General features: G+C 40.6%; 2 protein-coding genes across 2 annotated transcripts; one reads left to right on the top strand and one right to left on the bottom strand.

Moving 5' to 3' along the window:
- Window positions 1-12715: 12715 nt before the first annotated feature.
- Window positions 12716-18882, bottom strand: LOC116409543. Its single transcript, XM_031898217.1, has 10 exons — window positions 18855-18882; window positions 18262-18296; window positions 17702-17771; window positions 17205-17244; window positions 16335-16419; window positions 15658-15714; window positions 15450-15509; window positions 14523-14596; window positions 13995-14154; window positions 12716-12857 (listed from the first exon to the last, which is right to left on the bottom strand). The coding sequence occupies exons 1-10, from the start codon at window positions 18880-18882 to the stop codon at window positions 12798-12800; spliced, it is 669 nt and encodes a 222-aa protein (XP_031754077.1). The 3' UTR covers window positions 12716-12797.
- A 30936-nt stretch (window positions 18883-49818) lies between these two features.
- Window positions 49819-66041, top strand: LOC116409488. The gene is made up of 12 exons (XM_031898140.1): window positions 49819-49972; window positions 51627-51684; window positions 60172-60399; window positions 60965-60999; window positions 61489-61558; window positions 62069-62108; window positions 62894-62978; window positions 63594-63650; window positions 63799-63858; window positions 64898-64971; window positions 65244-65403; window positions 65866-66041. Exons 3-12 carry the CDS (start codon window positions 60369-60371, stop codon window positions 65923-65925), a joined length of 672 nt encoding a protein of 223 aa, XP_031754000.1. The 5' UTR covers window positions 49819-49972; window positions 51627-51684; window positions 60172-60368; the 3' UTR covers window positions 65926-66041.
- The last annotated feature ends 6048 nt before the right edge of the window (window positions 66042-72089 follow it).

Here is a 72089-nt window from a genome sequence, read left to right as displayed (position 1 = left end):
GTTAGTAGGAGATTGCAGTAATCAAAGTGGGAAAGGATAAGGGCATGGATTTGTGTTTTAGCAGTAACTTGTGAAAGAAAGGGGCGTATCTTGGCAGTATTGCGGAGGAAAAAACGCCAGGTTTTGGCAGTGTTATTAATATGGTTCGTGAAGGAGAGGGACTGGTCAAAGATAACCCCCAAACAGAGAGCTGAATTAACAGGGTTGATGGTCATGCTATCAATAGTAATGGTGAAAGGAGGAGAAGGGCCAGGTTTGGGTGGGAAGACGAGAGCTCTGTTTTAGCTAAGTTGAGTTTCAAGTGGCATTGGTTCATCCAGGAGGAGATAGCCAGGAGGCAGTTAGCGATCTGGGTTTCCCAATGTAAATTGTGATCATTGTGAAAATGTTTTAATTAGAACTTTTTAGCTTTTTTAAAATTTTAAGTATTGGTAAAAATTAGGATTCTCAGACCTGGGTGGAATTACAGTAACACATACGAATGGTCTTTTACAAACTCAATGCTGTGTTTAAAGTGCAACTTTCCTACGCAAATGACAATGATCTTTACCCAAAATTCAAGTGCCATTGTAACCATGCATTGTTTTACACCAGTCGCAGGTGTGTATGGTACAAGTTGCAGTTAAACTTGTCAGAGTGGTGATTGTATCATTTTTGACACCTGGAGGTCAAACTACATTAGCCTGGGGCTCTTTTGGCTCAAATGTTAAAAATATTAAATAACTGCACTTGCAAAAGAAGTACCCTGTTGAATTATATTAATTAATTAGTCATTTATAAGGTGCTTTGCTTGGAGCTTGCAACACAAAAGTTATTTCATTCTGATCTGAGATAAAAAGCTTGCTTTGCTGTGAAATGCATAAACATCTACCACACATCTACTGTACTTGTGTGTTTGAAGCTTTAATAATTATTCAACATTACAACATGTTTTAAGAGGAAAAGGTTTATTACTGAATTTCCTCACTCTGCAGCCTATACATGAAGGACCAGCCAATTAAAACATTTCATTAGCATTATCCAGTAACTCCTATTATGTATGTAGGATTCATATCTTTGGCGCAGAAGTCCTTGTTTTAATTGCACTGTGTTTGTAACCAGCTCTAGCGAAGATATCCTTTAGCCTAAACAAAACCATGCCCATCCTATTGCATTGCAATGGGATAGTATATGAGTACAGGTATGGGATCTGTTATCAGGAAACCTGTTATCCAGAAAGTTCCGAATTACAGGAAGGCTGTCTCCCAAGGACTTCATTATAAGCAAATTATTCTGATTTTTAAAAATGATTTTCCCTGTAATAATGAAACAGGACCATGATCAGTTCTTGATCCCAACTAAGAAATAATGAATCCTTATTGGAGGTAAAACAATTCTGTTGAGTTAAATTAGTGCTTAAATGATTTTTCAGTAGACTTAAGGTATGAAGATCAAAATTACAGAAACATGCTTTATTCGGAAAACCCCGGGTCCCAAGCATTCTGGTAACAGGTCATATACCTGTATATACATAGAGACTGATGGAAACACTACAGAATTTACACTCACATTCACATCATCCCTTAACTACATGTAGAGGTCCCCTAGTATCACCAATAATACAAATCCATCAAGAGCAGATGACCAACTGATGGAGATGGCCCAGTGGCTTCAGACTCTGAAATAGAGTTCCAATTGGAAAAGGAGAAACAACATACCCAGGGCTCCTTATTACTAACAAGAATCAGGACCATGATCAGTATCCAGCGGTGTTTTGCTGTACCTATTCCACAGCTTTTTCTGCTCTAAAAAAAGAACCACTAATTCGTATACTAAACTGCCATTTATTGGGATGAAGAAACTCCTAATGGTTTATCAACAAGCAAGGAATTTGGAATGCATGCTCATTATAAAAGACATTATTTCCAGCAAACCAGTGAAAGGATCTACTTGGCTATCTTCTGCACAAAAGCATGGATGCTTCAAATGTACAGGTTGTCAAACCTGCAGTAATATGGCTCAGGGAACATATTTCTGCCATCCTCATATAGGAAGCAAATATTATATCAAACATCGCTTAATGTGTACTAGCTGTTATGTTGTTTATATGGCATGGTACCCATGCAGGTTTGCCTCTACTACATATCCCAAACATATGAACAAATAGAACAACTCTCCATGTACAAGACAGATCAGCCCATCGCCAAGCATTTTCTGAAAACCAATTATACACTCTCAATTTAGACATATGTTAATAGTGCATGTACTTCCCTTGAGGAGAGAGGTGACAGGGACCTAGCCTTATTGTGAATAGAAAACAAGTGGATTTTCACATTGGACACTGTGTCCCCTAGGGGATTAAATGAAACCTTACCATTATCAGTGTTTATTTAACCGAAAGGTTACTGCTCTTTTTTATTTGCTGACTTTTCAACATGTCTTTGGGACTTTGTAGGATAAGGCTTTAGCCCCCGCCTTTCCCCATGTTTCACTATACAAAAATGTCTTTGATAAACTGACTTATTTCTACTAAAGGGAGTGTTTAACATATGGTTCTTGTACCTTGTAATATTGTGCATTGGTTACGCTATGAAACAAATATGTTTCATTTTTTTGTGCCTTATCATTTATATTGCAAATAGCTTATCAAGATCCGATCTGCTAATAATAATTCTACATTGTTTATTTTTCTAGATTGTTACGCTTACCTGTGATTCTCTTCTTTCTGTACTAAACTTTCATTTTTATTTTATATTGTTTGTTTGTTTGCTCTTCAGTTGTTATCCTTCATTTTTTATTTTTATTACTCTTTTCTGATTATTTTTTTCTGATTTTTTATTTCATTCTCAATTTTTTATTTTGAATTTCTTAATTTCAATCTGCCTTGTCCTATTTCTTCTCCCTCCTTGGTTGCAGGAATGGTCCAGTTGTTTCAATCACAATACTATATAACCATTTATTGATGTCCTATAATATAAGCACCTTTTTGACCTATGAAAATGAGCGGTTTACATCTGTGCAATACAAGCAGCTGACCCTGAGGCGTAACTAAGCCTCTTCTGATAAAGATAGTAGGGGGTTGGCCAGAGGAGTGTAGCAAATTGAGCTAGCGGTCGTCTCTCACAAACAATCTACCAGTTTTTGGAAACAACAAAGGTACTTAACTTACTTGTCCCATGAGAACGCAGTGTCTGATAACCTTAAACTAAGCCACACTCCATACTGCAACTCTACACTACCTCATCATATGCACCTACTGCGTAGCCGTGCTTCATTTACCAGCTGCAGTGGCGGATTAATGGGATGTGAGGCCCCTAGGCTACACTTTCCACAGAGCCCCTTCTAAGCTATTCCCAATCATAAAAGTTTAGAAATATACAACAATGAACTTCCAAATAATTAACTATTAGTTGCTATTAGGCAAGGCAGCAACCAGCAAGGTGCCAAGCTTTGTTACTTATTATTTTTTCTAATTATTGTAGGGCATTAGAGAACTCTTTCCCCTGTTTCTCAGTCTGTGACATCATCCAGCCTGGTTATAGACTGGGGCGGAACACGATTGGCTGGGTGCCCCAGTGCACTGGTGGAAGAAAGGTGTGCCTAGGTTTGGCGCCAGAAATCAGCGGCAGGCCCAGCAGCTTATAAAGGGAGCCCCTGTTGTTTTGGCAGCAGTTGAGACAGAGAGATCCACTAAGCGGTGACTGTGATGCTGATGGGAAGCTCTGCTGAGTGCCAGCCTGTAAAGAGAGATCTGCTACACTGCTGTTAGATGCCTTAACCCTGCGGATCCCCAGTGAGTGATCCATCTGAGGGAAAGGTATTGAAATTCTCCTGTGTATGTCCCCTGTGTGAGGACAGGTGTTTCTCATGTGCCTGCTACTGCAAATTGTGTGTGTGATTATTTCCTAATGGAAACCCCCTTGAGGTGTGCTTCTCAGTGTCCACTAGGTGGAGGCATTGCGCTAAAATCACAGTTCCCAGTACCTTTTATCTGCATTAGGGAACCAAATCTCCTGCCTAAGCAAGTATACAGCCCAAAATAAGTGAGTGTGCCAAAGGGGTACATTATTTTACTGTGTTGCAGGCCTACAGCTGCCGATGGGCCCCGCTGTGCTGTCTGCCCCCTGCAAACAGCAAGTACCTGCTTGCTGACTGGATTTCTTGCTGGCTGAGAGAAGATTTAGACAATTTAGGCAAGGCAGTAAGGCGTACGTGTCTGTACTGGGAGTGCACTCGAGCTCCAAAACCTCTAAAGTTAGAAGCAAAAGATCCTCCAGGGGTTAACTTCTACATGATCTTTGCAAGTTTTATCTGCCGAATTGTCTGATTCGTATTTTTAGCCATTTTGATGCATAGTTAATCTCGAAAAAGTGGGAACTTTTCTTTCTGCAAATTTTAGCATTAAAAATCTGAATCGGAAAAAAAATCCAACAGTTAGTAAATAGCCCCCAAGTGACCGATATGTTGGGGTCTAAATAATTGCTTTTTGATCTGATACCAAGCCGTATTGAGTGTAAAACCTTGTACTTTTTATGGCAACCTTTATCTGCCCCCAGGCAAGTTATATTTTTTGGACTTAATGCACTTTTCAGTGGATTATATATATATACAGTATATATATATATATATATGTGTGTGTGTTTGTATATGTATCACTTGGATCATAACACCCAGCAAAATGACTGAAACACAATTTTAAATAAAATATTTTTCCCAGAGTTTATATTTTATAAACATTTTGTGTAAGGCTTTAAGGCCATTTCAGTTTCTGGCATTACTTGTCCTTTATTGCTATATAAATGAGTTGGGTTCTGTGAACATTTAAGCTGCAGCTAAAAGAGCATCCCACTCACTCTTTATAATATAATCCAACATGAAGCAGAAGAAAAAAAACATTCTGAGCTTGTAATTATATAACTGACCACTGAGAATAAAGCAAACAAAAAAACAAAGGCCAGAAGCCCTTGAACCTGTGCCACCTACCTGTAGGAGCAACAAGAAAAAAGCAGTCAGGAGGAAAAAGATTTTAAATACTTTATTATCCTGATTCAAATGTACACAATAAGGAGAAACTGCTGCTTAAGCCTGAAAATTGCAGATAAAAATCAGGGAAAAATATGTACATGCTGACTGATAGTGAAGGCTCATTATTGTAGTTCAGACCAAGGTGGCCTAAGAAATCCTTCACAAACAAGCAGTTTATAATATGGGTTGGCACTCAATGCACCTATGAAAGTATGGCAACTAAGGTCAAAAAGAAAAAAAAGCAGCGGGTACACAGCAACAAGGAAAACATTAGGCAAGTACAAAAACCAGTGGAAAGATGCAGTGGTAATGTATGTATGTATGTATGTATAACTTTATTTATAAAGTGCTACAAGGATATGCAGCTTTGTACAGTCTTACAATATATACAATTGCACACAGGGAGGACAAGTATTATATATCAAATACAATAAATAAGTATATATATATATATATACACACAGAGATTAAATGCTATGTAGTAAGAGACAGTAGGAAGGAGGTCCCTGCCCCGCAGAGCTTACAATCTAACTGCTCGGGTAACATACAGGCACAAATTGGAAGGCACAAGGTATGGGCAAAGACTCCTAAGCACAGGACTAGACAAAATAATGTTTTAGTGCTCCAGAAGGTAGAAACTGAATGAAGTGACTTGGCCCATGGCATTAATACAAAAATAATGAGAAGGATGTTAGAGGCAGTAAGCATGGCATTATCAGAAATATGCAACAATGTGAAGAACAGGTTAGCTTGTAAGGAGGTAAAATAAAGATTTTTTTTATAAGTGTAAATAGTTAACTAAGTGCTGGTTTGGACAGTAGGTGGTAGCTGAACTATTTTTTTTTTACAGATGTATGAAACAATAAAGGAAACAGGAAATGAAGGGGAGGTAGCCATTCTGGCAGAGTCAGTATAAGGGAGAGAAGCCTTCAGCTTAGGTAAAGAGTTGGCCTTGAAAGATCTGCCTAATTGACTGAATAAGTTCCATTGTTGTATGTGAAGACTTGAGAAAATAAAGCAAAGAGTTAGATAACGGACCAAGCCTGTCATATATTCTTTATGACTATTACAAACTCACAACAAAAGATGGAAGCAGATCATTCAGACCTACAAGTGTAAGAAACAGAGGATACTGAAACTGAGAAGGCTGAAAAAACATCGGCTGAGGGGGGCATCACACAGCAATCTCAGAGATTATTGGCTGAATCTATTCAAAGTTACTGCAGCCAAACCAACCAGATTCATCTGGCAAAAACAGACCCATGAATCTGAACAAATAAATAGATTGTCTAGATCAGTGATGTCCAACTGGCGGCCCAACTGTATTGTTTAAAAATGTAATCCCCTGTGTTGTTCACACCTTTTAATCTCTGCATTGTTTACCCCCTGCGGTGTTCACACCAGGCCCGGATTTGTGGAGAGGCCACAAAGGCCCGGGCCTAGGGCGGCAGAAGTTTAGGGGCGGCATGCAGCCCCGCCGCAACAGAATTTTAAAATTTGGCTCCCATACGGAGCAGTCGGGACCTCTCGCGGGGGGCAGGGGCGGGGGCGGGGGCGGCCTCGGGGCGCCCAGAAGTGAAATCCGGCCCTGGCTACAGTTGTACTAAACTGAAGGCCCAACAGACTGGCCAACGCTGCCACAATCTTCAACTTGTCCTACATTCTATCCACAATCTTCCAATTTGTGCTGCTATTGAGTGGTCCTACTAAATAGAGGGTTTAGGGCAGTGTGCATTATTTCTACCACATTAACCACAGCTCTGACCAGACCTCTCTAACTATCAGTATATGACGGAGGGTGACAGAAGCTATTTTAAGGTTTGCAAGCAATTCCATTGTGTGTAATGGATTTATAAATGAATGTCCAAATTGCACTCAACCAATCAGGCATCTTGCACAGGGAGATGCAGTTCTGTCACGTTCTGTTGGCATATGGCATCACATGTACCAATGTGTGTTGTGGGCTTATCTGTCTAGAACTTGTGCGTATCTAACAGAATTGCACCAAAGTTGGTGGAGAATCTCATACATGGGACAGGTTGGTAATTAAAGAAGAAGTGAGAGTTTTGCCAGCACGGCTGGAACTAGGGGTAGGCAGAAGGGGCACCTGCCTTATGGAGCAATGATACGGGGAGTGCCAGGCAGGTACCTCTTCTGCCTACCTGTAGTCTGCGTTCCCTTGCCCTCACCTCCAACGCTGGATTTCTAATTACGGCGACCAGAGGCGGGGGGGGGTGCGAGGGCAGGGCAGCCAGCCAGGTTGCCTAGGGCGCTCGGCTGGCTTTGTGGCTTTGCCCACCTCTGTTTGCCGGGATGCCCCCTAGTGGTCATTTACAATGACCTCAGTGAAAGGGTGCAAAGCTTTGCTGCACTCTTCACCTTGTGGTAGATTTAAAATCCAGCACGAGACACAAAGGTACGTGGGCGAAAGTCACCCTTGTCCCTACTCCCTGCTCTCAGACAGGGCATCTTTGCACCAGCTGGCATTCCCTAACTCGGGTGTATGATGCACATATTAGAGGGCAGGGGAGGGGGCACCTATATGCCTCCTTACAACCGCCCCTTATAAATTCAGCTCTAGAGTGGAGCGCAAGGGCCTGCACCCACAGACGCTGGTGGGAGAGCAGGGTAAAAACACTACAGCTTGCTCCTATTTATTGAAGTTTGCACCCTGCCTGCCATCAGTAAACGAGCCCTAGTATCTCTATTCATCTTCATGCTCAGTGGTTACCAGTGCTGAATGCTCCATACCAAAGGGATTACCAGTTTGGAGGCCCAGCAATAATATATCCCCAAGGTCACTGGGGGCCCAGCCTGTAAAGGACAGTCGAATACCAGCATGACCAGCTCCCTAGTTGATGTAGGTACAAGGGATATCAAGAGATACCATTGTCATATAGAATTCTTCCTTCCTGGATTATAAATATAATTAAAGTAGCGAGGTGAGAACTTGGCAGAATGTGAGCAGAGTCCTTGGAAGTGCTGGGAGGTTGGCAGCAACCCTTGAATTGGGTGATGAGCCTGTTCCAGAGAAGGGCGGCTTGCATGTGAGTGTGCCAGCTGATAAGGGTCTTTCACTTGTAGATGCTGCTGCTGCCACAGTGGTGCCCAACTTGCACTCCTTCAGCTGTTATTGAAGTGCGTGTGTGGCACATTAAGTAACTAAGATTGGGTGGCACTCGTGTACCAGTGAATATCTAAAGCTGGACATAAATGTTCCGATTTGGTTGGGCAATTTGTACAGTTTCCACCATACTTCCTGCCCATTTGTGTATGTGTGGCCAGTCTTGGGACCAGTCAGACTGATAATCCCACCATCCTGGTGAATCAAGGATTACTGGCCCTGAGGGAAATTTGTAGTTAAAAGGTAGTGAAGAGGGGCCCCATTTTTGCAGCTCCTCTTGACTTTCATATCTGGCTTTAACCTGTAACCCGGCTTTAACTGTATCCAGTTCATGAACACATTTGAGAAATGAAACGGGACAGATTCGCTCATCACTAGAATGGAGCAAAGGAAATCAGTTCATTCAAACGCAAGGACTAAAGGTAACAAGCCTGTGTCAGTTCTTAAATGTAGTTTTTCCCGATCTCTAACTCTCAGAGGAAGGGGGTGCATCAATAATCATCATTTCACCATAAAATATTTCAGTATAGCTATTCCTCTGTACTAGGCACAATTTAGCAGGAACTGCCCCCTACATTTGCTCATAGCATTACAGAAATATACCATAAAATGATTCCAGCATAGATATTTCCCTGTCCTGCGCTTTTCAGCAGGAACAGCCCTTAACATTTGTTCTTAGCCTGTACAGAGAGATACCATAAACCTAAGCCATCAGAGGTATTCCCCTGTACTAAGCACTATTCAGCAGGAACTGCCCCCTATGTTTGCTCATAGCCAGGATATATAGATAACATAAAACTATGCCAGCATAGGTATTCCCTTGTACTAAGCAGATTTCAGCAGGAACAGCCCCCTACTTTTGTTTATAGCCTGTACAGAGAGATATCACAAAACTATGCCACCTTGTACTAAACACAATTCAGCATCACTGAGTTGCCATGGTAACATCAGTGGAAAAATCATTTCCTTTTTCGTACTATTTTCCCAGGATATATTCTTAAATTCTCTTTTAAGCAGAATCTGTCTGCAAATAATAACCCTCTTATAGCTAATGAACCCACAGGGTTAGTACATCGGGTAAGAGAGCTGCAGGTAATGTTTGACCGCTGTTACGAGAAGAGGAAGAAATGGATGCCTGTTCACCTTTAAATCTACTTTTAGGATTATGTAGAAATTGACAATTTGCAATTGGTCTTCATTATTTCTTGTGGTTTTTGCAGTATTATTATTTTTAACAGCAGCTCAGGTCTCATTTACCCTAGCAACCAGGCAGCGGTTAGTGTGGGAGACTGAATAATGAATTGGAGGGACTTGAATAGAGACATATGGAATAAAAAAGTACCAGTAGTCGATGGCCCAAGTGCCACCATCTTTCTCTCAACTTTCTCTCTTCTTGCCCTACTGTCTCCATGTTGCACCCTCTTCCTACCTACAAGTACTACTCTCTATGGCTCCACCATGTGCAGCCCCCCCCCAAACCCAAAAACACTGCTGCTTATGGTGTATGTCAGCATTTTAGTGACAAGTAACATAGATTATTTGCCATATGGCTGTGCCACATGAACCCTCTCCCATTCTGCTTCCCAGAGCCCTAAACGTTAGTCTTCCAAAACAAGCAGCAGGGGTTTCCAAGTGTCGGACTGGCGGTGACTCCCTGCAGAAGAAGGTTGAGGAGGAAGGAAACATGGCAGCGGATCAGGTAACTAGTACATTCGTCTATCTCCACTGAGAACAGCTTCTGGCTACCAAACTAAGCCTCTCACCCAGTACCACATGCAAACATGGGATTCATGGGACCATTTGGGTGTTAGTTATATATTAGTGAGATCAGTTGGGTATTAGTATAGTTATATGAATGCATTTGTGCTGCCATAGGGGTTTCATTTATTGCTAGGGGCTAATTAGTGCTTGTAGGCTACTGGCAAGCTGGGCTGTTAGAAGGTTGTATGGTAACCTGGGTTAATAGGGGTTTATTTTCTCCTTCAGGATAGCCGTGCAGCCTGCCTTCCTCCTTTATTACGCTGACAAAGAAGCCCAGAGGTTCTTTGGGGTTGGCTCAGAATCTTTTGAATTCCTGGCTGATCCCGGCAAGATAACACAGAGGGGTCCGGAAAGCAGGCCAACAGGTAAGGACAAAGGAATTCCTCCAGCAGTAACTGGCAGGTATTTTCCATTTGACAGTCAGGTGTTAATTCATCACTTTAATTTTGGGGTAATTTAGTGCCCAATTACGGGAAGTATTATCCCATAGCTGTTAAAGTCTCTGTTGAAGTTTGCCTTATTCAAATCACACCCAGTTCCCAATAGGCCCCACGCAATGCCATGTACTTTCCAAAGCTGGTAAGTCTGTATATACCCCAGCAGGCAGGGAGGCTTAGGTAAAATACAGAAAAATCTCAGAAGTGCCACATCACTAGCACATTTTCCCAATGACTTTGGGGCTGGGGAAGTTGTGGAATCTGGAGGAGGAATTCTTTCTGCACTGTCTATATTCTGCCATGTGTACCCCAGGAGTATTCTGTATGTGTTGGTCAGTGTATTTATTCTCCCATATGCCCTGGGTATATTATGTATTAGTTGATCAGTGTATTTATTATGCCGTAAGCCCTGGGGGTATTATTTCAGGTGGGCAATGTAAATTAGACCCTAGTAACCACATAGTTGTTGAAGAATAAAACTGGAGACCTGTTAGACTAATAGCAAAATAATTTTAAAGAATTTCAATGTCTGCATTGCACTGTACCATAAGTTTTAAGGTAATGTCAGCGCCACCTCAGGGGTCCTAACCACCGTGGTGTTTTATTTCCAGAATAGAGCCATTTAAGATTTCTCTTAAACATGAAAATTGAGGAAAATCACAGTAAAATAGACACAAATAACCAGCTTTCACCTCAGTTATACATCTATAGAATGACTGGCAGTGCAGGTGATGATGCTGCTTTGTACATATCACCTAAGATTCCTCTGCTGTTGTTGAGCTACAAGGAGTTCTATTTTAAATAAAAACCTGTAGCCCTCATTTTTATCCCCCACATTGCTCCTGTAGTCTCCATGCAAGAGGCCAGCGGGTCATATGGCCTAGCAATCTATCGGATGTGTGATAAAGAAAATGGTATACTCCACCATCACATTAGCAGGAATTCCTCCCCAAAAGTTGTCTCAACCTGTACAGGGCGGTACTCAAAAATGAATTCGGCATAGGCCTTCCCCTGTAGCAAACACATACATTCACTAAATGGTATAGTATCAGTGGGCTGCTGAGAAGTGCCCTTAGAGATGCAGTTGCATTGTGGCCTATTAAGTAATGCAATATTGTAGTTGCTTCCAATCTTTAGAATTCCGTATCAGTGGCGTAAATATAGAGGAAACGGACCCTGCAGTCACGGATGGCACAGGGGGGCCTGGACCAGGGGTCTGCTTCTTTTATAGCTTCTATCTTTGCTGAAGTCATGCCTGCCTGCTGCTTAATATTTGCAGAGGGCACGCATAACTTCATAGGAGGGGGCAGTAACTGGGTATCTGTATTCTCGATACGCCGCTGCGTTTGGCTCACTGTATCTTTCACCCCCCTACAGCAGAACCCCCTCCATTATATATTAATCCATCCACTTCTTCAACTTAACCTCTTAATCAGCACCACCACCCTGTTTTACCCTGAACCCCTGAACTTGCCCATTTGAGCAGCTCCCAGCGGTATTCATTTCCCTGTCACACCATTGGTCAGGCACCTTTAGTAGAATGAGGCACAGAAGCCCCCTTCCCGTCTTTTACATTAGGAATTCAAGAAAAATGCAGAGACATGTTTATGGGAAAATCTGTTGATGATCACAGGGTTTATTCCAATTCATAGCCAATTAGGTTTGGGTATTCCTAACAGCTAATGATTCAGAGGAAGGCAAAAAACCCTCATCTGAGGGTAAAAAATTCCTTCCTGACTCCTAGAAACGGCAATCAGTTTTACACCCTGAATCATGGCTTCATACCTTCTATTACACATATATTCACACCCCTACACATGTGCCCCCACACCCCCCCTCCGCCCATTGACCCCTTTACACACTCAACCCCAATCTGCTAACCTCGCTCTACACAGACACAGTCATCTACCCCTCTACATGCATCCACTAACCCCTCTACACACAACTCCACCTGTCCCTCTACAAAAACATCCCCACCTGCTCCTCTACACACCCACCTTACCACCCCTCTACACATGAACCCATCCACCCACCCCTCTACAAACACACCTATCCACCCACATCTCTACACACGCATCCACCTACCCCTCAACATACACACTTCCCTATCCACCCCTCTATACATGCACCCCCACACACATGCTCCCACCTTCTCTGCACGTGCATGCATAGGATGATCCAGAGGAAGGCATAAACCTTGCACTGACCTGAAAGTAAAAATTCCTTCCTGACTCCTAGAAACGGCAGTCGGTTTTACACCCTGGATCATGGCTGTATAAGTTATATATCACCCCCTAACACACACTCCCTCTACATACCCCTCAGCCCTCTTCACATGCACCCCCCCACCCACTCCTCCTCACACGCATCCACCCATACTCACACCCACTCACCCCTTAACAAGCACAGCCACCCTTCTAAACACACAGCCAACCACCCACCCCTATAAACACATACTTACCCCAACTATACTATGGAGCAGGGGGAGGTTGGTGACAGCATCCCCCCCTGAAAAGACTTCTAGTGGCACGCTGAAAAAAAAAGAAAGAAAATGTTGAAACATGAATAAATTACAGCGATAATGTTTTTTTTCATCATATAAATCTTAGTCTGGCCCTACAGGATATCAGCTCTCTGGAATTTTACCATTGGGAAAACCCTTTTCCAAAGGTGGATATCTGAGCCAGAGCTACAGCTGCCCTATGAGGGTTATCATACCTCCCCCTTATTGGCGTACTAGAGAATTGCTGGTTATACTAGATAACCTAAGGGTAGCCATACAGTGGCCTATCAGGTATGCTCTCTGACTGATCAGCCCACAGGCTGAAGGGGCAGAGAGTTTACTAGGGGCCATACTAGCTATATAGAGAGAAAGAGAAAAAACAGGGAGACACGCTAGCAGGTGGTCCCTGTATAGACTTCAGAGCATTGCACCGTTAATCCCAGGAAAAGGTAATGATTATTAACAGGTAATTCACTTGATCAAATAGGATAGGAAATTAAAACTTAACCTTTATTAATCAAACTTAAAAAGGTGAAGTATATCTTAAAGAAATCCCCATTAAAAATCGCCTGGGGTGATGTTCAATAACAGTAAGAACTATGAGGTAGTGTGAGGCTGCTCAGAGTCTATACAGGGACCACCTGCTAGCGTGTCTCCCTGTTTTTTCTCTTTCTCTCTATATAATTTTACTTCAGTTGCACGTTACCCCAGTACACTTACTCTAGTCCATCTGATCTCAATACGAGAGTATAGACGGTTATATTTTGAACGTGTATGGTTAGTGTGGACAGTGCTAGCTTTTTCTACTTTTACATTTGCCATACTAGCTATAGCTGCCATTCTGTTGTTCTAAGGCATATATGTTAAACACAAGGCCCGGGGGCCAAATCCGGCCCGCCTGGCTGTTTTATGTGGCCCTTGGTGAGTGTGTCTGACCATCCAGCATAATCAATTTCCATTCTCCTCACATAGTAACTAAAAAAATTCAGCCCGCAACTTAGCCAGTGTTTTAGATTTCGGCCCCCTTATGTGATTGAGTTTGACACCCCTGTTCTAAGCGTTTGGCAGACAGCCTAAATGACTGGAACGGCAGGTAAACAAAGCTGCACTGACTGACATGGCATCTGCAAATTAACAATAGATTGTAAGTAAATAAATATATTACCCAAATTCTCTGGAACCGCCTTTTGAGGGCTTTCCTGACCCTTCTTCTAAGGGTCAGGCGTTCTCCCTCTGCAGCAGGAGTCTCCTCCGCTGCTTCCTCCTCTGCACCCGGTGTCTCCTGTGCACTCTCCTCTGCTGTTCTGATCTCCTGTGCGCTGGTTCTAAAGTGAAAAAATAAAACATGAGTCAAGTACTGTCATCTGTTTTCAAAGTTTTAGGACTGCAGTTATGATCACTGGAGGAATAATATACCCTGATAGGGCAGTTACTGAGCATGTTCCAAGTTTGCTGTAGGGACAGGCTTCATCTCGAGGAGGGAGCTGCAATATTTGAAAAATTTCTACTGCCTTCTTAGAGGGGGGATTTTGGTATATTGTATGAATGAATCAGACTAAACTGATAAACACATATTTTGGCAGGGAATGTAATGTTGATGTTAAGATGCTGTTATTTCTCTTGCTCCATCTCTTCTATATATTGCTCTTATGTGTCAGTAACTGTAATGGAAAGTTTAATGTAAAATACATACCCAGGAAGTCGCTGCAACTCCTCTTCTTTCTCTGTAATCCTGCGCATTAATTCTTCCAGCTTGGATCTTACTGCCTGCGAGCACAGGGAACAGAACAAAGGGGAAAGAAAAAAGATAGTTATGATCATACCTGTATAGATGGTGCCAATAGTTGTGGAATAGTTGCAATGAGGTTGTGGAATAACCTGCCGACTGATTTTGTGATAGTCCCTGAGGAAGAGCACAGTTGGTGCTCGAAACGTCGGATCTTTTTCAATAAACCTTTTTTGCTTTTTCATAAAGTACCTGTGTGTGCGGTACTCTGTTTGTTTATATATATATATATATATATACTTGTTTTATGTAATAGTACAGCACCCTGCAATAGAACAAAAAACATGGTGCACGTCCCCAACAGGTTCTGATGTCCTTGCATACAAAATAAGTTCAAGAATGGACAGCACACACTTTAATATACTTTTTGCGCTTTAAAGTGTGTGCTGTCCATTCTTGAACTTATTATATATATATATATATACACACACACATATGCACTTGGTGTCATTTGGAGGGGTAGACTATTGTCATTTTCATATCATATTAACTATGTAACTATGCTTTGTATTAGAGAAAGTAGCACTTGCGCATAATATCTCTATAATCTATGCCAAATGTCCGTCCATAGACCTAATACCGTAATATTTAATTCAGCACCTTATGATCAGTGTATTATTAAGTCAGATAAATAGAGAATATTAAAGGTGCATGTGGTATTGCAAGTAGCCCTGAGCATCAGTCTGACTTTTGTCATGCCAGGGAAAATACCCAGTAGGCAACATGCCCAGCAGCACCTCCTGTGCAAGTGTCCTCTTTGGAATCAGCTGATTAAAGCACATTTGGCAATAAATCTACAACAAAGCACAAGGGACAGTGATCCAGGGAACTTACTGTATGAAGAATTACCAGTGCCTCATACTGGCTGCGCATTTTTTGTCCTTCTTGTGTCGTCTGTGGGAGAAGATGCTCAATGTTAAGCACTGCTTTGTACCAATGTCACTATTGTGCCCATGTGGCACCATACAGTGAATAATAATGTTCCTGATTATAATAGAGACACACAGTGAATAAAAACCTTAATAATAATAATGACACTTACTGGTGATGCAAGAGGGCATGCAATAAAGTACATCCCCTCGAGTACTTCCAGTTTCCTCTGTAACATAAAAGAGAGTAGCAGTGTGAGAAAGGAATCTATGGGTCAGTGCTATTACTCTTATAATCAGTCCTATAAACCCAGAGTAAGTTCTTTAAGAGCCAAATAGTTTTTATGCCTCTTCATTATAACTGTGACTCCCTGACTGACTCCTGCTCATTTAGAATGAAAGCGCAGCAGCAATATCATCTCAGCGGCGGAAATACGAGGCAGCGCCGCTGTGCAATTACCATCCTATCACTACAGCTCACCTCATTATTCCAAATGTACTTAAGACACAGGGATTGTACCATTTCCAGTTACCTCTGTAGTTGCGTGGGCTTTATGTTTAAAAGGGACTTTGGGAAGAGTGACTGCCTCACGTATTAGCTTTATGCACACTCTGTGGCTCTGTTTAGCCCCACTATCATTTAAACTAGATAAAGGGAATAGTTAACTAGCAACAGGTTTAGTTGGATTTAGTGCAGCTCTGGATCTGCTCATCCAATGTTATTGCCTGAGCCTTGTGTCATTTCATAATATGGAGTAAAGATCCAGACATAAATTGTACTGGGCCAAGAGCTGACAATGGAATTTCATTTATTCCTTATTTATCTAAACATTTGTTTTGGATTTCTTACCAGATTATTAAGCATAACTAAATAATTGGGGATGTTCTCCTCATCGGTGTTGATCTCGATGGTGTAAAAAATCAGAAAATCTTTCCTGAAAAAGAGTTCCCACCGAGCGTTAATAAAAGGTTATACATACTATTGCATTGTATTTCTATTGTAGATGCACTTATTCATTATAGCAGATACAGTGTGAAGCCAAACACAGAAAGTCCCATAATGCATTGCAGTGAGTGGATGCCTGGGTGCTGCTTACTCTATATAATCAGATTTGAATGAAAAACAGTGAAAATAGAAAGCCACTTAAATAAGAATATTTTTCCAATAATAACACTTTTAGAAATAGCCAATGAAGGAGAATTCATATAAAATGAAGTAATTAGCTTATATTAAACAGTTATAAATAGGACCCTTGAGTGGCGCCATTGCACAAAGTCCATCCAGTGAAACAAAAGAGGGCTAATTTACCATGTATGGGGCAAGGAGATTTGCTCCTGTGTTTTGCACAAGGCTCTGCTTCTCTGAATGTGATGCTGACTGCATTTGGCAGCCCTGCATTCAGAGAAGATAGGGGGTTGGGGGTATGTGACTGTCCTCTGGAACCCCCCAGCTTGCACTTCATTCATATACACAAGATACAGAGCGCATGGGCCACAAGATGCAGGAGAGTCATTTACTCACTATTTAATACCCTTTGTTCTGAATCCTACACCATATGCTGTATCTGGCACAAGGCACAGAGCACGGCCTGCGCAGATCAGTCGCTTAGTGCATGGGCCCTAAGGGGTGTGAATTTTCACCCTTATTGCTCTTGCACTTTCCCCAGGGGCAATAGTAAACAATTCACAACATATAATAAGATCATTTATGTTTACTTACAGGTCTTCGATCTTCCCAAAAAAATATCTACAGTGATGTTCTGCAGGGAAAAATACATTTCCATTAAACACTGAGCTGAAAGAGGGAAAGCAATTCAACAACAGTAGACTAACGCTACAGCCTTTGCCAATTTCAGACGCCATGTTTGCACTTTTGTGCTAGTGTTATGTTCTGTAGAGTACTTCCTATTTAATGGGGTTGTACTGGAGCTTATGGAAGATTAAAAGTCTTGAACACTGCATGGCATGGCTGCTTTAGCTCCTTATCACCCCTCCCTACCCATTAACCCTGATTAAGGGTGGGGGGTACTGCTCCCAGGTATCACTTTTACTGATTCAGGCTAAGCACATGGGCAGTCAGGTACCAGGAAAGTGGCTTGGGTGAATCAAGATGCAGCAAGATAAAAGTGGGGATACTGGGGGTTACACTTTCTATTTTCATTGAAAGGCTTTAAAGCAGAACAACTTAAGGAACTGGTGATTAATATAAGATTTTACCATAAAAAGAAATCAAGGCCTCAAAATTGGTGTTTTCAGGCCTGAATGTGTCCAGGGCGAGGAACAGCTCCTGTAAGTTAGAGAAAAGAGCATTAGGGACACAACTGTAAATTCATCAATATACTAAGGAGAAAAGGGCTGGGGGTTTCTATGGCACATAATGGCAGGAATAAGGGATATGGCACAGGTGGAACTCTACCTACTGTATTGCTCATGCGCAAGCTCAAGCCGGAAAACACAGTAGGATGTGAGTGTGGCGCTCTGTTAGTTTTTTCCCTGGGCTGGTGCATTATCTCTCTGAAAAGGAGCACTGGCCCAGGGTTAAAAAGCTGTTTGATTCACTGAAGGGGTCTAAAATATTGCCCCCCCCCCCACCCCAGGAAATTAGCCTTTCCAATAACTGCACAGATTCAAATAGTATGGCAGCTCCCACCTTTATTTGTAAAAGCAAAACACTGAGAGAGACAGGATGCTGTGAAGACAGAGAGCTACTTAAGAAGAGGTTGTAGTTTCTATTGAAGTTGTAGGAAAGGAAATTACAGAAGAAACAGACGCATTACCTGCAGCCCTGGCTTGCTCCTGATACTCTCGCAACCTAAAAGCAGACACAAGAGACACATGGGAATTATTTTTGGAAAAGCAATAGGAAAAGATTCAAGACATGAAAGGGCTTATAGTCAAGTATTTCCTAATCTATATTGTCCCGTTTGTATGAAACACTGTTCTACCTAATGATAAATGGCCAATATAACGCTGCTGATAGTGATGGATTTGCTTCTAATGAAGACAAGATATGGTATATGTATGGGGTTTATATGCACAAAGCCCTGTGGGGCTTTATTAGGGCCAGGCTGGGGCAAACCCTTTGGCACAGTATCTCTGCTCTATGCTGAGGATAATAAGAACTACATTTTGAACCTTTTTAAATACAGACTAAAAATACAAATAAGCTATTAAGGGACTGATTACCTTACAAACCTTGTGTGGATGTGGTTACATAATGAGGCATAACTGGGGTAGAGACAGGGGCATTTTTGACCCCGAGCCGCCCCCCCCAAGAGACCTAACAAACTGAACGCCCCTCCCTTGTGTATTATGGGCAGATTTGCTGTAAAATATTTCATGAATATATCTGTTGGATTTGAAAGATTACCTCTCAAAAGATGTCGTCCAGTTGCCATCGTGATGGTTTGAGGAGAGGGGCCGGCACAAGGCCGGGGAACCCCAAGGGGTCTCTCTCTGTAGTCTGTGGCTATCCCCACTAGCTCCGATAAGAATAGAATATATCAAACCAGGGAGATGCCAGAAAAATCAAAATATCGCTGTTATCGCACTGAATCGCACTGAATCGCACTGAATCGCAAATGAACGCTAGAAGGCACAATAGCAATCTGTATAAAGAAGGGAATAAAAAAGAAAAGTCAGCTTTAGGGATAATAAAGTTAAAGTTATACATACATAATGCATTTAGCAATATTTCCTATACAGGGGATTATTTCTATTATTTATAACATTGTGTATAAATTAAATATACAGAATACATGCAAATGAAAACTGATAATCAATACAAGAAGTAAAGAGGGCCCTTTCCAAAATACTTAGGACCTAAACTTAGAAGGCGTATAAGAAACAAGGTGTGAGAGTAAGGGAGAGATTTGCCTATTTTACCCTTAAGGGCTCTGGCACAAGGGGAGATTAGTCGCCCGCGACAAATCTCCCTGTTCACAGGAGACTAATCTCCCCGAATTGCCATCCCACCGGCGAAAATGTAAGTCGCCGGTGGGATGGCACACGCTGCGCAGGCGATTTCAGCAAATCACCGAAGTTGGTGAGCTTTACCCTACCAGCTGCATGTAGAACTATGAAAGCACAAATCTGATTGGTGCCAAGGATTACTGCCCAGGTGCAGATTTGCCCAGTATTGATAAAAAAATTTTGTCTATGTAAAGTTGGGAGGAACATGGGTCAAAAAAATTTCATTACAGTAATGATGCTTCATTGTTATTTATATATGACAATAAACTTAAAAACTTAAAAGCCCCCACCAATCTGTAAAAGGAAAAAGTTAAATTCAGTTAAAGGTTAAGGTTGGTACATGAGAGCAGGGCAGATACCCGGGGGCCGAGGGGCGAAACTCTAAGGAGCCTGTCAGTACTGGGAATAAAAATTAAATTTTTTGTATTGCCTGCATGTCTTATATTTTTATGGGTGTCCTTAGAAAAAAAAATATTGTATATTTGCTGGCTGCCCTTCATAACTGCCAAATCATTAAGATTAATGGCATCTCAAAAGCCTCATTTAGGGGAAAATTTTCCAAATTCACAAAATTGAAAGAAGCAAAATCTTCTAGTCTGGGGGGTGTTACCCAACTATTTTCCATTTTTGTTTCCCTAAAATAAGGGTTATTTGGCAAAAAATCTCTCACAATGGCAACCAACGGACTGAACCAACTGTCACATTCCTGGGTGCTCATCACATGAAAGGTACTGTACCATGTTATGAGTAAGGTTTATATGGCATTATACGTATGGGGGCAGGTCTTTAATTCAGTTACAATTAAGGTTGGTACATGAGAGTAGGGTATATACCTGGGCAAAACTCTAAGGATCCTGTCATAACAGGGAACAAAAATGACATTATTTTGTATGGCCCCCAAATGTTATAATTGTATGTGGGTTCCAGTGAAAGAAAGCGCATAGTTGCTGGCATCCCTGCATAACTGCCAAATGCTGCGTCTGTGTCTCCCAACCAGCACTAAGATTAATGGCATCTCTAAAGCCTCTTTTAGGGGAAAATTCTCCAGATTCACTAAAATCAGTGAGAGGAGCAACATCCACTAGTTTGGGGGGTGTCACACAACTATTTTATTTACCTAAAATAAGGGTTATTTAGCAAAAAATCTCTCCAGAGGGATTTACACTTACCTCTCACCACAATGCCAACCAACGAACTAAACCAACTGTCACATTCCTAGGGTCAAGTCTCCTCTCATATTATGACATGTGACATTGTTAAAGGGGAAGTGTACCCCGTTTATGAGTAAGGTTTATATGGCAGTTATTTGCCCTTAGATGTGCAGTACATCCATAGCTTATTATGTACCCAGAGCATTGCTTTGTATGTGTGGCCTATTGAGTCAGTGCAGTTACTGTGCTGCCATATCTGTTACAAAGATTCATTCATTCATTCGTTCATACATAAGCAATGGTTGCAATCACTGCTGCTGTTAAGTCTGTGAAACCAGGGGCCCTTAGCTTATAGGGCGTCCCTTCCTTAGACTGAGTAGTGGGTAGGGATGGGGGTTACACGCAGCCTCAACAATAGGAATGGCTTTGACCTTAGTATGGGAAATGGTATATACAAGGTATGTATGGGACAGGTTTCTTCTAGTCAGGGGGCAGATCAGCAGCACAAATCATTCATTACTCTGGCAGTGACCAGGCTTCTTGACTGTTGGGCCTTCAGGTATTCTGTAAGCAGAAACTATTGCATCTTGGGTAACAGGAAGTGACCTGCATTTAGACAGGTGCCAGTAACACAATATGCCATACATGTTACACAAACCCCCATAACACAGGGAACCCTTAATTGGTTACTCCCCCCCAACCCAATAAATATGTCCTTTCTGCCCTAAACCTTTACCCCTGGAGCTCTCACTCTCTCTTTTTCTCTGTCTATATCATGTCACTTTGTTGGTTTCTCAGCTTCTTTACTTCCTTTCTACTCAGGCAGTATGAGGAAGCTGAGAATGTGTATCAGGCTCAAATCTAAAGCTGCCCTGAGAACTGTGACTTGAACAACATGGGGTGTTCTGCTATATAGAGAAATACTATAAAACTTTCCCAGCATAGGTATCCCCCTGTACTAAGCACAAGTTAACAGGAACAGCCCCTTGCATTTCTTCATAGCCAGTACATGAAGATACCTCAAATCTATACCAGAAAAAACTTTTCCAGTGTATGTATTCAGCAGGGACATCTCTAAATCATCTTAGATAATCCACTGTACTAAGTACAATTCAGCAGGGACAGCCCTCTACTAAGAGAGAGATACCATAAAAGCATATTTTTTATGATGGCAGTTGTAGTCTGACCATAAGCAATGTCTCAGGCCTCACTTCAAGCTTGAAAAAAGGGCAAGTGAGGCCTGAAACGTCGCTTTATCCGAGAACGAGCCATGTGTATCCAATAAAGGCATTTTATGACATAAAGGTGCTGTATGCTGTTCTTCTTCAGTCTTGGGACCAGTCAGGCTTCTGCTTTTCCCATCTTCTGAACAGTCAGTTCCAATGAACAGATCAATGGAAATGAGGCCCTCGTGCGCTATGCGCTCGTGTATGGTCAAGTTGTTGGATAATGTGGGTTTCGGCCAGGGGTGCTTTTACCATGAGCTGCTGCTCGTAACTGTAAGAGCCGGATTTCCGGTTTTTACAATGGAAATTTGGTGCAGAGACTGCAATTTACACCGCATCTTTACTGGCGATGCAGCCCTCTCTGGTGCTGTACCCAGGTAAGTGTAGGGGGCTGTGGTGGGGCGGCATTGCAGGAGCCATCTCAGGAGGAGGCTCAGGTGCTAGAAACGCCCCTGGTTTCAGCCACTGCTAGCCTAGTGCCACACGGGGTGCGTTTATCTGCAGGCAGAGAACCTGCCCATATGCTTAAAAAAATGAGCCAGTCTGTGTGCAGTTTCACACCAAATTCCACTTATTGAGGCTGCACCCAGGGCAACGCCACAACGATCAGATTTTTCAAGCATATTGGCAGCTTCTCGGCCTGTGTTTATCCACAGGCAGATAGTCCACCCAGTGTGGAACTAGCATTAACCTGTGCTTTTCTCTGTTGTTTCCTACCGTATCCCAGTTTAAGAACACATTTGGTTACCTTTAACGGTGGAGCGGCCCTTGAAATGAACTTTTTGCTGTGTTGGAGATGCCATTCATTCTCCTTGTATATTTTTTTTATGTTTGTTTTTCCTAATTATTAGGTTTTTGTTCAGTTTGGTATTGAAACTGCTGTCCGCTAGCTAGGCTTATTAACCCTAACAACCATAAATATTTTGATTGGTAATACATTATTTACATTGTTTTTTCTTTTAGTTTTTATGGTATTAGCAGTTTTTCATTGCTAATATTATACATTTTTATCAAAAGCACCCGCTGCTGTTCTGTCCGGTTGGCTAGAGAGAACACCAGAATTTTACTTAATTGATGTAGGAGTCTAATGACTTTTCTCTGTTCATGTTTATCACTTAAAGGAGCTACAGAACTGAGTAGAGAACTGCCAGGAGATGCTTACTCCATCTGTATATTAAGTTTTTGGCTGGACAACATGCATGGGCATCTAAATGGGCCACACAGGCATCTGAGAGTTAGTGATGCTTTCTGTAGATGGGGACTTCACCCCAGTGCTCCGTATGGGAGTTTAAATGTCCGCCCATGCATGCTTGTGTCGGTGCGGCACGGGGGGAGGTGGTTTGTTCACGCATGCGCAGGGGGGAATAGGGGGCGGCCTAGGGGCACCCGGATTTGAAATCCGGCGCTGGTTCACACCTCAGGCTCAGGCTGTAATCACCCACATTGTTCCCCTGTTCACACCTCAGACTGTAGGAGCAGTAGAAACCCACAAATAATCCCTGCACACTACAAAAAGAACATATACTGAGGTGGTAGTGCAATTAAAAAGTTTTTTAATATATAGTTATTGTGCAGACTGTAGGAGCAGTGCCAGCATTGTGTCACTGTATGCTGCCTGTGTGTGCCATACACACAGGCAGCATAGGGCAAGCAGAGTATGGCACACGCAGGCAGGGTAGGGCAGGCAGAGTATGGCACACACAGGCAGGGTAGGGCAGGCAGAGTATGGCACACACAGGAAGCATAGGGCAGGCAGAGTATGGCAAACACAGGCAGGGTAGGGCAGGCAGAGTATGGCACACACAGGCAGCATAGGGCAAGCAGAGTATGGCACACACAGGCAGGGTAGGGCAGGCAGAGTATGGCACACACAGGCAGAGTAGGGCAGGCAGAGTATGGCACACACAGGCAGGGTAGGGCAGGCAGAGTATGGTACACACAGGCAGGGTAGGGCAGGCAGAGTATGGCACACAAAGGCCAAGTATGGCACAAACCAGCCAAGAATGGCACACACAGTCAAAGTATGGCACACGCAGGCAGGGTAGGGAAGGCAGAGTATGGCACACACAGGCAGGGTAGGGAAGGCAGAGTATGGCACACACAGGCAGGGTAGGGCAGGCAGAGTATGGCACACACAGGCAGGGTAGGGACGGCAGAGTATGGCAGGTTTTTGCTGTACTACAACCATTAATATGGGTATGGTCATGTGATAACACGTGTGTGGTTTTAAGTGGGTGCGGTTTCAAAAAGGGGAGTGGTCAAAACTGGCTTCCATTATCGGCCCTCCACCACATAGGTCGGAAAAATTCTGGCCCTCGGTACCACAGAAGTTGGACAGCACTGGTCTAGATATATCATAGTGTGTATGTACTACTATAAAGCAAAAGAATCACTGATGCATTAACTCTAGTCTACCCAAAAATATGCACAGACCTTGACATATAAATCTACCTGCACCAGTGCCAGCAATGATGTCTCCTGCACCACAGACTTCTCTACATTTTCAGTTACACATTCTGTAAGCATAACATTTAAATGGACAGATGGTTGACTCCCATTTTTTTTTTTGATTGACCCACACTAATCTTTATATGCTACTTAGCATCAAGCTAAAAAAGGCATGACATGCATTGCTTTCCAACATTGGTCAATGACACTAATGGTCATTGTATTATACTTAAAGGAAGTACATCTACTTACACTGGTAAATGGTCTATACCCCAGTTAAAAACTATGTATATTTTTAATTTTTGGATATAAAAAGCAACAGAATAATATCCAAGGTTTAGGCAATTGAAGAGCACATATGTATTATACATCTTGTCTCCCCCAAATAAGTCTTACAGATTATATTTTATTTTTTCCTTATTTAATTTCATATACCTAGCAAGCTACAATTCATTTGACAACTTTGTCTGATTTGCAATATATTGCCACTTTCCCTACATTTTCCCTATAAACACATAGAGGTACATTCTAAAAATACATACTAAAACTCATAACATTTCTCATTTTTAAAAAAAAAATCCATTCATTTCCATGAATGTCTGACATGCATCAAAAATCCAAAATCTCTAAAGTGTCGACGCAAGAGAAGTATCCTCTATGTAAGGGAAGGGGCTGCCATTGACTTCGACATGATCTTGGCAGGTTTTAGCTGGCGAATTGTCAGATGTTTAGCTGTTTTGATGAAATTTGTTTGTAAATGGCCCCCGTAATATAGAGCTAACTTATGAAAGGAAGCAAGATGCACTAGGTGCAAAAACACATACAAATTTTCACATTGTTTAGCTTCAATGCAGAATTTTTCCACAGCTTTTTCAGCAAAAAAGCATGTTTGTAATGGTTTTTTGAATGCATGCTGCTGTGGCTCCCTAAAAATGCACTGAATTATGGCAGACAGAGACTGGAAAATAGTACTGTATGCTCACACATGTTATTTGTACATTTGGGCCCCTTGATAAATGAGCCACAGCATGTGATTATGTTTACAACGTGTATCCGGAAATCCTTCACAGAGTGCAGGAAAAAGGATGTACACATTACTGCTCTCGACTTTGAATGGGTCTGGAACAAAAATCTGGGTTTAATCAAATTGCCATTGTGTCTTCCTCCTGGTGCACATAATTCTACTGTATCGAGTGGTGTTTGGTGCCGCTTGCACTTACACATAAAGGGAACCTTCAGTTAATGTCAGTCTGAATGACAAGGAACCCCATTGTGTTCACAGTTAGTTTGGAGACTGCGTGAATTCTAGCATTATACTGCCTAGATAAATGAGCTCCACGTTCAGCTTCCCTAGGATATGTGTAATCCAAACACTGAAATTGTAGTTCTCTGGGGCCATTTTCCTTTTCATCTTGCAGTCTAATATCTCTACAACACTAGAGGTACAGTATATGTATAAAGCAGTGGAAAAAGTGCATCAAGCATCTCCATTTTAATGCCATGGTGCATGCTGTAAAATCAGTCATTTATACAATGCAAAACTGTGTAATTCATTTTTTATTAAATTCTAGTGTAAGAGGTTTTAGCTTGAAAAATAAACAGTGGCGTAAGCATTGTTGATTGATGCCATTTTTCAGTCCAGGATTTCTTTGTTGCCTGATTTTGTCTCACTGATGATAAATAATGGTATGATTTATGGCAAGCAGTCTAGGGTAAAAAATGGCACAGTTTTTATAAATACTGCTGCTATTAGCAAGTCACTGGAACAGAGATCCTTTGTGCTATTTATAAAGAAGCAGAGATGTGAGATTTCCTAATACTGTGCAGTTTATTTTTCCACTTACACAGTCATATGCCAGAAGCCATTTTTTTAATTACTATAGTGCATGCCCCATATGAACAAATCAAGAAAAATATGAGGGTCCATCTTCCCTTCTTCTGTTTAACTGATCCTAGCCATTTGCAATGCAAAAACATAGATATACGGTATATAAGAAATATGTGTGTCTACAATCTAAAGCTCACCTTTGCAGCAGACCATGTCTAGATTGTATGTACTACTCCTATGGCAGTGCTGTCCAACTTCTCTGGTACCAAGGGCCGGAATTTTTCTGGCCTACATGGCGGAGGGCCGATAATGGAAGCCACTTCCCTTTTTTAAACCGCACCCACTTCAAACCACACCCATGTTATCACAAGAGCTTTTAAGACCATACCCACATTAATGGTGGTAACACAGCAAAAACCCAAATGGTTGGTGCTCACTGTAGGGATATCACCCTTTATTCATATGTGAAAGAATTATATTATGTCATATTAAGACATACCTTTAAATCCATATGCCTCCCCTGTAGATAGCACGGCAACCCCCAGCACATAATTACACACCTTACAGACCACATAATGGCTATTTCCAAATGCTAACAAACTCCCAGAACAAACCCCTGCCAGGTTCACCCCCCAAGGGCAGCATAGGGCAGGCAGAGTATGGCACACACAGACAGCATAGGGCAGGCAGAGTATGGCACACACAGGCAGCATAGGTCAGGCAGATTATGGCACACAGTGACAACATAGGGCAGGCAGAATATGGCACACACAGGCAGCCTAGGGCAGGCAGAGTATGACACACACAGGCAGCGTAGGGCAGGCAGATTATGGCACACACTGACAGCATAGGGGAGGCAGAGTATGGCACACACAGGCAGCGTAGGGCAGACAGATTATGGCACACACTGACAGCATAGGGGAGGCAGAGTATGGCACACACAGGCAGCGTAGGGCAGGCAGAGTATGGCACACACAGGCAGCATAGGGCAGGCAGAGTATGGCACACACAGGCAGCGTAGGGCAGGCAGAGTATGGCACAAACAGGCAGCATAGGGCAGGCAGAGTATTGCACACACAGGCAGTGTAGGGCAGGCAGAGTATGGCACACACAGGCAGCGTAGGGCAGGCAGAGTATGGCACACACAGGCAGCGTAGGGCAAGCAGAGTATGACACACAAAGGCAGCGTAGGGCAGGCAGAGTATGGCACACACAGGCAGCATAGGGCAGGCAGATTATGGCACACACAGGCAGCATATGAATGAAGGGTGATATCTCTAAAGTGAGCACCAACCATTTGGGTTTTTGCTTTGCTACCACTATTAATGTGCATATGGTCTTAAAAGCTCTTGTGATAATATGGGTGTGGGTTGAAGTGAACCTCACGCTGGACTTTTATCCAAGATGCACAGCCATTCCACTGGGTAAAGCTTCTGCATGAATGGGCACTAAGAGATGGTCTCTTGCGCTCTTTAGTGCTCTTGCAATTTTGCCTGGGGTGGAACCCTATATCACTATTACTTGACATATATCTAGAATGGAATTTTGTCATACTGTAGAACAGTTACACCTGACACTTTAGCAGAATGAATATATTCAAATTAAGTATTATGCTGCAGCAGCAGCAGCAGCAGCCCAAATGCTGCCCCCTCCCTTTATTTTTTTTTAATCATAGCAGGTCAAGGGAGCAGCAGAATCACTGGCACAGAGAGAACTATAGTGCTTTCTGTACTATAAGACCCTAATTTCCATTTGACAAAAATAAAATTTAACTCTTAAAATTACCAAACGTGAGGCAAGGTTCTTACAATGCCTCATGGCAGGGGCAGCTCTGGTATTATGCCATGGCCAATGGTTCTGTACAATATTTCCTCTTTATCTTCTTTAAACAATAAGGTTGATCAGGACACATAAGAAAAAGAAAGTAAAACCACTATTGGTTTACATTTGAAAGCATAGCATTCTGTCGAGAGGTGTGAAACATCTTTCCAAAGCTAGAAGTGCTGCATGTTGTGTGATAGATATGCTGCAGGCAGGACTTAGCTGCAAATACTCTTATTTGTCACACAACATGTTCCAAGCCTTGGGGAGGCAATTTGTACCTGATACTCCTGCAGAGATCAACTTTCAATAAAGACACCTAGACAATGAAGTCAAGTAGAGATAGGCTTCATAACGTCCATTCAGCATTAACTAACTGAAGAACTAACTTTTATTAGCTTGTTATAACTTTGAACCAATAAACTATAGACTACAATAAACCTATTGCTTAGCCAAGCTCTACGGTGCCCAGCAGGCCCTGGATTAGTTCAATATACTACAGCCACTCAGCTCAGTATCCCTCTAAACTGCAACAAAGCTGTTTTTTATGATTTACAGTATGTTAACATTATTATTATAATATTAGAGTAGGTGTAAGGGATGCAGGAATATTTACTTTCATGGGACCCTTTATTTCCAAATGTAAGGGCCTTTCTTCTGTTCAACATAAATTCACATCAGCAGAGTAGTTTTTGTTGCAAACCGGTGATAACTGGCCAATGGTGGTTTGTGGTGGGGATCAGATACTCTCCTGCCACCAGTATTTCACACAACATGTAGTACATCTGGGTTTAGAAGTACACTTCACCAGTGTTTTTGGCAATATTGGCAATATGGTACGCTGGTTCATTTTGCTTGCCATCTTCTTTTTAACCACTTAGACCTGAAGTCACTTGAAGACTAGTGACACATGGAGTGAATTTCGATCATGTTACTTGTTAAGTAGAAAGAGTTTATAGCCAGTCACTATATTTAAATGCTCACAGGCCAAATATTAAAGAGCAACTAAACTAAAAGAAAAATCTTTTATGTATAAAGTGTACTGCCCAGCCACTCCCCAAGCATCTCATTGATGTAGCATCCTTGCTTTTGTGATCTCTGAATTTTGGTCTGAAATAGGAAAACCTTGTAAAGATGGCATGAGCACTAAGTAGTATAAGCAATTTATCTGAGGGTTTGTGTGCACTGTTGCTTAGTAGGTTTCATTTTTGTATGAAAGACAGGGAAAGAGGATGCCAAGGTTAGATCTGCCTGGCAACAGAGGTCTAGTCTGATTCTCTGTCTCTGCCCGCCTTAGATTGAGGCAATTATGCAAAACCTTAATTGTATACATTTTGGCTTGTTCCTTAATCACCTTCCTTAATAACCAAACTAGAATTATTCAGGGGTTTTTAACATGTACTGGTTTATTCCACCTGCAGACATTTTAAATGATGCAACCCAAATAATGGCTTCTAATATTTGTTATTTTCATTTGGGAATTAATAAAGGTTACACTTTCATCACTCTAGCTGCTTATGTACATTATTTACATCTTCAAGGGATTTGAAGGGGTGTAGTATTAAGTTTTTTTACTTTGGGACTTCTTGAGTTATCTGAACTTACCTGAGCAAAATGCATATTGGAGCACAATTGCTTTGCTTTTTTCCCAATATAAACCATTGTTTCCAGAATTCCTGTGTCATTGTGGATGCAAAAGGATGAATTTATAGGTGTAATTGCACTGAACCTACCATAATTGCATCCAACTGCATGTGCGGGTTGTCACAAATCACACGCAGTTACACTAAATAATTACTAACTCTGCCTGGCATAATTTCCAGTGTTTGGCTTGTAAGTGACATGTGTGCCCTATTCTTTGTGTCTATAGGCACCGAACTCGAACTGCTCGATTCCGAATCAAAGGCAGGATGGACAGATGTATAGTGATGCAAATATCTTTAATAGAAGTCATTTATGGGTAAAGCTGGCCATACATGTACTGATAAAATAAAAAAAATAGTTTCATATGATTTTTGGACCATGTGTGGACTCAGAATTATCATCCAGATATTTTTCGCACCATGGCGATCGGTCGTTTAGTCTTTTGGCCAGGTCAAAAATTTTGGTTGAACATGATCTGACAATATCCCTGGGAGACCTACAATGGAAGTCACTTTCGTGCTATTGGTGTCTGCCATCCTCCAGTTTGTTATTTTTAGGGCTTTATCCTACAATTTCAGTCTGAATGTTATTTATAAATCCGTGCATTTAAACGTACAAAAAAGACTAAAATCTGAACATGTGTGGCCAGCACTTGCCTTACCTGAGCCTTGCATGCTAGCTACTCATTGGTTTTCATAGAGGAACATAAGTGTAAGGTGCAGTTAATTATTTCATGTTATTGTAAATGTCAAATGGGCCTTTAATCTGATGAGAGTCCTGTACCTTTACTTGTCATTTAACAGAAGCCTTGTGTCATGTATCTAGCAAAGATAAGACTACACAAACTGGACTTGCTATGAAGCTGCTCAGATTAGCGGTGAAATGTTTTTAAGATCACTCAGCAAATCATTCCAGTTTCTTTACCTTTATTACTACTAGATACTGTGTATCGTGACCAGGATAACTTGAAACCTTCATGGACAATCTTGCGTAATGGAAATTAATTTTACCTGTCACCTATCTCTATTTCAAGTGTATTATGGTGCTTCTCCTATAGGAGTGAGAAGATATTTAGTAAAAACATTTTATCATACGTTTTCATGCAATGCCTACTAATTAGAATTTACTCTAGCATAAAGTATTCAGCAAAGGAAAGGAATATATGGAATATATTATAGGACAGAGGTCTTCAAACATTTTGGGTTTAGAACTCCCCCTTGCTATCAGTATTTTGTTAGCCCCCCCCTTTACATAGTTCCAAGACTATTGCAAAAATTAAAATTTAAGATAAGATTAATCTTACTGAAATAAGAAACTTTCTAAATGCAATCAATGAAAATCATATACTGTTACTTTTCACTATCCTCTTAATAGCATCTGTTTCTTTTCATTATCTCTTCATGAAGAAGTAGGAGTCAGATTTTGATTGACAGTTAGATCTAATATATCTTTTCAGGGGCTCCCTTTCCTAGCAGACATGTTAGAGCTAACTCAAATAACTTATTCAGGCACAAACAAAATCTAACAAAATAATTGCCATCTAGATACACAGGATTTTTTGTCGGGGTTGGTTATTTTAAATGAGTGAGCGCTAATACATCTCCTAGGCAATGAGAGAACCCCCCTTCCCCAAAGGCTGTACTAGACCTAAAGTGTAATTAAATTGTAATTGTGATAGTTCCCCTTTCATAGATACATTCACCTACAAATGTAAGCATTTCAGTGTTTTTCTAAGTTTGGTTACCTTTCAGGAGTCCTCCTAAGGTTGGACAAAGCACCTACCACCATCTATACCCCACTTACTGTATAAGCAAGAATCTAATGGCAGTGATGTTTGATGGTGAAGAAGTATAACGTTAGCTAGAACAACCCCGCTAGTGGTGCACGTCCTGTCTGTAGAAAAGTCATGTGACAGACAGAACCATTGTATTCATAATCAATGTTGAGTGCTCTTGAATGTTCTCTTGATTTCATCTCAGGACTGAGGTTGCATTTGTGTTTAGAAAATGGGGATGACAGAGAGGAAGGAACACAGGAATTGGTTGCAGACAGTGCGGGGCTAAAACATATATTGAGATGCTCTGGAAGCAAATAACAGTCAGGTACAGTTAGATCAACCTTAGTTTCAACAAAGATTATAGTGGGGTTGGTACTCTACTGGATGTCCACTGGGCAGATACTTGAGATACATGAGCAGGAGGAGCGACAATTTTTTAAATGTTTTTATTTGCACCAATAAAATACATATACATAGCATATAACATACCATTGTATTTATAAACATTTTCTATAGCGTGGTGTCTATTGATGCTGATTATGTTGCTATTAATTCTGCCCATTCTATTGAAGTATGTTTATTCTACCTGATCACAATAAATAATTGATATTTGTTTCAAGGAGAAGCAAAGGTATACATACAACTTTTAGGCACTCCCCAGTGATATAATCACTTACCTGATACTGGAGCAACGAGTAGATGGAAGACGCAGAGGAGGAGGCGCTTCTGCAGAAAAACCCTGGGTGGTGCAGTTTTTAGCAACAGGAGCACCTGCACAGGATATTTATGTAGAAGCTCCTTGTCGCAATCTTCTTCTTCTTTCTATTCCTTGTTCCAGTCCGAAATATTATCCATGATATTCATTTATAATGGAGACAGGCAACTTCTAATATTTCCACTACCAGTATAAGCAAATGAGAGATGTGGGAGTTGAAGTTCAGAATCCTGTCTGTTATTTTGAAGGCTGCCTGTTATTTACTACCTACAACGTTTTCTACTGCCTTAAACCATTTTTTTGTAATTAAACTGTATATAATGTAAAGAAGTCATTTCAAACTGGCATTTAGGTTAAAGATTTGAAGCAAGAAAGAGTGCTCACTAGATGGCACCAGAAAGCTAGATTTTAACCCCAGGATGGAAGCCTTTTTATACATCTTTTTTTTTGTTCCTTTATAACTGTAAAGCGCTTGAGATTTGAGAGCCCTCTACAAAAGGTCTTGATAGCCTTATGAACTGGAAGACCTTGGAGACAAGACCATTACTAATAACATAACTTTTGAATCCACTGTGCATTGATTGGGTTTTCCACATTATACTCCACATTATTTCTTCTTTCCTTTTCCCAAATCCTGTTATTCTTAAATGCGCTGAGCCTTCTGCACCAATTTAGAACACAAGGACTATGTGTAGCAGCATCTTGCCATTATCAATTTCATTATACTCTTTTCCTTTTGTTTTACCTACATACAGTTGCGAGGCACTGTGGACTATATTGTCACGTTATGAATAAACGATGATGATGGTGGCGGTAATTACTGACAGCTTAAATCACAAACAATGCAGTACATTTTAATACAAATAGATATCACAAAGAAAGATTGTAATGTGAAAGAGAACAACATTTATTCAAAAGATATTCACACAATGGTATTCAGGTATTAAGATTATAGAAAGTGTTGTCTGCATAAATGCTACAATCCCAGAATCCTCACACACTGATGACATCCTTGATGCTTTGCTTTCTGTAGTAGATGGTTACAGGTATGGGATCCATTATCCTGAAGCCCATTATACAGAAAGTCCTGAATTAAGGGAAGGCCATCTCCATAGACTCCAATTCAATCAAATAATTGAAATTGTTAAAAATAATTTCTCTTTTTTCTGTAATAATAAAACTGTACCTTGTAGTTGATCCCAACTAAGATATAATTAATCCTTATTGGAGGCAAAACAATCCTATTGGGTTTATTTAATGTTTAAATTATTTTTTAATAGATCCACATTATGGAAAGGTCCCTTATTTAGAAAACCCCAGGTCCTGAGCATTCCGGGTCCAATACCTGTATAATAAATTATACCTTTTTTCCATTTCTCAGTTTTTTTGAGGCCCAACCCTTGATATTTTGATTCCTCTTTTGGAGACCTTTAAGTTTCTTATGATGGAAATAGATTGATATCTAAGCCTAAACCATTAATGTATTGCTTAATATTGTATTTGCAATGTCCTTTAATACCTGGCTGTATAAAGAAAATATTTTACATCGGAACGGTTACTCAGATTAATACAAACATTTTCTAGCAAAGGCCCTTAATGCCCTGACTGCGATACAAAAGCATCACGCATATAGTTATATCTAAAAACAGCTAAATACAAGTATATGTGACTAATATATGGCAACATATGACTCACGCCTTCATGTATATTTACCTCTTGTGCCATAATATGCAAGATGATTCATTTCCATGTTTTAATTAGCTCTGTTTAAAATTCTACTTAAAAGGATAAATGCAATTATTTGCACATATAAGGTACATAACTCTTTTGGCTTATACTGCAAATAAATGCTCCCAAGAGGGAAATAGCAAGATTCTTCTTTATGGATCACAAAGGCAGCTTTCATGCCGACTGTACCTGTGACAGTATGCCCTTTAGTGCCTGATACAATAGACAGGTAAGTGCAGTGTACTGAGCTGCGTCCCTGTGCATATGTGTGTGTTTGGGCTGGTGCTGGAAGCCCAATAACCGAACATTCAGCGCAAGATGCTCATAAAAAACCCTTTTCATACTTAATACAGAAGAACAGTTGTTTGCAGGCCCAAACCTCTCCCCTCCCACCCTCACGTCCCTTCCCATCTGGGGACGCTTGTCTGTTTGAAATATATGGAGGCCATAGTGAAACATGGACAACCTTAATGAAAGCAAGGATTGACGACTACTGTTTAGATGCAACTCTGGGCTGGGATTCAAGTGCATTTCTGAAGTATGGTCTGTGACTTAGCTCCTGTGGGGAACAAGGGTAGGAGCTCATCAAGGAGATCTCTGTAACCCACTGACGCCAGCAGCACTCAAGGGCTGTAGAAACCTTCCAAGCGGGATACAGAGACACAGATGTGACCATTATACATGAAGCTGCTGTGCAGCAACTAGGCTCTTCTCTCTCTGCTTTTTTAAAAAGGTTTTTGTAATGCTTCTATTTTTTTTTATCCTTGAGGGCACTGCTCGCAATCCAACACTGTGTAGGCTGCTTCCTACCAGATGCCAATAAATCCCCATGTTTTTGAACAGTGGGAGTATGAAAATGCTTATTTCCCACAAACAATGGGCAATTAGAGTGAACAAACAGTTTTGCAAGCGCTTCTCCTGCCTACGGGCTCTGTTGGATTCACAGTGGGTGACGTACCATGTTCAGTTGATGTGCTAACAAACATACAGCACCACCAAAAGGTTAAGCAGAAAATCTGGCCAAGATATTTGCTTATCAGACCACCCCCTCTCTGCAAGTAGATACCATTAAGTCCAAGTGTCATAGGCTTTTATCAGCAGCACAATTAAAAGGAAATAAACCATTTCCATTGTGTTTCTCATGAACCATTTCCATTGTGTTTCTAATGAAATTAGGTGAGTTAGTGGTGCTCCTGGTCACTCTGTGCTGATGGCAACCAAGTTAACACTTTAACACTTTCAGCTCTGGAACGGTAAATACCATATTGATGAAAGGTTTCTGCTGTAAAGCTTTATGTGTAAAGGGTATATTTATTAATAGGGTGAAAAGAGCTGCAGCTCTATTTACCGGTATAGTATTTTAAGTGTTTCTTCAGGGTGTTATCCTCTGGTAACTGTGACTGTCCATTGACGTCTTGCTAAAAATGCCCACAAGGTTTGATAGCTTTGGCATCAAGAGGAACAGAAAATGTACATTTCTATCAGCAAATTATATTCATATAATTATAATTCTTTTAAACCAGATGCAAAGTGATAAAAACCTTGTTGCTAGAGCGTTGCAGTTTATTATGTAAAGGTTTTACAGCAAGGGCATTTTTTAAAAATATTCAAAATGTATTGCACCCTACCTAGAAGGGATCGTTAAGAGAGGAGAATATTTTCTACAGTTTTATGGCATCCAAATGTCTCTCACCTTGATCTATTGAGAGTAAACCAGCAGATAAAAATCCTTGTATCTTTCCATTTTCTGAACTCATTTGTAATGCTTTTACTAAATTAATGTTTTACTAAATTAATTTCCTGCTGGTTGTCCTTCAATTCAATCAAATCTCTCACATAGTCACACAGTCTTTTCTTAAATATCAACTTGGTGTTGCCAGTGTATCTGCTGTTTTCACCAGCCTGGGCAGGTCTGTCTGAGGGCCCCATACATGGGCTGATAAGCTGCCATCCCTGTCCATTGGCAGCTTTTATCAGCCTGTGTATGGCCACTTAGAGGTGAGTACAAGAATTCTGAATGACTTGCATCCATTGTTTGCACTTTGCATCTTCCCCATCCATTGTAAAGGAGCTATCCATACAGTCATTGAGGAGGCCTTCATTTGGCTCCATACACAGGTCAATAAGTGGCTGACTCAGCCAGCAGTTGGAAATTCAGCAACTAATGTTGGCCTATGTATAGCCAACGTTACTGAAAATAATGTAAGATCAAGGCATACGCTGCAATATACTTCACTCTTATCACCCTTAACATAAAAATCACATGCTTAAAGGAATTGATCTGTGAAAAAATGAAACTAGGTAAATAGTTTGGCTGTGCAAAATAACATGTGCCCCTCTCTCTGTCTATTATGTAACAACAGATAATAAAGTGTTCAACAAGCAAAAACATCCATAATCCTATTATGTGGGTATTTGGACATTATCACATTTATATACAGTATGTGTATGTTGTAATATATAACAGTTACAAAATGATTGTGCAGCCAGAACTATTATCTACCTATTATCTACCATAAGTCAGTCGGAAGTAATCACCAATATGGACAACCTCTTGCTTTTTTTATTTGTTAAAATTAAACATTAAGAAAAAGTAGGTCTATACAGCATCAAACAACATAGGCTATAGGATAACTGTCTAATGACTGACCCCCTTCCGTTTGTAGCCACTAGGGAACCTTGGAATGACCCAGAGAAAGTTTGGAAGAACCCAAAGTATTCCCTGGAAATGTCGTAAGCAGAATCACACTTAGTGATTTATGGCAGACAATTAAAGTAGGTTCACCAATAAGCAAAAGCAGTCCCTCCTACGTCATCTCTAATCCAGTTAGATAATCGTGTCATTTATAAATGTATATAATAGGGATGCACCGAATCCCGGCTTTTTTTTTAAGAAATTGGGTTTCGGCCAAATCTGCGGTCCTGGCCGAACCGAATCCAAATCCTGATTAGTATAAACTAGCATATGCTAATTAGAATTTGGAAAGGGTTAAATGGGCAGTGAAATTTTTTTTAACCCCTTTCGATCCTAATATGCTAATAAGGATTCGGTTCGAGATTCAGCCAAATCCTTCTGGGTGGCTTTGGGGGTTCGGCCAAACCCAAAAAAGTGGGTTTGGTGCATCCCTAGTATATAACTTTATATAGCGAATACTAGAATACTAAGCACTGTGCAATTTTACATTATTAAAAGAACATGCAAAGGAAGAGAAACATTTTAATAAACAAGTATAAACATATAGAGATTAAGGGGCACATTTACTAAGATGCATTTTTTTCTGGCCTTGAAACGCGATAAGGAATTAATTCAAAGTAACCATGATCATTTGTGCAGTTCTAAAATGTTTCGACAATGCTTTTATCGTTCATACGAAAATATCGCATTTGCGTTCCGAAAGTCACAAAATTTTCAAGCCGAAAAGTTTGTAAACGCCAAGAAAACCTTTCTGGCTTTGAAGCCTTCCATAGGACTCAATGGCACTCGACAGATCAAACCTGGCGAAAATATAGTCCCGATGAAAGTGTAACCAAAGCGTTAACAAATTCCAAAATGTTCATATTCTTTGCGCAAACTAAGTTTTTTTTGTGGAAATTTACCGAAAACCACAAAAAACTCATGGAATTTTTGCATACATTCCGAAATGTTCTATAATTTAGGGAAAATATGAATTTATCTGAAAATTGTTTGGTAAATGGACCCCTAAGTGCCAAGTGGTGCGTGACATAGAAGTTAGGTGGCCCCTGGGCTGTGGAGCCTATAATTACTGTGGATAGAATGCTGTTGATCATTCTTTCAGAAGAGAGCTAAGGAGATCTAAAATTTGAAACTTAGCTCAGACCTTAAATGAGGCAAATATTTATTTGTATATTCATTAATGTGTGACCTGGGAAATTGTCAGCCTGGGTGACATAAGTTGCCTGTGTTCTTTCTCCCACAGTATTACACACGGCAGGGATAGGAGCACTTCTAAGCCTACTGATGGCGAGCCCAAGCAGACCTATCAGTTCTTCCTTTGAAAGTTTGGTAACCAGAATTCCTAGCTGTCATATCAGCCACAGTCAGTTACTGTGCCCGCTCTCACTATGGCTGAATGTGTGCAAATGAGCCCTCTATATAACTAACCACTCTCACAGGTTTGTATTTATGATACTGTAGTGTCCGGGGGAATCCCATTCCTGCTGTCTCAGAAACCACTTGTGTTTGTATCTCAGCAAGGGACATCTATTACTAAACCTTCAGGTTTACTAATAAATAAGACATTGTCAGTTGTGTTACCTATCCTTAAAAGATACAATGTTTTACCTAAGAAACCCTTGTTTCATCCCATTTAGCTGTTTAGTTCTATAAACTGTTTGCTTGCACAGTGAGGTCAGTATACTCCATTATTAAGACTATGTTAAAAGAAAAGAAGGCTTGATCTTTATTCCTTAAACCTCATTACCCAAGTATGTAATGTGCCTTGATGTGCATATTGTTGAATGCAGAAAGATCTCTGCAAACAACCTGGAGAGGGAACCTACATTCTCATTGCACAAGATATATTATATAAGAGCAATATTACATTTGCAACTTAGGACTATTTGAAAAGCAAAAATAAGTTGTAAATATATATATTTATCGCACCTTTAAAGGAAAGGGACTCTGCAATGCCATCATCTTCTTGAGTTCTGAATGATCTACCTGCAGTGTGTGCTGATTTTAATGCGACACAGCGGTGCTTTTTCATATACAAGAAAGTCTTTTCACCTAACGCGGCAGGAGATGTCTGCTCTGAGAGGGTTAACTGTATGTCTAGTCCTTCCACAATTTCAGTCTGGTCGCCCCCCTGCATAATGACATGAATAGAATTGCATGGTATGACAGCAGTCACATTCACATACTATCATGGTTACTATGGCAGCAGTTGTGGATGGAAGTAGTAGTGAGGCAGGCTACTGGATGGGAAATCAATGCTGGTAATGCAGTTGTAATAACAGCCCTAGGAAGCAAACAAGACATGGGCAGCCTCGCACTCTCCAAATTTTTTTATTTATTTATTTTGCTAGTAACTGTTTGTGTACCTTATCGTGGGCACAACTCACAAAATGTGAATCCAGGTACATGTCTGTTCTAACCTAAAAGATTTAGACTGGCAGTGGGTGCCAATGACCACTTGCACCTTGCCCCTTGTCTCAAGTCTTTTGTTTCCTTTCTTCTTGAGCCTGGTTATGACTTACAGAATTTCTGTAAGTTGCACATTGCACTTTTTTATACGTAAACCTGTATTTCTATACTTGCTCTATAACCATCCCTGTCTTTTTTTGCATACAGTCAGATATGCCAATCTTTATAAAAATACACAGCCATTCTTTATTCTCACCTGATTTTCCTTGCCATTGCTTACTGCACCTTGTAAATTATTTTACTTATAGATAAATTCGTTATGATGACAAACCAACTGGAACTCTATCACATGGGCATTTTCTTGTGGGTTCCCCTGTGGTGACTTTTCTATGCCTTTCACAGTGAGACAGCACATGACTTGACTCTCTGCACTTACTTTTTAAGCATCGGAGCAGCTTGGGGGGGCGCATCACTAGTGCAGAGGGAGCTATTGTGCTATCTGCACTAGAAGAGTCCAATTTGGCTTTCAAATGGGTGGTTCACCTTTAAGTTATCTTTTTGTATGTTATAGAATGTCCAATTCTAATCAACTTATTAATTGGTATTCATTATTTATTATTTATAGTTTTTGAATTATTCGCCTTCTTCAAACTCTTTGCAGCTTTCAAAAGGGGGTCAGTGACCCACACAGCCAAAAACTATTGCTTTGGGACAGTTCAATTGTTATTGCTATTTTTTAGTACTTATTTTTCTATTCAAGTCCTCTCCTACTCATATATCAGTCTTTCATTCAAACCACACCCTTGTTTCTTTGTTAGTTTTGATCCTAGCAACCAAAAAGCTGCTGAAACTCCAAATGGTAGAGCTGCTAAACAAAAACTGAAATGATTAAAAAACTACAAATAATAATAAATGAAGACCAATTGCAAATTGTCTCTGAATATTACTCTCCACATCATACTAAAAGTTAACTCAAAGGCAAACAACCCCTTTAAAGTTACCAGAGGTGTCTTTTTGTCACCCCTGGTAACTGGCGCTCCAGGCCACCTGAAGTAAAGTTCTCACCTTGCCTCTTGGCAGGAGCGGCCCTGGTGGCCTGTACCCACAACAACATGCTTACCACTAAATACAGGTTAGACTCTGAATATTGCAATCCAGTACTGTCCTATGGATCCTAAATGTGGTTTCTGCAAACACATGTGCTCCCACATGGTGGAAAAACAGCCACTACACGAAAATGCCAATGCGCAAGAGCCCTTATACTGTTATTTTTATTTTAATTATTGGGTTCCAGTAGATCCTTGGAAAAACACATTGGAGCTGATTTGCAAACATACATCCTAATCTGCACCAATGCAGTTACATTTATTAACCAATTAAATATTTGCTTACATTTGTAACATGCAGCAGACTATGCATTACTACTTTTGCAGTTTTGCCCTATTATCTGTAAAACACAGGATCAACTAAATAGTTTTGATAAACTAAATAATATCTGTAATTAAAAAAAAAATCATTTCTGTGCACATGTATGTAAATGGTATCTACATAAATCTATGATTGAAATCCATTCCTGCCATATACAGTATATGAATAACAGGAAGATATGACAGGGACTGGTGCAGGTTCAGGAAGGCAGTTCTTCGGGTGGGTTCACACCAGAGGCAATGGGGGTGCATGGGTCTGAGTGGGATGGCAGATGTGCAGGTTCAGGTTGAGCACAAGTCTGCTAAAACAGCCCCACACAGGACTATATCCTTGACGATATTATTTTCATGTATAAAGAGCTGACCAGACATCATGGGCAATGTGATTACTTTTGTTAACAGTAGATTAATGTCCCTGAAGACATCACTGTGTGAGCAATGTCCAGTTTTAAAGGGACATAATAGGAATCTATTGGAAGCAAAGTACTGATTAGCTACATTTTCTTTGAACAGCGTTAACATACGTGAGCCGTTTGGCAGTAATATACAAAGAAGCCACTAATAGTCATAATGAGTGGTGTAGGATAGGATCCTGCGTATACTTAAAGATTTCCAGAAGAATATTGTCGACAGGCATGAATTAATACACAGCTTGTCAAATTAGATTTACTTGGGTACAAAGTGATGCCAGTTTCACAATGTCGAGGTTTCCTTCCCATCAACCACAGGGGAATGAAGCCAAGCTCTGATTTAAAACAGCTGTATTTTAGCTTCTTATCCGACCAGCAGTATAGTGCCTTCATTGTGGCTGCGAGTGTTCACTAGATGAAAGGGCAACTTTAGCTTTGTCTAGAAAAAAAAATCCATTACCGAAAATTTAGTGGAGGGAAAGAAATGAAGAGAGTTTGTGTTGGATGAATACATCACTCAGTTCATAATGAATTTTCTGTGGATTACTGCTGAAAACATTGGTGAGATAACATCTGCATTGTCACTATTACACAGCTGTTTATAGCTAATATGGGCACAATTTCTGTTTTGTCTGTTACATTTTGCCATTTACTGCACATATTCACCCTCATAGTGTCTAGACTAACCCACCTGCGCCCAGTATTTAGTGCCCTTTTTTTTTAATATTTAGAGCTACCTAGTGAACCTGTTAAGAACAGTACTCTTTTGGGGTAATGTAATATAGGCCACTAACAGGAAAAATATTAACAATGCGAATTAATATTTACATTGCAAACGACTTTACCTCTGCGCAAATGTAATATACCTTTTTGTGGACCCTTTGCCCCTCATGTGACAGTAGGATAGAGATTGGGAACTTTTTAGCTTGTGCCTGTGTGCAGTATATGTAATAAAACTTCTTAATGAAAAAGTAGTTTGTTTCACTCTTACAGTTATGCCATCTTCAAACACTTCTTAACCATTCTTAATCTTTCACAATCTCAGTTAAAATTCACAATGAAACAATAGTCTAATGAAAAATATTACATCCAGATCCAGATTTGTATTCTTAATTGTGCTAATTTTTTAATTTATGAATAGTATTTCCCCATTTGTCCTTAAACAAATCACTTAAGGGCAACTACACCCATAGAATTGTTCTTTATAGGGGATACCTACGTTCTAGAGCGTGGATTTCAGGATAACAGATCTCATGCCATACCTTTACTGATGTTAGGGCACATTCCCTGGGCTGCCACAATTATAACAATAATAATCCAATTGCTGATAGAATTAACCAGTTCTTTTGTTATAAGCTTTGTATGAATGAACAACATCACAAGCCTATCAACAAACTCAGCCCCAACATGCTGGTGTCACAACCAAGTTTCTCCCTTAATAAAGGGTGTTGGATTAGTACTGTTGTACTGTATAGTCTGTCAAACAACACCATTTCATTAGCACATCTGATAATTCCAACAGTCATTTAGAATGAAACATGTCAACCTGGCTACTTAATAGTCCCTATGTAGACTGGCAGGCTACAGAAGGCTCGGTTTGGCATTATACTTGGTTTTTATGCAGCCAAAACTTGCCTCCTTACCAGAAATTCAATACGAGCACCTGCGTTGTGGGCACTGGGAGAAAAATCCAAGGGGTTGGTGAGCAACATGTTGCTCACGAGCCACTGGTTGGGGTACATTGCTCTAACACATGTCAATCTATAGTCCAGTTAGAGCTGAAGAGATGCAGATTCTCTCTGTTGAGGCCTTCATCGCTTCATAGAAACAGCACAGGCTTGAGCTGCAGCGCTAAAAGAAGCTGGATTTACCTCTGCTGCACTATACCGATGGGATTAAAGTTGTGCCTCAGGCTCATGTTTTTTGAGCTAAAGTATTGGCAGAATGGTATGGCATGTTTGTGTGTACCTCTGACATCTGTAAATGATTGTGCTTCCATGTTTCCACTCAGGCATCTCACAGAAGTCATTCTATTTTGCAGCAATCATATATATTTAACTAACAGCCAAAAAAGGGGAATTGAGTAAACTCATCTGTAAACATTTAGCCCATCTATTTCTTTAATGGCGCTTTAGTTAAGGAAGTACAGTATGTCATGTAGCTGCCTTTATGCCAAAGTAATGTTCAAGGCCTCATTTACTAAAGTGGTTTATGTTTGCATTGTACAGGATGACTTTGTTCAAAGGACTCATCTAGACAGGATTCTTATTTTAAATGGTGCCCTGTGTTAAAATCGGAAACAAAATTGTATGAAAAAGTTGTATCAAACAGTATACCTTGGGTAAGTGCTGTATTTGAGGTTATGTACAATTATCCTCTATATCAGTGCTGTTCGACTTATTACATACAGTGGGCCAATTATTTCTCCTACAGCCTGTTCAAGGGCCAGAATATTAAAATACGCCAGTATTAATATATAATAAAGCCTACAGAGCCCTTGAGCAGACTGGGGGCCATAAAAATACTTTGGAGGGCCACATCCAGCCCTGGGCCTCCAGTTTATATGTCTCTACAACCAGTATAATAATGATTTAAAACTGTGAGTAGTGTGATTAGAGTCTAATAAATGCCCTGAAGAGATGCTAGATCTAAGGCTTATGTTCCATGTGTGTTCAAGTTTTTACTGCCCATGGGGAAAAAACACCACATATGGCCTATCATCACCTCGCCATGCTGCATTTTTACATAATTCCGAATGACAACATTTTGAGGTTATGTGAGGCATACTGGGGGTCATTTATCAACACCGAGCAAATTTGCCTGCAGTCAGTAACCCGTGCCAACCAATAAAATTGTTGCATTCATGGTTTTAGCTGTAGCTGGTTGTAAAAAGCCAATTACTGATTGTTTAGTATAGGTTACTGCAAATATGCCAAGTGTTGATAAATGAGCCCCACTCACTGAATTTTAAGTGTCAGAAAATATACCTACTCCGTCAGGTTGTCTCCTCCGTTCCTCTCAGAGCCACTGTCTTTTCACACCAACCACATAGTCTTAAACCTTTCTATTTTGCTGCTCCTTACATCACCTGGAATTCTATCCCTGAATTTCCCCATCAGGAATAGTCTGTCAACCTCTTCAAAATGAAATTAAGATACTTTGGGAGCACTGAACTTTGCCTGCCCATTTTTGGAACTTAAAGAATAAGTAAACCTTTTTTTTTCTACCAGTAAACTACTCTAAACAGCCTCCAGAATTACCTACTTTTGTCCCAGCATTCTCTCTGACCTGGTTCCTCAGTCAGAAGGTGTTCCTTTTCTTTGCTCCTTGTGCAGAGTGAAGCCCCGCCCCCACTTCCTGTTCAGGTCTCTAATAAAAAAAACAAAAACCTGCTAATGCACAGACTGGCTCCTGCTGCCTCCAGGCATGCGCAGAAGGCTCTCCACTCCGAACACCTTGTCAAATTGAAGAGAGAACTGAACAGGAAGTGGGGGCGGGGCTTCACTCTGCACAAGGAAGCAAAGAAAAAAAAACACCTTCTGAGGAACCAGGTCAGAGAGAATGCTGGGACAAAGGTAGATAATTCTGGAGGTGGTTTAGATTAATTTTACTCATAGAAAAAAAAAGTTTACTTATTCTTTAAGTCCATTGCCCAAACCTCTATGCACTTTGCCCTCCTGTTTGTGTTTGTATGTTATTTACTATAAGCATTATGGGGCAGGGACTTACCTATTGTGTCTCTTACTACATGTTAACATCACTACCTAAGACTAAAAGGCTTATGGATTATACCTATCTTTCCCATTGGAAAATGTTCTGACTAAGCCCTGCATCATATAAGAATACTGTAAATAAGGGACAGCAGCAGAAATACTAGAGGGGTCATTTAAGCCCACAAGCACAGTTGCGCTCCTGCACCTTGAAGTTAGGGCTCTGGCACACGGGGAGATTATTCGCCCGCGACAAAACTCCCTGTTCGCGGGCGACTAATCTCCCCGAGTTGCCTTCCCCTGCCATCCCACCGGCGAACATGTAAGTCGCCGGCGGGATGGCAGACGCGGCGGGGCGATTTGCGCGAAATCGCGCCGCCGCGTCTGCCATCCCGCCAGTCCGATCCTGTCTACAGCACTTAAGCTACAAAGGTGGTTTAATAAATCAATATTGGTAAAAGGTTGATGTCACCAATTAGTATCACAAAATGTAGATTGTGACTTGTTTCCAAAGTGAGCCTAAGAATAATCTCTGTACAATATGATCTTTAAGTCCAGTACAGTTTTCCTCCAGAGACGATGAGTTTCAGCATTCACTGGAAACATTCGGCTCGACTTTCCGTAAGAATTATTTATTCGATGTCCAGTGAAGGGTCTCTCAGAGACAGAGACCACGTTTACTTTTCTTATTGCACTCACAAAGCTGTTGATAACTGCCTACATTATTACCTTATATTATCCATTCATGTGAGAAATCAAGTTAAAAAATCACTTCACACCTCAGAGAAATATGATAGAGCGCTAGAGTATTTATGACAGCAGTGCAGGAGATGAACCGTGGGGGGAAATGCGTTTGTTGGAGGCACACTTGGGATACGTACTGAACTTTCCTTAATGCATAATTAAGGAAAACTGGTGAGTCAAGAAGTATATTTCAAAATGTTCATTTATTAAAGAGGTTTATTCCAATTTCTTTCAATTAGCTTTTTGAAAAGTTTTGGAAAAACAAGCTTTCAGTTCCTCTTATCATCTTCTGTGATTGTTAGAAATGGATATTTACATCAGTTCTTGATATAAGGTGGCTGGGTGATGGGGCTATTTAGCTTATCTACAAGCAGGATGTGGACTTCAAATATTAGGGGTTTCCTGATGCAGTACGGGTGATGTATAGCTGAAATAATGCATGAGTAATCTTCAGTCACAAGAGACTGAAGTCTTTAATGGGTGGGTGTGGGGGGGGGGGGAGGGTGATGGCTGACCAAATGCTTAGATGGCTTAAAACTAAAGGGTAGATTTATAAAAATGTGAGTTTAGAGCTTAATACATAACAACTTACCCTTGTTCTCTTCATTCCTATGGAAATTTTACAAGCATATTTAGCAAATGGTGAGTTCTAACTTTCACCCACTGATAAATAAGTTTCTAAAATTAAGCTCTAAATTCGCATTTTGATAAACCTGCCCTTAAAAGTCTGCTTTAGGGCAACTTTATTACCTTCTAACTGGGTAACATATCTAATTATTTATCTCAAATTTCTATATCAAGCCTGGTTCCCAGGTGGGCAGATGGCATCTAAGTCCAGGGCTGAAAGAACTGCTTAAATATTCTGATTTCATAAAAATTTGAAAAAAAAAGGAAAAACAATTTGAGGAAAACTTAAACTTATTTGGTGTTCCTCACCTGATAAGTGCTAGCCAGTTTTATGTTTGGCAATGACATTTATGATAAGTCCCGACCTAATCCACCACTACTGGTATGATACAGTAGATCACCCTATAAATACATTCTAGTACCGTTGGCAATAGCATCAGTAATAATGCAATAGGCAGGCAAGCAGAGCTGATTTAAAATCTGAGCTGGGCAAACAGCTAGTTAAACAAATATTTATATGTTTGCTGATATTTATATTAATTGCTTTATATAAAGATTTACAGTTGTTTTTTCCTCTGAAGAACACATTCCTGGGGATTAAGTGTATTCATGGTAATACATACCTGCATAATAATCAGATAAATGCCTGTCCAATTAATAAACAGTTTAGTGTAACCTCACCTCTCTCAGAATGCCATGGATGTTTCTAAATGAACTAGAGGTATTGGATCTACTATTCAGAAATCTGTTACATAAACTGAACTTTCCCTCAGAAGGTAGAGAATGAGTGTCCTACATCTCAAATGTAGCCCTTTGACAAATGTCTTAGTGAGAGTTCACAAACGCTCCAGTTCCTCATCATATAAGTAATAAATACAACAATTTGGCACAAGAGAAAACTATGGGACAAAGGTTGTGGGGAATTATGAGCATTTTTTATTTTTTTTACCCCCTGCATACCTATATCAAGGGGATAGAGAACAAATGGAATACAGGTATATATGTTTCAAAACCAAAATATGCAAATTGATCCAAAAAATGGTTGCTATAAGAACCACTGCCATATAAAAAAATAATGTGTGTTGATAGAAAAACTGGCTCCATGCATCTCTAAATTGAAAATATATGTATATATATTTTAAATAGTTTTCACCCATACCCATATTTTGCATTTCAATATAGAGGCTTGTTTGGGTCAGTTTCGGCAGACCCAATCCCAAACCATACCAGCTTACCCACTTCTCCTCTACCCCTGGTCTGCAACCCAACCCTATCCATAGAGGGTTAGCTTTTATCCCAACCTGAGAACCAGGTAACCTGGAAGTAACTTCATTGGGAGCCAGAAGTGATGTCACTCTGTGAGGCAGTTCAAATAGGCTTTAAAAAAGGCTTTTTCCTTGGGATTGAGTGGGTCCATCTTGTGTCCCCTTCTTCTTTTAGGTTTTTAAAAGGGGTTTCTTTACTTCCTGTATTGATCAATGTTGTATGTACTTGTAAGAGATGTCTACACTGTTCCATTGTAAAATACTATGGAATATTTTGGGCACATTAAAAATTAAGGGCCGAAATCCTAACAAAAAGTTCATCCGAGCATGTATGGATGGAGACAAGAATGTGGCCCTTTATGTAATTATCAAAGCAAACAGTTGGAATTGCATTTTTTAGATATACAAAGTTCTACAGGTTCTACAGGTAAAATATCTTCCTTCCAAAACTGGCTTTTATTGGGGGCCAAATGGCTACATACAGTAGACCTCTTTATTAAGCCTGAAAGATTCCCATTTTGAGTGGGGGTAGAGACAAGTAGGCGGTGTGATTTTTGTAGGAAGAAGTATAAAGAGAGCAATTTGGGGGGTACCTTTTAGCTACGGTGCAAGACCACCTCGGTCCAGTACTGTACAGCAGCTTTGGCACCATTGCATTAAAATGCTGACTGCTTTATTTCCAAAGTCCAATATCTATCTGCTACAGTAAAAGATTATAACAAAGCATAATATGGAAACCTTTGCCACAGAGAAGACATAAATGTTTATCCATATCTGTGTTTTATTTGGGCCACATAATCTTTCCATAGGAACCGTTAATATAATTTCCTTTTTGCTGCCTGATTAATTGCATTTTCCAGTTGAACTGGGAGAGCACTGGGACAACCTAGTAAAACACGGTTTTCTTATTTGGAGACTTCCAAATAAATGCATTCATTTGTCGGTTCACCAGCTGATATTTGACTGATTTTCACTTGTATATTTCAAGATTGATTTTTTTTTCTTAAAACGTTCTAAAAAGACCAACAGATTGGTTTTGAATGACCGCACAGTAGAGTTTCACAAAGCTCCATTCATTGCCAAAAAAACTGTACAATCCCAAGAGTGAAACAGAGCGACTGTTATATATAAACCAGTGTAAGTTTAAAGGTCAAACCCCCTCCTGCTTTTGCTTCCAATGGAATAGAACAGTCAAAGTTTAGTATTGTGCACTAAGGTTTTTCTTGGACGGATCCCATAACTTGCCATGTGATTGATTTGACCAGGGGCCTGATCCGCAGACTTAAATCAGATAATATAGAGGAGTTATGGATGGTGGGAAGGATTGATGATGCTTTCTGTGTAGGACCACATGGCTTGGAATGGTAGATGTGGGATTTGTATAGGGATTAGAAAAGAAGCTGGAAAAACAAGGCAGTCTTCTAGAAACAGAGACTCATATACTGTAATAGGATTTTATAATAGCTCTTCTCCTAAATATCAGCTAATTTCTTGGAATCTCCTGTTTGCAAAGCTATTGGGAAATACAACTGATTTAAAATGAAAACAATATTATATATTTTAATAGGATCAAATTTTTTATGAAGAGTTTACTGTATGGTAGAAAAAAACATGTTTAAAGCAAACGTTAAACTTTACTTCCTATATCTAAATAAATGTAGAAATTGTAAAGCAGCATCTCTGTTTCCTAAAGCCCATAAAATCCTGGGCCACATAATAGGTCTCTTAGGTACATTTTATTTTATTTGCGTCTTCACGGTTACAGTAGAATGTCCTACCCTGTGGTCTATATATCATCGGCTTCCCATCACTGTACATTACCGGCCCACTCATCATGCAGCTCTACTCCCTGTCATTTCACTCTTTCATTGCTTTGTCATCCTTTTATTACATTTCTTTTAAACTGCATTACAGTTCTATATTGTGTGTCTTTTTGTATGTCTAATTTTTGGACTTCACCATCAACTACTCCTATGGCAGATTTTTTTCTTAGCTTTAAATATCATCAAATACTATCATGAGTCAACACCATGGGGCACATTTACTAAGCCACGAACGGGCCGAATGCGTCCGATTGCGTTTTTTTCGTAATGATCGGTATTTTGCGATTTTTTTCCGAAAATTAACGCGACTTTTTAGTTACCAATACGATTTTTGTGAAAAAACGCGAGTTTTTCGTAGCCATTCCGAAAGTTGCGATTTTTTCGTAGCGTTAAAACTTGCGCAAAAAGGTGCGATTTTTTCGTAGTGTTAAAACTTGCGCAAAACGCCGCGCCTTTTAAGTTTTAACGCTACGAAAAAAGCGCAACTTTCGGAATGGTTACGAAAAACTCGCGTTTTTTCGCAAAAATCGTATTGGTAACGAAAAAGTCGCGATAATTTCCGAAAAGTCGTAAAGGTGCCGAAAAAATCGCAAAAAATACGAAAAAGTCGCAAAATGTGCGTTTTCAAATCGGATTTTTCCAATTCGGACTCGGATTCGACCCATAGTAAATGTGCCCCCATCTGTTAGGAAAGCTGGTACATGCTCTTCACTACATTCCCCACATTTTCTTCCCGCTCTCTCTCTCTCCCAGGTCCTCTAGCATTCACCAGTTATTATTATTATAAGTTACTTATGCTGAGCTGGCATATGACAAGCAATAGTCAATCATTCTCATCTATCTATTCCACAGTAAAACTTAAACCACACAATTACATTACCTTGATTAACACAATGTATTCCTCACCTTCTCTTCAAGAAATGGCCTGATTTCTAATCCAGTGGTTTTCAAACTAGATACTCCAGCTGAAGGTCAAGTAAGGAGAGATTTAGACTGATTATTTGATATTCTTGGATCCATAAGCTTGCTTCAGTTAAATAAATGCTGATCAAATGTTGGACCGCAAAGGTAAGCTTAAGCTAAAAAAGTGAACTCAGTGTTCTAGTGTATGCATGCATGTATATTCTTATTTATATAGTACTTGTGTTCTAATCTGAAATGAATGCCAGACTTACTTGCCCTACAATCTGAACTTTTTTTGCTGCTCTGCTGTCTAATAAAAAACCCAGCTGAAGCCCTCATTAATAAGAGAATCCCAAGCATTAAAGGGGACCTGTCATGCTAAAAAAATAATACTAAATCCTTTTCTATCATGTTAGTTGAGCAAAATAAACTTTACTTACACTATGTGAAGTATTTAAATCTCGTTTTCTTTAGACTTGGAAGCCACAATTACAGCAAGCAGGCAGACGCCATTTTGTAGACACTTGTTAGGACAAGTTTTGTATCTCCTCAAAATCTGTGTAATTAAATGTGCCCAAATGGGGGACCCAATACCTATGCACTGGCTACACAATTATAGATGGTGAGGAGGGAGTGGGAATGTCAGGAGTGCTGTGAAATCTAGGTAGTGCAGCATGGAAGGTGACTGTCCCACTTCTATTCCTGAGGCATAGAGGCGGAGCACGCAATATATGATTGACAGCTCAGAATTTTAAATACATTAATAACAGGTATACATTTTTTAATTAAAAAAAAAAGAGTTTGGGTTTCATGTTTAATTTGCAAAGGACTTTTATTATACAGCTTTTTATGTCTGGGTGACAGGTCCCCTTTAATAAAAATGAAAATACCCTAGCATAGCCACCGAGAGCCTAGAGAAATTGTGTAACATATAGGAAACCTGATGGCTTTTGCGGCCCCAGATAACACAAACCTAGCCCTTCTAAGGGCTAAAAACTATTTTTCAGGTGATTTATAGTGATGAGAATTTTTTTTCACCAGGCATGGATTTGCAGTGAAATTCCGCATTTTGCAAATTGTTTTGCAAAACTTTAACATTTTTCCACTAAAAATGTGTGGGCGCATCAAAAATAGGCATGGTCGCATTAAAAATGGGCACAGTCATGTCAAAAAAGGGCACAGTCGCGCCAAAAAGAACACGGTACCCGGTTTTCACGAATTTTGTGCTATTTCCAGAAGCGAAATGGAACAGATTCGCTCATCATTAGTAATTTAACTTAATCTCTGTTAACCGTTCAAGATTCTTCTTAAATAAAGAAACACAAAATATAAAAATTCACCCTAAATCTAAACTTTACTTCAAAATGATGTTGGTTTTTATGTTGGTTTGATCAAATCTAAAGATTTACATATGTTTCTTTTTCCCCAGAAGGACCCATTTAATCCTTTACAATATAAATATTTGAGGCAATCCTATTGTCCCAATTTTAGTGATGAGCAAATTTTTTCGGCAGGCCTGGATTGGCAGCGAATTTCTACATTTCGCCATTGGCAAAACTTCAGCGAAAATTTGTTGCCAAAAAATTTGTCACGTGTCAAAAAAAGTGGTGTTTTCACACCAAATTGGGCTCATTACCACTCAATTTCAAAAGATTTCATGCAAAGAATAATGCAGTGCCATAGTGTACTTTTCATATAAAACCCTGTGTTAATCTAAGGAAGCCTAATTCTGGCACAAATTTTCATACCAAATTGATATCCAGGTTAAACACGCTGCTTCATGTAGTTAATGCCAATTTTATTTTTTTCTATATTTAAGGGGTAGTCAAATATGGATGAACATCTAGACAGAAAATCACCTTTGTAATTTTGTTCTGGTAAGTTCACTAGGTACCATCCAACCCGCTTGTTACGCTCCTCTACTGACCTGCTCCTCAACTCCTCTCTCATTCCCTCCTCACACACTCGCATTCAAGACTTTGCAAGGGCTGCCCCCCTTCTCTGGAATTCGCTCCCACAAACTATCAGACTTTCTCTCAATCTCTCTGCCTTCAAGAGATCTCTAAAAACGCATTTATTTAGAGAAGCTTACCCTAATCTAGTTTAGCAATACCCTGTGCCCCACCTCTAACAACTCTGGTTATGCCCATTCCCACACCTTGTGTCTCAACCCTTTCTCCTTGTAGATTGTAAGCTCTTTTGGGCAGGGCTCTCTTCACCTCTTGTATCGGTTATTGATTGCTTTATATGTTACTCTGTATGTCCAGTGTATGAAACCCACTTATTGTACAGCGCTGCGGAATATGTTGGCGCTTTATAAATAAATGTTAATAATAATAATGTTAATAATATCATTTTCCTGGGATGTTTGAGCTTGGGTGAGCAACAATGAAAACTTGAGACCCCTAAAATAATGTATTTGGTGATACCTTGGCTCCATGAATACCCCAACTGCTATACTCAAATAATATATAAACTCTTATAAAATACTCCTTGGAGATTAAATGTGCTCTTAACTACTTGTCCATGAATTTTTTTAGATGGGTTTTGGGTTGCCCTAAAATTATTCTTATAGTGGTTTTCTTTATTCTGCTCATGGGTTATACTTAAAAATAACTGAAATGACACCGTACAATGACTATTCATTAAACATCCAAAGAATGAAAACCACATTTATGACAGATATTATAGGAAGAATGCTGTTTACCTGATAATCACGGGCACAAGGACACAATAACAAAATAGGTAATACAATAAAATGTGCAAAGCTATAAAATTAGACACCATAGCTATCAATCAGCAACTGATTGAATGTTATGGGTACTATGTCTGGGCAAACTTTGCACCTTTTATTAAATGTCCACATACGTGTTTGGCTAGAAGCAGAAGAGTTCATGAATTAAGTTACTAACATTGAAAACCATCTCTCTTTATCTCCGTCTATAAAAATTTTAATGTATTCAGCGTGTTCCAAATATAACTTTCTTGAGTTTGGAATGCTAAGACAACCACAGTGCAAGAGTCAGTGAAATGATGGATTATATTTTTGCTTGATGGAATCTATTTTTTGTAATACTGATGGTTTGTTTGGTGTAACCAGTAGACCAAAGTGCAAACCTATGATTCTGATTTGCTTATAGTTTGGAATGACGTGTGCCATTCCTATAGGGAGTGGGGCACACATAATGCATGGTGTATCATAATATGGTATACGGTATTGCAGAAAGACAGCTTTTCATAAGGTCTTTTTATAAAACTTTTGTACAGCGCTAGACGTCAAGGTATAATGTAATGTTAACATGATGCATTTAGATAAATTAATGTATGTTTCCAACATAAAGAATAAAAATACTGTGCTATTTCAACTCACAAAAAAACAACTGCCAGTGTAGATTCCCATCGTTGAAATGAAGTCTCAAATGAAACGTGAAATTTGCATTGAGTTGAACTGAAGCAAGGTTTAGTGCTTCCAGAGGGAATAAGGAGCAGAGGTCCTGTATGGAGCAACAAGCCAAGCAAGGCAGAGGTAGAAAAATAAGCCAGGAATCTTCACAGGAGTCTTGTGGGGGTACCGGAAGCATGCAAGATTCAGGGCAGCAAAAATAAGTTAGAAGGGAAGGAGGCAAATGTATTACAATTCAGTACTAGCAGCTCCGCAGAAAAAACTCATGGAAAGCAGAGCAACTTGGAACCTGAGAGAGAAGCAGACTTAAGTTGGCATTGAATGTAGCCCTAGAAACTTAATTCAGTACAAATTTAAACAAATTATGACATACAAGTTAGAAATGCATGATTTGAACCTGAAATGAGATGCACATTCAACTATTTGGGCAAAACCATTTTATAGCCAGAAAACGTACAGTACATTGGAAAGCACTAGGTCCCAGAGAGAGGATTTTAATTTTGAAATGCCTAATAAAGGTGACCCCCTGGAATTTGCTAAACAATTTGTGTTAAACAAAAGAAGTACAAATTTTGCTCATTTGAGGTTTCTGTTTTATTATAGAGCATTTTTGGTTGCAGTTGAAATAAATAGATTATGAACAAATCTCATACAACCAGTCCCTGCGTCATTTTAGTACTTTTCTATTTTATATTTAATGGCTAGTCAGTGACTGCCTGGGCTTACAAGATGCAAATTTCCCAGCATCAGTGGCAATTCTAATCATAAATCATGGACAATATGGTTTATTCAGCTGAGTGAGGCAGAGAATGCCTCTTACACTTCTTTAGTAAAGGGAAACAATGCAGGATTGCACTCAACGAGAAGCTAATTAGAGCAATAAAGATGTGCTTCAATTAGCACATGGCTGCGAAAGGCTGAAGGCCTCAGTGACAAAGCCTGAGATAGAGTTTGTTAATGCAAGTCTGAGAAGTGATATTACACTGAATGAGTGTGGCTTTGCCAGACTGTTATGTTATTAAAAATCTTCCAAATGGCATTCAAGGCCTCTAGACCCTTCTTTTGTAAATGGAAAACAGGATAAAAGGAATCACGTGGAAGTGTATTTTATTCTACAAGGTTTATATGGTAAAAGAAAAATGGCTTCTAAACTAATAAACATGAATCTTAATGACAATCCATCTTTTGCTGCAGGAAAACTCTTACTGCTCTTAATGTTTTCAGCCATAAACTAGTCATTCCCAGTACCTGCCAAGCTGTTACTTACATCTCTTACCTTTAGGCATTATTCTACCTGTGGTGCTCCCTGTTGTAGTCAATAAGAATGGTGGGATGGTGGATTTACAGAATTTTGTTATCTTACACCCCTTGCAAGATCACTCTTTTAATATTCTTGATTAATATCTTGTGGACAAAGGCAAAGAAACATTAAAGCAGTCTTGTGGAAGTCCTGAGAAATGGTATCAGAGTGTTACCACTATACTGCATCCAACAACGGTGGAAAGATGGATATCTGTTGTTTCAGGGATATGCCATATGGAAAAATGATCAGCATAAATTAATAGCAAACACACTGAATGAATATACTGTAAACTGGTGTGAAAGTGTTTATAAGTAACTGCAGTAATAAGTAATAAGCGCTGCATGTGTTTTCCTACAATTGATTCACTTTATTTCCAGCGGGAAAGCATTTTATGTAGATTTGTCGCCCAAAGTAGCTGTGATTTATCTGCGGGCAATAAATCTCCCCATGTACTAATACCCTAGCTCAGTGCTGTCCAACTTCTGTGGTACCGAGGGCCGTAATTTTTCCGACCTACGTGGTGGAGGGCTGATAATGGAAGCCAGTTTTGACCACTCCCCTTTTTGAAACCGCACCCACTTGAAACCACACCCGTGTTATCACATGACCATACCCATCCCCATACTCTGCCTTCCCTACCCTGCCTGTGTGTGCCATACTCTGCCTTCCCTACCCTGCCTGCGTGTGCCATACTTTGACTGTGTGTGCCATTCTTGGCTGGTTTGTGCCATACTTGGCCTGTGTGTGCCATACTCTGCCTGCCCTACCCTGCCTGTGTGTACCATACTCTGCCTGCCCTACCCTGCCTGTGTGTGCCATACTCTGCCTGCCCTACCCTGCCTGTGTGTGCCATACTCTGCCTTCCCTACCCTGCCTATGTGTGCCATACTCTGCCTGCCCTATGCTGCTTGTGTGTGCCATACTCTGCCTGCTCTATGCTGCCTGTGTGTGCCATACCCTGCCTGCCCTACGCTGCCTGTGTGTGCCATACTCTGCCTGCCCTACCTTGCCTGTGTGTGCCATACTCTGCCTGCCCTACCCTGCCTGTGTGTGCCATATTCTGCTTGCCCTATGCTGCCTGTGTGTATGGCACACACAGGCAGCATACAGTGACACAATGCTGGCACTGCTCCTACAGTCTGCACAATAACTATATATTAAAAAACTTTTTAATTGCAGTACCACCTCAGTATATGTTCTTTTTGTAGTGTGCAGGGATTATTTGTGGGTTTCTACTGCTCCTACAGTCTGAGGTGTGAACAGGGGAACAATGTGGGTGATTACAGCCTGAGCCTGAGGTGTGAACCAGCGCTGGATTTCAAATCCGGGTGCCCCTAGGCCGCCCCCTATTCCCCCCTGCGCATGCGTGAACAAACCACCTCCCCCCGCGCCGCGCTGACGCAAGCGTGCATGCGCGGACATTTAAACTCCCATACGGAGCACTGGGGAGAAGTCCCCAGTGCTCTGTATGGGAGCAAAATGTCAGAATTTTTGTGCGGCGCCCTAGGCCCGGGCCTTTGTGGCCTCGCCACAAATCCGGGCTTGATCAGCTCCCCAAAGTTCCTTCCTCTTACATTGGAACTACATTGAACTACAATTCCCAGTATTCCATCAAACAACCAAAATCCTTCCACATTATTCCCTTAGTCCCCAGCTACAGAAAGCATCACTAACTCTCAGATGCCTGTGTGGCCCATTTAGATGCCCATGCGTGTTGTCCAGCCAAAAACTTAATATACAGATGGAGTAAGCATCTCCTGGCAGTTCTCTGCTCAGTTCTGTAGCTCCTTTAAGTGATAAACATGAACAGAGAAAAGTCATTAGACTCCTACATCAATTAAGTAAAATTCTGGTGTTCTCTCTAGCCAACCGGACAGAACAGCAGCGGGTGCTTTTGATAAAAAATGTATAATATTAGCAATGAAAAACTGCTAATACCATGAAAACTAAAAGAAAAAACAATGTAAATAATGTATTACCAATCAAAATATTTATGGTTGCTAGGGTTAATAAGCCTAGCTAGCAGACAGCAGTTTCAATACCGAACTGAACAAAAACCTAATAATTAGGAAAAACAAACATAAAAAAATACACAAGGAGAATGAATGGCATCTCCAACACAGCAAAAAGTTCATTTCAAGGGCCGCTCCACCGTTAAAGGTAACCAAATGTGTTCTTAAACTGGGATACGGTAGGAAACACCAGAGAAAAGCACAGGTTAATGCTAGTTCCACACTGGGTGGACTATCTGCCTGTGGATAAACACAGGCCGAGAAGCTGCCAATATGCTTGAAAAATCTGATCGTTGTGGCGATGCCCTGGGTGCAGCCTCACTAAGTGGAATTTGGTGTGAAACTGCACACAGACTGGCTCATTTTTTTAAGCATATGGGCAGGTTCTCTGCCTGCAGATAAACGCACTCCGTGTGGCACTAGGCTAGCAGTGGCTGAAACCAGGGGCGTTTCTAGCACCTGAGCCTCCTCCTGAGATGGCTCCTGCAATGCCGCCCCACCACAGCCCCCTACACTTACCTGGGTACAGCACCAGAGAGGGCTGCATCGCCAGTAAAGATGCACTAGCAGAACCGAATTTCCATTGTAAAAACCGGAAATCCGGCTCTTACAGTTACGAGCAGCAGCTCATGGTAAAAGCACCCCTGGCCGAAACCCACATTATCCAACAACTTGACCATACACGAGCGCATACCGCACGAGGGCCTCATTTCCATTGATCTGTTCATTGGAACTGACTGTTCAGAAGATGGGAAAAGCAGAAGCCTGACTGGTCCTAAGACTGAAGAAGAACAGCATACAGCACCTTAATGTCATAAAATGCCTTTATTGGATACATATGGCTCGGTCTCAGATAAAGCGACGTTTCAGGCCTCACTTGCCCTTTTTTTCAAGCTTGGAGTGAGGCCTAAGACGTTGCTTATGGTCAGACTACAACTGCCATCATAAAAAATATGCTTTTATGGTATCTCTCTCTTAGTAGAGGGCTGTCCCTGCTGAATTGTACTTAGTACAGTGGATTATCTAAGATGATTTAGAGATGTCCCTGCTGAATACATACACTGGAAAAGTTTTTTCTGGTATAGATTTGAGGTATCTCCATGTACTGGCTATGAAGAAATGCAAGGGGCTGTTCCTGTTAACTTGTGCTTAGTACAGGGGGATACCTATGCTGGGAAAGTTTTATAGTATTTCTCTATATAGCAGAACACCCCATGTTGTTCAAGTCACAGTTCTCAGGGCAGCTTTAGATTTGAGCCTGATACACATTCTCAGCTTCCTCATACTGCCTGAGTAGAAAGGAAGTAAAGAAGCTGAGAAACCAACAAAGTGACATGATATAGACAGAGAAAAAGAGAGAGTGAGAGCTCCAGGGGTAAAGGTTTAGGGCAGAAAGGACATATTTATTGGGGTAGGGGGGAGTAACCAATTAAGGGTTCCCTGTGTAATGGGGGTTTGTGTAACATGTATGGCATATTGTGTTACTGGCACCTGTCTAAATGCAGGTCACTTTCTGTTACCCAAGATGCAATAGTTTCTGCTTACAGAATACCTGAAGGCCCAACAGTCAAGCAGCCTGGTCACTGCCAGAGTAATGAATGATTTGTGCTGCTGATCTGCCCCCTGACTAGAAGAAACCTGTCCCATACATATCTTGTATATACCATTTCCCATACTAAGGTCAAAGCCATTCCTATTGTTGAGGCTGCGTGTAACCCCCATCCCTACCCACTACTCAGTCTAAGGAAGGGACACCCTATAAGCTTAGGGCCCCTGGTTTCACAGACTTAACAGCAGCAGTGATTGCAACCATTGCTTATGTATGAACGAACAAATGAATGAATCTTTGTAACAGATATGGCAGCACAGTAACTGCACTGACTCAATTGGCCACACATACAAAGCAATGCTCTGGGTACATAATAAGCTATGTATGTACTGCACATCTAAGGGCAAATAACTGCCATATAAACCTTACTCATAAACGGGGTACACTTCCCCTTTAACAATGTCACATGTCATAATATGAGAGGAGACTTGACCCTAGGAATGTGACAGTTGGTTTAGTCCGTTGGTTGGCATTGTGGTGAGAGGTAAGTGTACATTCCCTCTGGAGAGATTTTTTGCTAAATAACCCTTATTTTAGGTAAATAAAATAGTTGTGTGACACCCCCCAAACTAGTGGATGTTGCTCCTCTCACTGATTTTAGTGAATCTGGAGAATTTTCCCCTAAAAGAGGCTTTAGAGATGCCATTAATCTTAGTGCTGGTTGGGAGACACAGACGCAGCATTTGGCAGTTATGCAGGGATGCCAGCAACTATGCGCTTTCTTTCACTGGAACCCACATACAATTATAACATTTGGGGGCCATACAAAATAATGTAATTTTTGTTCCCTGTTATGACAGGATCCTTAGAGTTTTGCCCCTCTGCCCAGGTATATACCCTACTCTCATGTACCAACCTTAACTTATAACTGAATTAAAGACCTGCCCCCATACATACATGTCCCCATACGTATAATGCCATATAAACCTTACTCATAACATGGTACAGTACCTGTCATGTGATGAGCACCCAGGAATGTGACAGTTGGTTCAGTCTGTTGGTTGCCATTGTGAGAGATTTTTTGCCAAATAACCCTTATTTTAGGGAAACAAAAATGGAAAATAGTTGGGTAACACCCCCCAGACTAGAAGATTTAGCTTCTTTCAATTTTGTGAATTTGGAAAATTTGAGATGCCATTAATCTTAATGATTTGGCAGTTATGAAGGGCAGCCAGCAAATATACAATATTTTTTTTTTTCTAAGGACACCCATAAAAATATAAGACATGCAGGCAATACAAAAAATGTAATTTTTATTCCCAGTACTGACAGGCTCCTTAGAGTTTTGCCCCTCGGCCCCCGGGTATCTGCCCTGCTCTCATGTGCCAACCTTAACCTTTAACTGAATTTAACTTTTTCCTATTACAGATTGGTGGGGGCTTTTAAGTTTCAAGTTTCAAGTTTATTGTCATATATAAATAACAATGAAGCATAATTACTGTAAAGAAATTTTTTTGACCCATGTTCCTCCCAACTTTACATAGACAAAATTTTTTTATCAATACTGGGCAAATCTGCACCTGGGCAGTAATCCTTGGCACCAATCAGATTTGTGCTTTCATAGTTCTACGTGCAGCTGGTAGGGTAAAGCTCATCAACTTCGGTGATTTGCCGAAATCGCCTGCGCAGCGTGTGCCATCCCACCGGCGACTTACATTTTCGCTGGTGGGATGGCAATTCCAGGAGATTAGTCGCCCGCGAACAGGGAGATTTGTTGCGGGCGACTAATCTCCCCGTGTGCCAGAGCCCTTAAGGGTAAAATAGGCAAATCTCTCCCTTACTCTCACACCTTGTTTCTTATACGCCTTCTAAGTTTAGGTCCTAAGTATTTTGGAAAGGGCCCTCTTTACCTCTTGTATTGATTATCAGTTTTCATTTGCATGTATTCTGTATATTTAATTTATACACATATGTTATAAATAATAGAAATAATCCCCTGTATAGGAAATATTGCTAAATGCATTATGTATGTAGGTATAACTTTAACTTTATTATCCCTAAAGCTGACTTTTCTTTTTTATTCCCTTCTTTATACAGATTGCTATTGTGCCTTCTAGCGTTCATTTGCGATTCAGTGCGATTCAGTGCGATTACAGCGATATTTTGATTTTTCTGGCATCTCCCTGGTTTGATATATTCTATTCTTATCGGAGCTAGTGGGGATAGCCACAGACTACAGAGAGAGACCCCTTAGGGTTCCCCGGCCTTGTGCCGGCCCCTCTCCTCAAACCATCATGATGGCAACTGGACAACATCTTTTGAGAGGTAATCTTGCAAATCCAACAGATATATTCATGAAATATTTTACAGCAAATCTGCCCATAATACACAAGGGAGGGGGGTTCAGTTTGTTAGGTCTCTTGGGGGGGTGGGCGGCTTGGGGTCAAAAATGCCCCTGTCTCTACCCCAGTTATGCCTCATTATGTAACCACATCCACACAAGGTTTGTAAGGTAATCAGTCCCTTAATAGCTTATTTATATTTTTAGTCTGTATTTAAAAAGGTTCAAAATGTAGTTCTTATTATCCCCGCATAGAGCAGAGATACTGTGCCAAAGGGTTTGCCCCAGCCTGGCCCTAATAAAGCCCCACAGGGCTTTGTGCATATAAACCCCATACATATACCATATCTTGTCTTCATTAGAAGCAAATCCATCACTATCAGCAGCGTTATATTGGCCATTTATCATTAGGTAGAACAGTGTTTCATACAAACGGGACAATATACAGTAGATTAGGAAATACTTGACTATAAGCCCTTTCATGTCTTGAATCTTTTCCTATTGCTTTTCCTCAAATAATTCCCATGTGTCTCTTGTGTCTGCTTTTAGGTTGCGAGAGTATCAGGAGCAAGCCAGGGCTGCAGGTAATGCTTCTGTTTCTTCTGTAATTCCCTTTCCTACAACTTCAATAGAAACTACAACCTCTTCTTAAGTAGCTCTCTGTCTGCACAGCATCCTGTCTCTCTCAGTGTTTTGCTTTTACAAATAAAGGTGGGAGCTGCCATACTATTTGAATCTGTGCAGTTATTGGAAAGGCTAATTTCCTGGGGTGGGGGTGGGGCAATATTTTAGACCCCTTCAGTGAATCAAACAGCTTTTTAACCCTGGGCCAGTGCTCCTTTTCAGAGAGATAATGCACCAGCCCAGGGAAAAAACTAACAGAGCGCCACACTCACATCCTACTGTGTTTTCCGGCTTGAGCTTGCGCATGAGCAATACAGTAGGTAGAGTTCCACCTGTGCCATATCCCTTATTCCTGCCATTATGTGCCATAGAAACCCCCAACCCTTTTCTCCTTAGTATATTGATGAATTTACAGTTGTGTCCCTAATGCTCTTTTCTCTAACTTACAGGAGCTGTTCCTCGCCCTGGACACATTCAGGCCTGAAAACACCAATTTTGAGGCCATGATTTCTTTTCATGGTAAAATCTTATATTAATCACCAGTTCCTTAAGTTGTTCTGCTTTAAAGCCTTTCAATGACAATAGAAAGTGTAACCCCCAGTATCCCCATTTAAATTCAGCACTTTTATCTTGTTGCACCTTGATTCACCCAAGCCACTTTCCTGGTACCTGACTGCCCATGTGCTTAGCCTGAATCAGTAAAAGTGATACCTGGGAGCAGTACCCCTCACCCTTGATCACCCATCCCTCCTGCCACAGTGAAGCGAGTGGGGGGAATCAGGGTTAATGGGTAGGGAGGGGTGATAAGGAGCTAAAGCAGCCATGCCATGCAGTGTTCAAGACTTTTTATCTTCCATAAGCTCCAGTACAACCCCATTAAATGGGAAGTACTCTACAGAACATAACACTAGCACAAAAGTGCAAACATGGCGTCTGAAATTGGCAAAGGCTGTAGCGTTAGTCTACTGTTGTTGAATTCCTTTCCCTCTTTCAGCTCAGTGTTTAATGGAAATGTATTTTTCCCTGCAGAACATCACTGTAGATATTTTTTTGGGAAGATCGAAGACCTGTAAGTAAACATAAATGATCTTATTATATGTTGGGAATTGTTTACTATTGCCCCTGGGGAAAGTGCAAGAGCAATAAGGGTGAAAATTCACACCCCTTAGGGCCCATGCACTAAGCGACTGATCTGCGCAGGCCGTGCTCTGTGCCTTGTGCCAGATACAGCATATGGTGTAGGATTCAGAACAAGGGGTATTAAATAGTGAGTAAATGACTCTCCTGCATCTTGTGGCCCATGCACTCTGTATCTTGTGTATATGAATGAAGTGCAAGCTGGGGGGTTCCAGGGGACAGTCACATACCCCCAACCCCCTATCTTCTCTGAATGCAGGGCTGCCAAATGCAGTCAGCATCACATTCAGAGAAGCAGAGCCTTGTGCAAAACACAGGAGCAAATCTCCTTGCCCCATACATGGTAAATTAGCCCTCTTTTGTTTCACTGGATGGACTTTGTGCAATGGCGCCACTCAAGGGTCCTATTTATAACTGTTTAATATAAGCTAATTACTTCATTTTATATGAATTCTCCTTCATTGGCTATTTCTAAAAGTGTTATTCTTGGAAAAATATTCTTATTTAAGTGGCTTTCTATTTTCACTGTTTTTCATTCAAATCTGATTATATAGAGCAAGCAGCACCCAGGCATCCACTCACTGCAATGCATTATGGGACTTTCTGTATTTGGCTTCAAACTGTATCTGCTATAATGAATAAGTGCATCTACAATAGAAATACAATGCAATAGTATGTATAACCTTTTATTAATGCTCGGTGGGAACTCTTTTTCAGGAAAGATTTTCTGATTTTTTACACCATCGAGATCAACGCAGATGAGGAGAACATCCCCAATTATTTAGTTATGCTTAATAATCTGGTAAGAAATCCAAAACAAATGTTTAGATAAATAAGGAATAAATGAAATTCCATTGTCAGCTCTTGGCCCAGTACAATTTATGTCTGGATCTTTACTCCATATTATGAAATGACACAAGGCTCAGGCAATAACATTGGATGAGCAGATCCAGAGCTGCACTAAATCCAACTAAACCTGTTGCTAGTTAACTATTCCCTTTATCCAGTTTAAATGATAGTGGGGCAGAGCCACAGAGTGTGCATAAAGCTAATATGTGAGGCAGTCACTCTTCCCAAAGTCCCTTTTAAACATAAAGCCCACGCAACTACAGAGGTAACTGGAAATGGTACAATCCCTGTGTCTTAAGTACATTTGGAATAATGAGGTGAGCTGTAGTGATAGGATGGTAATTGCACAGCGGCGCTGCCTCGTATTTCCGCCGCTGAGATGATATTGCTGCTGCGCTTTCATTGTAAATGAGCAGGAGTCAGTCAGGGAGTCACAGTTATAATGAAGAGGCATAAAAACTATTTGGCTCTTAAAGAACTTACTCTGGGTTTATAGGACTGATTATAAGAGTAATAGCACTGACCCATAGATTCCTTTCTCACACTGCTACTCTCTTTTATGTTACAGAGGAAACTGGAAGTACTCGAGGGGATGTACTTTATTGCATGCCCTCTTGCATCACCAGTAAGTGTCATTATTATTATTAAGGTTTTTATTCACTGTGTGTCTCTATTATAATCAGGAACATTATTATTCACTGTATGGTGCCACATGGGCACAATAGTGACATTGGTACAAAGCAGTGCTTAACATTGAGCATCTTCTCCCACAGACGACACAAGAAGGACAAAAAATGCGCAGCCAGTATGAGGCACTGGTAATTCTTCATACAGTAAGTTCCCTGGATCACTGTCCCTTGTGCTTTGTTGTAGATTTATTGCCAAATGTGCTTTAATCAGCTGATTCCAAAGAGGACACTTGCACAGGAGGTGCTGCTGGGCATGTTGCCTACTGGGTATTTTCCCTGGCATGACAAAAGGCAGACTGATGCTCAGGGCTACTTGCAATACCACATGCACCTTTAATATTCTCTATTTATCTGACTTAATAATACACTGATCATAAGGTGCTGAATTAAATATTACGGTATTAGGTCTATGGACGGACATTTGGCATAGATTATAGAGATATTATGCGCAAGTACTACTTTCTCTAATACAAAGCATAGTTACATAGTTAATATGATATGAAAATGACAATAGTCTACCCCTCCAAATGACACCAAGTGCATATGTGTGTGTGTATATATATATATATATATATATAATAAGTTCAAGAATGGACAGCACACACTTTAAAGCGCAAAAAGTATATTAAAGTGTGTGCTGTCTATTCTTGAACTTATTTTGTATGCAAGGACATCAGAACCTGTTGGGGACGTGCACCACGTTTTTTTTTCTATTGCTGGGTGCTGTACTATTACATAAAACAAGTATATATATATATATATATATAGTAGCTGTAGAGAGAGTCCGCACTCACAGGTCTTATAGAAAATGTAGAGGTGTTTATTCAAATCAACATCTAAAGTTTCGGCTGCATCCACAGCCTTTCTCAAAAGAAATGTGTGTATATATATATATACATATACACACACAGACACACATACCGATATTAACTGTATATTCTAAGATCACTGTAGCTTTGGATATGATGCATGTCAACACTCTTACAGGTATTAGTAGAATCTACTATCACAAAATCAGTCGGCAGGTTATTCCACTATTAGTAGAATCTACTATCACAAAATCAGTCGGCAGGTTATTCCACAACCTCATTGCAACTATTCCACAACTATTGGCACCATCTATACAGGTATCATCATAACTATCTTTTTTCTTTCCCCTTTGTTCTGTTCCCTGTGCTCGCAGGCAGTAAGATCCAAGCTGGAAGAATTAATGCGCAGGATTACAGAGAAAGAAGAGGAGTTGCAGCGACTTCCTGGGTATGTATTTTACATATTAAACTTTCCATTACAGTTACTGACACATAAGAGCAATATATAGAAGAGATGGAGCAAGAGAAATAACAGCATCTTAACATCAACATTACATTCCCTGCTAAAATATGTGTTTATCAGTTTAGTCTGATGCATTCATACAATATACCAAAATCCCCCCTATCAGGGTATATTATTCCTCTAGTGATCATAACTGCAGTCTTAAAACTTTGAAAACAGATGACAGTACTGACTCATGTTTTATTTTTTCACTTTAGAACCAGCACACAGGAGATCAGAACAGCAGAGGAGAGTGCACAGGAGACACGGGGTGCAGAGGAGGAAGCAGTGGAGGAGACTCCTGCTGCAGAGGGAGAACGCCTGACCCTTAGAAGAAGGGTCAGGAAAGCCCTCAAAAGGCAGTTCCAGAGAATTTGGGTAATATATTTATTTACTTACAATCTATTGTTAATTTGCAGATGCCATGTCAGTCAGTGCAGCTCTGTTTACCTGCCGTTCCAGTCATTTAGGCTGTCTGCCAAACGCTTAGAACAACAGAATGGCAGCTATAGCTAGTATGGCCCCTAGTAAACTCTCTGCCCCTTCAGCCTGTGGGCTGATCAGTCAGAGAGCATACCTGATAGGCCATTGTATGGCTACCCTTAGGTTATCTAGTATAACCAGGAATTCTCTAGTAGGCCAATAAGGGGGAGGTATGATAACCCTCATAGGGCAGCTGTAGCTCTGGCTCAGATATCCACCTTTGGAAAAGGGTTTTCCCAATGGTAAAATTCCAGAGAGCTGATATCCTGTAGGGCCAGACTAAGATTTATATGATGAAAAAAAAATTATCGCTGTAATTTATTCATATTTCAACATTTTCTTTCTTTTTTTTTTCAGCGTGCCACTAGAAGTCTTTTCAGGGGGGGATGCTGTCACCAACCTCCCCCTGCTCCATAGTATAGTTGGGGTAAGTATGTGTTTATAGGGGTGGGTGGTTGGCTGTGTGTTTAGAAGGGTGGCTGTGCTTGTTAAGGGGTGAGTGGGTGTGAGTATAAGGAGGTGGGTGGATGCGTGTGAGGAGGAGTGGGTGGGGGGGTGCATGTGAAGAGGGCTGGGGGGTATGTAGAGGGAGTGTGTGTTAGGGGGTGATATATAACTTATACAGCCATGATCCAGGGTGTAAAACCGACTGCCGTTTCTAGGAGTCAGGAAGGAATTTTTACTTTCAGGTCAGTGCAAGGTTTATGCCTTCCTCTGGATCATCCTATGCATGCACGTGCAGAGAAGGTGGGAGCATGTGTGTGTGCATGTATAGAGGGGTGGATAGGGAAGTGTGTATGTTGAGGGGTAGGTGGATGCGTGTGTAGAGATGTGGGTGGATAGGTGTGTTTGTAGAGGGGTGGGTGGATGGGTTCATGTGTAGAGGGGTGGTAAGGTGGGTGTGTAGAGGAGCAGGTGGGGATGTTTTTGTAGAGGGACAGGTGGAGTTGTGTGTAGAGGGGTTAGTGGATGCATGTAGAGGGGTAGATGACTGTGTCTGAGTAGAGCGAGGTTAGCAGATTGGGGTTGAGTGTGTAAAGGGGTCAATGGGCGGAGGGGGGGTGTGGGGGCACATTTGTAGGGGTGTGAATATATGTGTAATAGAAGGTATGAAGCCATGATTCAGGGTGTAAAACTGATTGCCGTTTCTAGGAGTCAGGAAGGAATTTTTTACCCTCAGATGAGGGTTTTTTGCCTTCCTCTGAATCATTAGCTGTTAGGAATGCCCAAACCTAATTGGCTATGAATTGGAATAAACCCTGTGATCATCAACAGGTTTTCCCATAAACATGTCTCTGCATTTTTCTTGAATTCCTAATGTAAAAGACGGGAAGGGGGCTTCTGTGCCTCATTCTGCTAAAGGTGCCTGACCAATGGTGTGACAGGGAAATGAATACCGCTGGGAGCTGCTCAAATGGGCAAGTTCAGGGCATGTGGGGGTAAAACAGGGTGGTGGTGCTGATTAAGAGGTTAAGTTGAAGAAGTGGATGGATTAATATATAATGGAGGGGGTTCTGCTGTAGGGGGGTGAAAGATACAGTGAGCCAAACGCAGCGGCGTATCGAGAATACAGATACCCAGTTACTGCCCCCTCCTATGTGCGTGCTGAAGTTATGCGTGCCCTCTGCAAATATTAAGCAGCAGGCAGGCATGACTTCAGCAAAGATAGAAGCTATAAAAGAAGCAGACCCCTGGTCCAGGCCCCCCTGTGCCATCTGTGACTGCAGGGTCCGTTTCCTCTATATTTACACCACTGATACGGAACTCTAAAGATTGGAAGCAACTACAATATTGCATTACTTAATAGGTCACAATGCAACTGCATCTCTAAGGGCACTTCTCAGCAGCCCACTGATACTATACCTTTTAGTGTATGTATGTGTTTGCTACAGGGGAAGGCCTATGCCGAATTCATTTTTGAATGATGCCATATGCCAACAGAATGTGACAGAACTGCATCTCCCTGTGCAAGATGCCTGATTGGTTGAGTGCAATTTGGACATTCATTTATAAACCCATTACACACAATGGAATTGCTTGCAAACCTTAAAATAGCTTCTGTCACCCTCCGTCATATACTGATAGTTAGAGAGGTCTGGTCAGAGCTGTGGTTAATGTGGTAGAAATAATGCACACTGCCCTAAACCCTCTATTTAGTAGGACCACTCAATAGCACCACAAATAGGAAGATTGTGGATAGAATGTAGGACAAGTTGAAGATTGTGGCAGCGTTGGCCAGTCTGTTGGGCCTTCAGTTTAGTACAACTGTAGCCAGGGCCGGATTTCACTTCTGGGCGCCCCGAAGGACGCCCCCCGCCCCCCCCCCCCCCCCGCGAGAGGTCCCGACCGCTCTGTATGGGAGCCAAATTTAAAAAAACCTGTTGCGGCGGGGCGGCATGCCGCCCCTAAACTTCTGCCGCCCTAGGCCCGGCCCTTTGTGGCCTCTCCACAAATCCAGGCCTGGTGTGAACACTGCAGGGGTTGAACAATGCAGAGATTAAAAGGTGTAAACAACACAGGGGATTGCATATTTAAACAATACAGAGGGATTACAGCCTGAATCTGAGGTGTGAACCATGCGGGGGGGGGGGGGGGGGGCAGTTAATCACAGTACTGATACCATTTAAAGCTTACACTTAAGAGTAAGCCATCAAAGCAGCCAGACAGGTGGGGGCCACACAGAGGGGGGTCGCGGGCCGCCAGTTGGACAGCACTGCCCTAGCTAATTGTATGTCTTGTTATCTTTTGGAGGCAGAGGCCTCACATGCTATTATGGAAGCCATATTAGAATTTGCTCATCTAGTAGAAACGGGGTAAGTTACAAAGTGTAAGACAGGGTGCAAAAGGCATAAAAAGGGGTGAAAACTGACATGGTTCTGCATGTTTGCATCCTGCCCTGCACTTTAAGCTTTTTCTTTCTTAATTTAATATACAAGTACATACATTACATTGTGAATTATTATTTGTGGGCTGCAGAATGTGAAAAATGAGCATCAATTTCTTGTAGGTTTATGAATTAGACTCATTCAGATGTAAATTAAAAAAGTGTGTATTTTAAGTCCAATGCATAAAAAGTCTCTAGCTATCACTGTACTTTCCCTCCCCGAGCTACAGCTTGTCTATATAATGCCTCACAAATAACTGATGGAATGCCCCACTGGAAGAGCCTGTAATGCTCACACTGCCCCTATTCAGAGCTAGAATCTCCATGGTATACTCGTTAAGTTATTCAAGAGGATCAGGATGAATAAACTATAAAAGGATTTCCTTTTTTCCCCTATTTCTTGGGGCTCATTGTATTTTTTCACTCAACAGCATTTCACAAATAAATCATTTAATATGTTATATGGCAGTTTTTGGAGTCAGTGAGTTTAAGTTGACCGTAGCGCTTGTTTAACACTAATATACCATTGTGCATGTAACCATAAAACTTTGTTTTTTTTTATAAAATAACATGGATCATGCTGTAAATTAAATTAATTTGGGTGAATCTGGAGCATAAAGCATCTGTACTAAATCAGTAAATGTAATTCAGTGCACTTGGTGGTACCATCTTTTCTTCCATTATGTTTACCAGTTCTGGATGAGAAAGCAAATGCTTGTGCACTTAATGGGAGCATTAGCAGTAAAAGCTATCTCCATGCAGCTTAGGAAAATTCCATGTTTTCTTAATGGAGATTTTAGAAAACAATGCCAGCTACAAAAAACAGAGCTAGTTACATGATCCCAAATAAAAGTGCAGATCTAGGGGCACATTTACTAATCCACGAACGTCCGAAAAGCGTCCAAATGCGTTTTTTTTGTAATGATCGGTATTTTCCGATTTTTTCATAAATTGACGCGACTTTTTCGTAGCCGTTATGACTTTTTCGTAACCGTCGCGCTGAGTATGAAAGTTTGGGATTCATTCAAGCTTCAGTATCGTGACTTTCCTTGGGCCGGGTTGGAGCTGCAGAGTGCCATTGAGTCCTATGGGAGACTTTCCTTGGGCCGGGTTGGAGCTGCAGAGTGCCATTGAGTCCTATGGGAGACTTTCCTTGGGCCGGGTTGGAGCTGCAGAGTGCCATTGAATCCTATGGGTGACTTTCCTTGGGCCAGGTTGGAGCTGCAGAGTGACATTGAGTCCTATGGGAGACTTTCCTTGGGCCAGGTTGGAGCTGCAGGGTGCCATTGAGTCCTATGGGAGACTTTCCTTGGGCCAGGTTGGAGCTGCAGAGTGCCATTGAGCCCTATGGGAGGCTTCCAAAATCATGCAAAGTCTGAAAGGTTTGATCGCTGTTTACGAGCGCTCAATACGAAAAAGTCACGACAATATACGAGCAAATCGTAACGGCTACGAAAAAGTCGCGACAATTCGTGCAAGTCGTAACGGCTACGAAAAAGTCTTAATGGCGAAGAAAAAATATAAAAAAATACAAAAAAGTCGCAAAATGTTCGTTTCCAATCCGAATTTTTCCCATTCGGATTCAGATTCGTGGATTAGTAAATGTGCCCCCTAGTCATCAAAGTTTATAGTACATTCCCCAATGGCAAGCAAATCACTTGCACAAAGGCATTTTAAGGGGGAATTATGTGAAAATCAAAAAGGAGGGACATAATGTTATTTTCAATGACAGCAATGGGGCAGCATGGGGCATTTTCAAGCACCATAATGTCAATACATTTCAGGAAGTCTTCCATTTTTTAGGGCAACATATCAGTTATTAATGATATTTTATGATATTACATTCTATTTTATTCTATGTCTCTTGCTTCTGTCTCTATTTATATATAAGCAGTGAATATCTAATAAATATCTTGCTGCTGTGGTAATTTCATAGTTGTCAGACTTGTATCAGTATAATATGTTGCATTATTCCAATGGCCATGGGAAACTGAATGCATACAAGTCACCGTGCAATACAGATAATATCATGCTGAATGCTGAATAATGAAAGAAATCCTAACAACATACATCAGGTGAAGGTAAAGCTCCGAGACAAAGGCTAGAATGATGCAAATGTCAGGTCCTTTAAATCTTATTATATTTAATTCAAAACAGCAAAATCAATTCAAAGCAGCAAATGAATTCAGTATTGTATAACAAAATAAAGGCATGGAGCTTGAAAAAGGGGGAAGAAAATGAAAGAGAAACTAGTCATCTATATTGACAATGAAAAAAAATAAAATAAATCTGTATGTAGTGCTGCTAAAGCATGAAGTATGTCTATTGAAATTAGCTTATTAATACAAATTAACAAAAGACTGTCAGACATTAATGGTGTAATATTCATAGAATTAAAATTCTGGCTAATATTATTTTAATATTTATGCACTATGTGTGCACTTTGATCATTCTATAATTTTGCCAAATAGCTGATCATACACAACTTTCTTGTCATGCATTTGTGCACAAAATGCATGTTTTTTTTAATGTATGTTTGCAATAAAATAATACGTTTTTATTTATTCCAAAGCCCAGTTGTGGATTTGTGAGTGCCTGCTAGTATGTGCCAGCTTTGAACTAGGGTTGGAACTAGGGGTAGGCAGCAGAGGCACCTGCCTGGGGCACAACTGTTTCTGGAAAAGTTGATTGTCGTATGTACAGCAATACACTATATAAGTAGTTTATCATCAGAGTAGCTCCTAGCCTCTCCTCATCCTTTCTGTATGCCTGCATCTCTGTCTACCAATAACTTATTCAAACAGGTATAATGGTGCATAATGGGACCTGGGCAGATTCATTCAAGGTTGTTCTGGTTAGATTACTCTTTGTGTCTTAGTTTTCACACAGCTTTATTGTATCGAGATCAGGGACCTTTTATAACTCCAGTGTTGCCTTGGTGTTTTGGATCATTGTCCTGCTGAAAGATGCAAACTGGAAGAGGTTCTCTTGCAGTATTTTCCTAAATTTACATGTGCATCTATGATATCTTATATCATAATAAGATGTCTAGGCTGTGCTGATGAAATGCAGCACCATCACATGATGCCACCTTCACTTTACTTTATTGTAGCTCTGGTGTTTTTTGAGGTGTGACCAAATTTGAAACAAACATAACGTTTTTCATTTTGGTTAAAAGAATAATTTCTTGGTCTCACCACAAAATGTTTTCTCCCATTTTAGCTAACTTGACTTTGCTTCTTTTTTTTTTTTTAAAAATAAAATTTTATTGAATGACTTTGCTTCTGCCACCGTCCCATATAGGACAATGTTCAGCAAATAACTTGATTTAGTTATCCATAACCTACAGTACATTAAAGGAACAGTAACACCAAAAAATGAAAGAGCTTTAAAGTAATGAAAATATAATGCACTGTTGCCCAGCACTGGTAAAACCGGTGTGTTTGCTACAGTAACACTACTATAATTTATATAATAAGCTGCTGTGTAGCCACGGGGGCAGCCATTCAAGCTGGAAAAAAGGAGAAAAGGCACAGGTTACATAGCAGATAACAGACAAGTTCTGTAGAATACAATAGTGTTTTATCTGTTATCTACTATGTGCCTGTGCCTTTTCTCCTTTGAATGGCTGCCCCCATGGCTACACAGCATCTTATTTATATAAATTATAGTAGATTTTCTGAAGTAAACACACAAC

The sequence above is a fragment of the Xenopus tropicalis genome, chromosome 3 (assembly GCF_000004195.4).
Source record: "Xenopus tropicalis strain Nigerian chromosome 3, UCB_Xtro_10.0, whole genome shotgun sequence".
Lineage (NCBI taxonomy): Eukaryota > Metazoa > Chordata > Amphibia > Anura > Pipidae > Xenopus > Xenopus tropicalis.
Note: the sequence above shows the minus strand (reverse complement) of the source record. Positions and strands in the feature narration are given on the sequence as shown.

Bases quoted from the DNA above. Each gene is read 5' to 3' on its own strand.
- LOC116409543 (XM_031898217.1), bottom strand. From the start codon at position 18,882: ATGGCAACTGGACGACATCTTTTGAGAG. The intron at 15,715-16,334 runs GTAAGAAATCCA...TTTATGTTACAG, and splicing joins TAGTTATGCTTAATAATCTG to AGGAAACTGGAAGTACTCGA. The intron at 12,858-13,994 runs GTAATATATTTA...TTTTTTTTTCAG, and splicing joins GGCGGTTCCAGAGAATTTGG to CGTGCCACTAGAAGTCTTTT.
- LOC116409488 (XM_031898140.1), top strand. From the start codon at position 60,369: ATGATGGCAACTGGACAACATCTTTTGAGAG. The intron at 60,400-60,964 runs GTAATCTTGCAA...GTCTGCTTTTAG, and splicing joins TGGACAACATCTTTTGAGAG to GTTGCGAGAGTATCAGGAGC. The intron at 63,859-64,897 runs GTAAGTTCCCTG...CTGTGCTCGCAG, and splicing joins CACTGGTAATTCTTCATACA to GCAGTAAGATCCAAGCTGGA.